This window comes from Coenobita brevimanus, chromosome 63, assembly GCF_032717465.1.
Source record: "Coenobita brevimanus isolate Jiangsu-jjx chromosome 63, ASM3271746v2, whole genome shotgun sequence".
NCBI lineage: Eukaryota > Metazoa > Arthropoda > Malacostraca > Decapoda > Coenobitidae > Coenobita > Coenobita brevimanus.
In genome coordinates this window covers 36,878,671-36,938,234 of record NC_137016.1, presented here as the reverse complement: position 1 = coordinate 36,938,234, position 59,564 = coordinate 36,878,671, and the positions used below count along the sequence as shown (strand labels likewise).

Below are 59,564 nucleotides of genomic sequence, written 5' to 3'. Positions count from 1 at the left end.
GGGCTTGGTTTACTCTCCCACGCACGCAAAAGAGAGTGTTTTGACTTTGCACTCAACTGTCCACAAGAAGGTCCTTATTTCCGGTCGCACGCTGAAAAGATATACTTGTTTAGGCCTGTACTCCACATTCACGCAGAAAGAATTGTTTATGTTTAAGTACACACAGAGAAAGAGAGAGAGTACTTTATTCTCCTCTCACGCACGCAAAAGGAAGACCTTGATTCTGTCCCTACACACGCAGGAGGACGTAAGCAAACTCCTGTGCACACAAAAGAGACGAACATTTCATCCACGCACACACACACAGGTTTGTTTATGCTTACACGTTTGAAGGACTGTCTGATTTTTTTCTCTTTTTTTTTTTTTTTTTTTAATACAAAAGGAAAAACTTGTTTATGCCCAACGCAAGAAAATAGTTTTATGCTTAACCCCGCCGCATGCAAAAAAAGTTCCCTGTTTCTGCTGCCCACTTGTTAAGCAGACGGTATCCGTGTTTGTCAATCCATTAGCAAAAACAATTTTAAAAACTTGCCTCTGCTGAAACACACTCAGAATTTCCTTGATCAGCTCCCACACACGCAAAAAGCGTCTGTTATAACCTAAACGCACGCAAAAAGTCCTAGCTTTGGTCCACGTACACATAAACTACTCTTATTTTTGTTCACACACACACACACACACACACACACACACACACACACACACACACACACACACACACACACACACACACGCACGCACACACGCACACGCTTATACGCACGCTCAGTATAGATCAGCACTTTTTCCCTCTGCGCGCGCAAGCATGGTCAGTCTCTTGTGCATTCGACCGAAACCACTCGTACTGTGTTTCCGTTTAGACCTCTCTCTCTCTCTCTCTCTCTCTAATACACATACTATTTCACTCTTTGTCTCTTATAAATAAATGCACACTCTTCTCACTCTCTTACACACACACACACACAGACACACACCACACTCCCTCCTCTCTCTGTTACACACACACACACACACACACACACACACACACACACACACACACACACACACACACACACACACACACACACACACACACACAAACAAAAAACAAACACACACACTACCAAGTCAATGCCCTAAATCGCACCTCTTTCAACGCAAGCTCACAAACACGCACGTTATTCCTAACAGACACACTAAAACACACACACACGCACACTCACACTCTCACACCCTTTCTATACACGCAAACGCACGCATACAGGCACCAGAAACATCCGTAAAGGCAAAACTCAAGGTCCACGTTTGACTGAAGCCTTCTAGGTGAATTTTAATACATTTCAAGGGGACACTATGGCAAAAATTTTAACCCTTGTAAACTGTCGCAGCCTGATTCAATTTTTCTTTGGGAGACTGTGACTGTGACTGGGACTGGACTTGTGACTGTATCGGTGACTGACTGTATTGGGGTGCTTGTAACAGTCCCTCAGATGCTGGCAGGGACGGAGGGAGGGATGGAGGAAAGGACAGGAGGGAAGCAGAGACTGTGTACCACTACAGAGCTCAACCACAACTGCTCCTAAGTCCTGCCTCGGTGGCTGATGTTAAGGGTATCTCCAGCCATCCCCCCCCTTTCCCCCCTCCCCTCTCCCCCTCCCCCTCCTTTTTGTCCTTCCGTAATCCCTCCTCCTCCTTACCTCATCCTTACCTCATCCTCCTCTCCCCCCTCCCCCTCCCATCTTCCCTCCCTCTTCCCTCTCCTTTCCAACCCCTTCCCGCTCCTCCTTTCCCACCCATCTCCTTCTGTCCTTCCTTCATCTCTCCCCCTCCTTCTCTCCCTCTCCCTTCCTTCCCTCCCCTCTCCCCTCCCGTCTGTCCTTCCCTCCCCCTACCCCCTTCACCTTCCCTCCCCCTTCTCCTTCCTTCCCCCTCGCCCTTCCCTTCCTCTTCATCCCTGTCCTTCCTCCATCTCTTTCCCTACCCCCCTCCCTCTCTCTCTTATCTATCTCTATCTCCTCTCTCTCTCTCTCTCTCTCTCTCTCTCTCTCCCTTATCCCTCTCTCCCTCCTTTCTTCCCTTTCCCATCCTTTCAGAGTTCAGATTATTTCGTGTTATTATTATTCTTATTATTGTTATTATTAATATTATTATTATTATTATTATTAGTGGTGGTAGTAGTAGTAGTAGTAGCATTTTTGTTAATAGTATTATTATTTTTATACTCATCATCATCATCAGCAGCAGCAGCAGCAGCATTATCGTCATCACCATCATTATCATCATTATTTTACATACATATGTACATACATACATACATAATTACATACATACACAAATTCTACGGGAAAGGAACGAAAATTTTCACCTCCTCTCTCTCTCTCTCTCTCTCTCTCTCTCTCTCTCTCTCTCTCTCTCTCTCTCAGGCTGCTATGACTCACTCTGCTAGGCTAAACCCATAAATTAACCTAATATTTAGACGATTATTTCCGGAGCAGGCTGGGAGAGAGAGAGAGAGAGAGAGAGAGAGAGAGAGAGAGAGAGAGACGCTTGCTTGCTTGCCTTCTCCCTTGCAATTCTAGTTCCTTAATACGCCTATGGCCTTTAGTCCTTCGCGGTGTATTAGTGAAGATGGATAACCAGGAAGAGAAACAAACAGGAAGATACAAGCAACAGATCTTCCTGGACACCATAACAGGCGAGATTAGAGTATATGATCACTACCTGTAAAATCAGAAAGAAAAAAATGGATGCGAACTCGTTTTCCATTACCGCAAAACAAATACCAAATGAACAACCAGGATAAGGAATGGCAGGGCAGAGATGCAGTGCGTGATGTTGAGAGGCGGAACATGATTAAACTTACTTTTTCTAGGAACTATTTTTAACACCTGGACAGCTTGAGTGTTGTAGCTGCACGAGGCTTACATGAAGGAGTGTTAGTGCCAACTTTAACGTATGGATGTGAGACTGGTGTGGCATGAAAATGAAAAATCGAGAGTAAGAGCAGTGGAGATGGGACTGCTGAGGAATGTATGTGGAGTACAGAGGATGGATAGGATACGGAATAATGTGATTCATAAAGATGTGGAGTGAGGAAGTCGGTGGACACCAGAATCGAAGAGAGTGTACTGAGATGGTATGGTCATGTGAAGAGAATGGATAACAATAGAGTGGTGAAAAAGGTATATCTGAGCGAATTTGAAGGAGGGAGGAGGCGAGGTAGGCCAAGGAGAAGGTGGAGAGATATGATGGATGAGTGTGTGGGGAAGAGAGGCTCGGAAGTCGGTGAGGCTAGGGAACTGACAAGAGATCGAGCTGGCTGGATGAATGATGTGAGGAGAAGTGCATGATCAGAGATTCTGGCACCCCTTTTTAACGTGGCAGCATCCGGATTGACTCAGTCGGATACGTTTATGTGAAGCTACAAAACGTGGTGAATGTTTTTGGAGTATCCAATAGAGTCAGGATTTCGGGGGCTTGATTGATGAGTGAATGGGGGCGTGGCCCATTAGATTGAGCAAATTTTGGTTGTCCGGACATTGTTACTCCTCACCCTGCCCTAGGGAGGGAAAGGAGGTCCCGATGATGATGATGATGATAATGATTTTTAACACCAAGGTTTTCTTTTTTTTTCTTTTTTTTTTATAAATAACAGAACGGAGGAAGGAAAAACAAATGAGTAAAAAAAATTAATCGATACACCAGATTACTGGTGTCCTCTGTTCACAAAATATCTGTAACAGTTAGACTTGAACAGTTGTGGGTTGAAATTTGGAGGAAAACAACTCTGGGGAAGCGAGTTCCAGCGAGATGCAGTTCGGGGAATGAAAGAATTCTGATAGGCAGAAGTTCTGCAATATGGCTGAGTGACATTCCAGTCATGAGCGCTACCAGATGCCCGTGTAGCACGAGGGAAGGCATGGAGAGGTGGCACCATGGACGCAACTTCGTCTGAGCATTTGCCAAAAAAATATCTGTAAAATAATGCAAGGGAGGCAACATTCCTTCTTACTTGCAGGGGAGGTAGTTTATATGTAATGGCAGGGTTGTTAATGATTCTAACAGCGTTATTCTAAATTTTGTCTAGTTGTCTTAATGCAACCTCTCCACAACCATTCCACAAGGGTGAGCAATATTCAAGCTGAGAGTGCACACGACTCTTATAAATTATAGCTAACTGCTCATCGGCGAAGAAGTTACGGACTCTGTACAATAATCCAAGTTTCTTTGAGGCGGTTTTAGCAAGTGATCTGACATGAGAGGTCCAGCTGAGGGCACTGTTAAGTGAGACACCAAGAATTTCAATACTTTTGGAGATGGGAATATTAGTAGCACTGAAGGTAATGTACGAATCTGGCAATATCTGTCTATTAGGAAACTATATATTTAGTTTTACTAACATTAAAAGAGACAAGGTTGTTTTGTCCCCATTCACTGATTGTAGATAGATCTTGATTTATGGAGATGGCTGTACTGAGTTGAGAGGTAGAGATATTAGACTTTGTAAATGGATGTCTGATTGTGAATGAACTATGTAGTGTTGAGTCATCTGCATATGAGTGAATGGGATGGTGACAGATAAGAGATCATTAATATGAACCAGAAATAGGGTTGGCACCAGAACTGACCCCTGTGGCACGCCGGCGTTAATTGAGTGGAAATTGGAATATACATCATCTACTTTTACTCTTATTTTCCTGTCACTATGATATGAAGAAATCAAAGGAACAAAAGACGTTAGTCCAAAGCAAGGGAGTTTGGACAGCAGGGAACGGTGCCATACTCTGTCGAAAGCTTTATATTTAGAGGTCACAGGGCAACCCCAAATTTGACCTTGCCCTGCGTGACCTTGACATTTGACCTGTTATTTTAAAAAGCGAAATGTTCCCTCTTTAGATGACCTTCAGTTCGTTCACCAAGTTTGGTTAAAATCGGATAGAAACTGTTCGAGGTATCTCATGTCCGGAACGATTCTTACATCATCATCATCATCATCATCATCATCATCATCATCCAGACCCCCTTTCCCACCCCAAGGTAGTGAGAGGTAGGGTCCAGAAAGAAAAAAAAAACAGGAAAAAGTTAGACACTACCCAACGTTCGCCCAGTTCAAAGAGCATTTTCCACTTAAGTTCCCTTTCTCTTTCACTAAAACACTATCTTTGTATAAGAGAAACGAAGATGTGCTGTATGACTGGACTGAACACATCTATAAATTGTTTCTTTGGCACCATCATGTTACACACTGACTCTGGCTGTCCTTGTGCTGCCTGCCATCATATTTCCTGTACCCTCTTATTAGCCAGTTCATAACTCAGTGCCGTTTCATATGCTGATGCTAATGTTACGTCTCTTTCATCTACGTCTTTTACGAGGGAAAGTAGGGACAAGAGGGAGAGAGAGAGAGAGAGAGAGAGAGAGAGAGAGAGAGAGAGAGAGAGAGAGAGAGAGAGAGAGAGAGAGCATAAAGTATGGAGTAGGTGGAAAAATAAAAAGAAAAGAAAAAAGAAAAAGCAAATATAGACAATGAGGTGGGATGAACTGGGGTACTGTGAGAAAAAGAGTGTTGATGTGTCATTAGCGCGGAGTTTATCGCTGGAGGTGAACAAAAATGCCTTCTACAGTATAATGGAGTCAGACAAGATAAAATGCTGCCTACTTGTCACTGCCTGTAATTTGGTAGCTTTGGGTAAGTTTGGGTGATCCTGGTCTGGGGCTGTTTTGAGCACTTTTGGACATGTTTGGGTAACTTCCTAAAAGCGTTAGCATTCACAACAACACGGTGGCTATCCTGTCATCACAACGTTAATTTTGTTATTTCTTTTGCCTTCCCTGGCTATCCTTAGGTACGTATTACTCTCTTTTATGTAGTTATATATTTCTTTACTTACTCTGAGCACTCATACAATGGTTGATACAGTTTCACACGTTTTAGGAGCTACAGAAGGGCCGGAAGCTGTGGTTACGGAAATGTTGAGTTCTCTTCTGGATGATAAGAGTTGCATTATTCAGCTAAGACGGGGTTTTATAATGCTCACCTAACTCTGGTAATCTTTCTGTAGGCGGTAATTTTGGAAGCTGTGGAGATAAGGCAGCAGCACCTTGGTTTGGGTGGTTTGTTAAGTTGTCAAGGATGTGGAATAACCACTTTTCTCAGCATACCTTGATTTTACGGTGCTGTGAATTACTCAGATGGAAGAGTTATAGGTTTATTGGTCCCCTATCATGGTAACTTTTGCAGTAATTATGCCAGCATATCGAAACCACCAAGCCGCCTAGTTATATTAGTGCAATCATATGAAGGCTTCGTTCTTCATTACCACTTTCATGGAGAAGTGAAGTTTACATTCACCACTTTTAGCAAAAAGATGCATTTACATTATAAAATCATTGCAGTTTTAAATACTGTACATCATTATTTACTGTGTGCGTCCTTATCAGTAGTTAGTAGGGATATTTGTAATACAGATGTTCTGGTACTCCCCCCAAATTAAGGTAATTTATCAGGCATTACATGGTCTTTATTACATTAGAGGTTGAAGCTTCCAAATCTTTTTGGTATTTAGAGTAAAGTTAAGTATCCTGATGCTTCGGTATCAACTTTAAAATCCCTGTTATTTTTGTCTTCTTTTTTAAAGGATGAATTGGCATAAGAGTTGTTGTTATTGTTGTTTATTAGTCCCAGCCTGTTTGGCCAAACAGACCCATCAACACCAAGCAAGCGGCTATCCCTGCAGGGCCATCCCATGCAGAGAACCAGTATTTCCAGTCAGTAGACAGCACCTCACCACTGCACAACACAGGGAAGAGTATGGTGGTTTGGTTCCCAGATGGATGCTGCATTTGCATCTCTATCCAGTTAATAGGAGCATCACAGTAGGCTACACATGGCCCCATGATGTGCTATTATGGCTGATATTATTGTTTCTTTCAGAGTGGAGGTTTCATAAGATTACAAGATGGGAGTAACAGCCTATCTCCTGGTACTTTTGGCGGTGTTGGAGACAGGGAGATGTAAGAAGAATATAGAGGAGGAGGAGTATGGTGTCAAGTATGCCACTGACTGTGAAGGTGAGGATTTAAGAAGACCTTACAGCAATCAAATGGAATCTAAATAACTAAGTAGTTACACAGACTTGTTATACTTTTATGCAATAGCTGTGCATACCACTACTCATGGCCATGAGTCACTCAGCTGCTTCAAGTTTATTTAGAAATCAGATTGTTTATGCAAAACAGGTTTAAATTCAGTAAACCAAATTTGGGTTGAATTAGTTTGCAAGATTATGGGGTGGCCTTAGATCCTAGCATTAGGCATTTTCCTTATTGATTCTAACCAAATGAAGTGCAAATGACCCATATGTTGTTCTGAAATCTTCATTATAAATTTGGTACAGTTGGCGCTCATCATTTACAGGTTCAATACTGATGGCTTCAGCTGTTCACGGGCTTGTAGACCGTCTAATAATACAGTATACAGTGCTAGTGTAAGATGTATTTTGTGATGGTTTAGCAACCTGTGTTGTTAAATAATCTCAAAATGCACTTCAAACAAGTAGTTTTTAAAATCTGATGATGTTTGAAAAGCACTGCAAAGAGTTTTTAGGTAGTAACATAGATAAATTATGACCGGAGGGACTATTTTGAGGTGTCGAACATTATTTGTAAATTTCTTGATTCACAAGAGTTAACATTCCTTAACTTTGCATCTGTGGAGGGTCAAGTGTAGCAGTCTGTTGTGGTCATTTACTGTGCTGGTGGTGACTGTATGTTGTCTTGTAGTATGTAAATTGGTGGTGAAGGAGGTGAGTGAGAAGTTGGAGTCCCGAGATTCATCAGACGTCATAGAAACTGGGTACAGCATGGACGGCAAGAAGAAACAGACAAAATACAATAAGTCGTGAGTACTGCCACATTGCAACTGTAATATTGTGGAGGTTTTAAATGGGTTAGTCATGTTGTATTTTTATACCTACTGGTTTTGGTATGATTAGTTTTGTTGTATTTTCAAATGGACTGGATTTTGTAAAGTACAGTACATGCAGCTTTAGTTGTGATACAGGCTACAGTATTTTGTATTAATATAAGAAGGTAATTCCTTTAACTTAAATTGAGTAAGCTTCAGACTTGGTTGATTCCATTACCAATAACAGATGTCTTGCTAGCATTTTTTTTTTTTTTTTTAAATTCTCGTACTACATAATTCTGTCAGGGAACTGCGATTGGTGGAGACCCTAGAGGAGGTGTGTGAAGGAATGCTGGAATACCGCATCCACAAGGAACGCCCTGACTCCACACGCTGGGCAAAGAAGATGAGTCAGACCTTTGAAACACTACATGGCCTTGTGTGAGTCTTACAGTCCATAGTCTTGTTGCATAGTTATGATGTGAAAATGAGCCGTATTGGTTACTGGTATAATCCACCCTCCAATCAAACTACACTTAGTCATTGAGTGAGCTGAAAGAGGTTAGGGATCTTCACTGAAGAAGCAGCACGCAGCAGTTTTATTACGCATTGCTGGTAAGGGGTTGGCAATAGCCAACACCTACTTTCGTCATAAGATGATCCACCGGTATACATGGAGAGTAATGAGGAGGATGGATGGTGAACTTGTTGAACGAAAGGCAACGATAGACTACGTGTGTGTGGATGAGCGAATGAGAAGACAAGTGTTGGATGCAAGGGTGTGGAGAGGGTGGGGGAATGGAGTCTCGGACCATCACTTAGTGATGGCCAAGGTAGAGCTGCAAAGAAAGTGGTTGAGGAGGCAAAGGGGAAGACAGGAGGAAGCAGCTCCTGTGAGAAGAGTGGAGAAATTGCAAGATAGTGAGAAAAGGACAGAGTATAAGAGCATAGTGGAAGAAAGATTGGGAAGGTATGAGCTAGAGCAGAGGGAAGGGGTGGAAGACGTATGTAAGATATTCACGGAAGAGATAAGCGCAGCGTGTGAGGCGGTTTGTGGAGTGAGGAGGAGATGCAAGGGTGTGCAAGAGACAGCATGGTGGAATGATGAGGTGAAACGAGCTGTGGAACAAAAGAAGAAGGCATATGGTGAATGGTTGGCGAGTAGAGGTAGGGGAGAAGATGAGAGAGAGAAGAGAGAGGTATATGTGAGCAGGAGAAGGGAGGTTAAGAGACTGGTGAAGGAGAGTAAGAAGAAAGTGGATGAAGAGTTTGGGAGGAATCTGAGTGTGAAATGGAGGGAGAGTAAGAAATTGTTTTGGAAGGAGGTAAAGAAAGTAAGGCAGTGTGAAAGGGGAAATAGTAGGGGAGTGAAAGATAGGAATAATAGATTGTTGGTGGAGAAGAGAGAGAAATTGAGGAGATGGAAGGAGCACTATTTCCCCTTTCACACTGCCTTACTTTCTTTACCTCCTTCCAAAACAATTTCTTACTCTCCCTCCATTTCACACTCAGATTCCTCCCAAACTCTTCATCCACTTTCTTCTTACTCTCCTTCACCAGTCTCTTAACCTCCCTTCTCCTGCTCACATATACCTCTCTCTTCTCTCTCTCATCTTCTCCCCTACCTCTACTCGCCAACCATTCACCATATGCCTTCTTCTTTTGTTCCACCATTCTGAGGGTAGGAACGTGGAATGTGAGAGGAGTGAATGATGAAGTGAAAGAGAGAGAGATTGTCCAGGTGCTTGAGGATGCAAAAGTGGATATATGTGGATTGACTGAAACTAAATGGTAAGGTGAAAGGGTGAGAGAATGGGAATACGGTGTAGGTATATGTGCGGGAGTCAGTGAGAATGAGAGGGCAAGAGAGGGAGTATGTCTGATGATAAGCAAGAAGTGGAAGGAGAATATAAGAGAGTATGGAACAGTGGGTGCAAGGATTGTATGGGTGAGGATGAAAGTAGGTATACAAGCATGGGCGATTGTATGTGTGTATGCTCCAACCGAGGATCGGGTGGCAAGAGTGAAAGATGAGTTTTGGGCGAGAGTAGAAGCATGTATGGACAAGTTTGAGAGGAGTGAGAGAGTGCTGTTGATTGGAGACATGAATGGCAAAGTTGGGAATGTACGAGTGGATGGAGTGGTTGGTCAGTGGGGTGTGCCAGCTGAAGTAGATGGGAATGGTAGTGCTTTGGTGGACATCTGTGCTGGTAAGGGGTTGGCAATAGCCAACACCTACTTTCGTCATAAGATGATCCACCGGTATACATGGAGAGTAATGAGGAGGATGGATGGTGAACTTGTTGAACGGAAGGCAATGATAGACTACGTGTGTGTGGATGAGCGAATGAGAAGACAAGTGTTGGATGCAAGGGTGTGGAGAGGGTGGGGGAATGGAGTCTTGGACCATCACTTAGTGATGGCCAAGGTAGAGCTGCAAAGAAAGTGGTTGAGGAGATGAAGGGGAAGACAGGAGGAAGCAGCTCCTGTGAGAAGAGTGGAGAAATTGCAAGATAGTGAGAAAAGGACAGAGTATAAGAGCATGGTGGAAGAAAGATTGGGAAGGTATGAGCTAGAGCAGATGGAAGGGGTGGAAGACGTATGTAAGATATTCACGGAAGAGATAAGCGCAGCGTGTGAGGCGGTTTGTGGAGTGAGGAGGAGATGCAAGGGTGTGCAAGGGACAGCATGGTGGAATGATGAGGTGAAACGAGCTGTGGAACAAAAGAAGAAGGCATATGGTGAATGGTTGGCGAGTAGAGGTAGGGGAGAAGATGAGAGAGAGAAGAGAGAGGTATATGTGAGCAGGAGAAGGGAGGTTAAGAGACTGGTGAAGGAGAGTAAGAAGAAAGTGGATGAAGAGTTTGGGAGGAATCTGAGTGTGAAATGGAGGGAGAGTAAGAAATTGTTTTGGAAGGAGGTAAAGAAAGTAAGGCAGTGTGAAAGGGGAAATAGTAGGGGAGTGAAAGATAGGAATAATAGATTGTTGGTGGAGAAGAGAGAGAAATTGAGGAGATGGAAGGAGCACTTTGAGGATTTGTTGAATGTAGAGAGTGAGAGCAGTGTGAGTATAAGTGGTTGGGGAATGGCTGGGAGAAGAAGAGATGAGAGGAGGGAGGAAGAGATCAGTAGGTCGGAAGTAGTGGAAGCGATGAAGAAGATTAAGCTGGGAAAGGCCCCAGGAATTGATGGAGTGTGTGGTGAAATGCTTAGGTATGGGGGTGAGATTGTTGTGGAGTGGATATGGAAGTTGTGTTGATTGGCTTGGGAAGAGGGAAGGGTTCCAGAGGACTGGAAATCAGGTATAATTGTTCCTCTGTACAAAGGAAAAGGGGAGAGAGAAGTATGTGGTAACCATAGGGGTATTTGCCTTCTTAGTGTGACTGGTAAAATATATGGTAGAATACTCATTGATAGGGTTAGGCATATGACAGAGGAGCTAGTTGGAGAAGAACAAGGGGGATTTAGGAAGGGAAAAGGGTATGTAGATCAGATATTTGTTCTCAGATGTTTAGTGGAGAAGTATCTAGAGAAGGGAAGGAAAGTGTATACTGCCTTCATGGACTTGGAGAAAGCTTATGACAGAATAGATAGGCAAGGTATGTGGAAGGTATTAAGAATATATGGGGTGGAGGGGAAATTGTTGAGTGCTGTGAAGAGTATGTACGAGGGAGCTAGGGTTACGGTGCGAGTGGATGGTGAGCTGAGTGAGTTCTTTGATCTCAATGTGGGACTGAAACAGGGGTGTGTGATGTCTCCATGGCTGTTTAATATATATATGGATGGGGTTGTAAAGGAAGTGCAAGGTAGGGCAGTGGATGTGGGGGTGGCCCTAATGAATGAGGGTGAGATTTGGAAGCTTCCGGTGTTGCTGTTTGCTGATGATACAGTATTGTTGAGTGAAGATGAATGGGAGTTGCAAGGTTTGGTGAATGAATTTGGGACAGTGTGTAGGAGGAGGAAGCTGAAAGTTAATGTAAACAAAAGTAAAGTTATGGTGTTTGAGAGGAATGAAGTCACAGAGTGTGCAGTGAGGTTGGATGGTGAGGATATGGAGAATGTGAGTGCATTCAAGTACTTGGGTAGTGTGATGAGTAAGGATGGAACTTTGGGGGATGAAGTACGTGAAAGGGTACAGCAGGGAAGAAAGGTTGTTGGTACACTGAAAGCAGTGATGAGAAATAGGGAGGTGAGTATGGAAGTTAAGAAGGCACTTCATGATGGTATTGTGATCCCTACCGTGACGTATGGAAGCGAGGCGTGGACCTTGCAAGAGGGGAACAAGTCAAGAGTGAGAGCAGTGGAAATGAGTTACTTGAGAGGAGCATGTGGAGTGACGTGGAGGGACAGGTTGACGAATGAAGAAGTGAAGGAACGTTGTGGGGTAGATGTGGATGTGGTTGAAAAGATTAGGAGAAATACACTGAGGTGGTTTGGACATGTGGAGAGAATGGAGAATGAAAGACTGACTAAGAGGGTGTATGTAGGTGAGGTGGAGGGAGGGAGAGGGAGGGGTAGACCGAGGATGAGGTGGAGGGATGGAGTTGAGAGGTATATGAGGGAGGGGGGGGTGAGTTGGGGGGAGGGGAGTCAAATGGTGGGTGACAGAGTGACTTGGAGGCGTTTTGTCTGCGGCCACCCTTTGCGGGATTAGGGCGTCGGGCTATAGATAGATAGATAGAGAGTGAGAGCAGTGTGAGTATAAGTGGTTGGGGAATGGCTGGGAGAAGAAGAGATGAGAGGAGGGAGGAAGAGATCAGTAGGTCGGAAGTAGTGGAAGCGATGAAGAAGATTAAGCTGGGAAAGGCCCCAGGAAGTGATGGAGTGTGTGGTGAAATGCTTAGGTATGGGGGTGAGATTGTTGTGGAGTGGATATGGAAGTTGTGTAGATTGGCTTGGGAAGAGGGAAGGGTTCCAGAGGACTGGAAATCAGGTATAATTGTTCCTCTGTACAAAGGAAAAGGGGAGAGAGAAGTACAGTATGTGGTAACCATAGGGGTATTTGCCTTCTTAGTGTGACTGGTAAAATATATGGTAGAATACTCATTGATAGGGTTAGGCATATGACAGAGGAGCTAGTTGGAGAAGAACAAGGGGGATTTAGGAAGGGAAAAGGGTGTGTAGACCAGATATTTGTTCTAAGATGTTTAGTGGAGAAGCATCTAGAGAAGGGAAGGAAAGTGTATGCTGCCTTCATGGACTTGGAGAAAGCTTATGACAGAATAGATAGGCAAGGTATGTGGAAGGTATTAAGAATATATGGAGTGGAGGGGAAATTGTTGAGTGCTGTGAAGAGTATGTACGAGGGAGCTAGGGCTACGGTGCGAGTGGATGGTGAGCTGAGTGAGTTCTTTGATCTCAATGTGGGACTGAAACAGGGGTGTGTAATGTCTCCATGGCTGTTTAATATATATATGGATGGGGTTGTAAAGGAGATTCAAGGTAGGGCAGTGGATGTGGGGGTGGCCCTAATGAATGAGGGTGAGATTTGGAAGCTTCCGGTGTTGCTGTTTGCTGATGATACAGTATTGTTGAGTGAAGATGAATGGGTGTTGCAAGGTTTGGTGAATGAATTTGGGACAGTGTGTAGGAGGAGGAAGCTGAAAGTTAATGTAAACAAAAGTAAAGTTATGGTGTTTGAGAGGAATGAAGTCACAGAGTGTGCAGTGAGGTTGGATGGTGAGGATATGGAGAATGTGAGTGCATTCAAGTACTTGGGTAGTGTGATGAGTAAGGATGGAACTTTGGGGGATGAAGTAAATGAAAGGGTACAGCAGGGAAGGAAGGTTGTTGGTACACTGAAAGCAGTGATGAGAAATAGGGAGGTGAGTATGGAAGTTAAGAAGTCACTGCATGATGGTATTGTGATCCCTACCCTGACGTATGGAAGCGAGGCGTGGACCTTGCAAGAAGGGAACAAGTCAAGAGTGAGAGCAGTGGAAATGAGTTACTTGAGAGGAGCATGTGGAGTGACGTGGAGGGACAGGTTGACGAATGAAGAAGTGAAGGAACGTTGTGGGGTAGATGTGGATGTGGTTGAAAAGATTAGGAGAAATACACTGAGGTGGTTTGGACATGTGGAGAGGATGGAGAATGAAAGACTGACTAAGAGAGTGTATGTAGGTGAGGTGGAGGGAGGGAGAGGGAGGGGTAGACCGAGGATGAGGTGGAGGGATGGAGTTGAGAGGTATATGAGGGAGGGGGGGGTGAGTTGGGGGGAGGGGAGTCAAATGGTGGGTGACAGTGACTTGGAGGCGTTTTGTCTGCGGCCACCCTTTACGGGATTAGGGCGTCGGGCTATAGATAGATAGACTTAATAATGCAACAGAGATAATGATTTATTTACACCTTTCAGAAACAAAGGAGTGAAGGTGGAGCTGGGTATTCCAATGGAGCTGTGGGATGAACCATCAGCTGAGGTTGCTCATCTGAAGACACAGGTGAGGCCAGCTGGGAGGTGACCCAGGTTAGTGGGACATCTCTCTTAATCAGATAAAAGTCTGTTGGTGGCAGCAACAAGACAGACTGACACCTTAAGCCCAGAGAGAGTGAACTTAAACACATTACTCCATACTGCCCTGTCCTTCACCATTTGGTGGTCCTCTCTCCATCCCACATCACTCATTTATGTACTTTTCATTTCTGTCCTTCCACCTCATCATCAGTCTCCCTCTCTCCCTTTCTCCTTCTGCCTCACTCACATTTGATTGCTTAATCAATCTCTCACTCTCCAGCAACAATAGCAGCAAATTAAATTTGGTGTTTGTGTGTTGATGCTTTATTTTCTCTCAACTGTTAGTCTTGTATATTTGGTCTTCATTTTATTATGTTTGCATTGTACTGCATAGGTTGCCTTATATTGTAATCTTCCCCAGTGCGAGGGCTTCATTGAAGACCATGAGGAGGATATCGGATCCTGGTACTTTGGGGCTCGAGAATTAAACCTTCAGGAGGATTTGTGTGCTTCCATCCTGCGCGACAAGAAGTGTCTGTCTGAACCTTACGGGGAAGATGTCAAGAGTAAAGACGATGAAGAAGACAATGAGAAGAAGAAAGACGATAGTAAGAAGAGGAAAGGTGATAAAGGGAAGAGAAAAGAAAAGACAGAGTTATAACAGTTCTCCAAAGTTTAATCATCATCATCATCATCATCATTATTATCATCTTGACATTCTTAAAGAAAATTTTGATGTTTGCATAAGAGCATATAAGTAATGAGACATAATAATAATACTGCACTGTGGAGACAGCATCCAAATTAAATACCAAGAAAAGGGGTAGAGGAAATAGGATAGGAGGAAAGATAAAGCAGAATGATAACACATGTCTGTAATGTAAGAATAAGAAGAATTTGGTGTTTTTACATGAATTTAGTAAGTTAGAAATCTTCCCTACCCTTTTAAATTGCATTTATTGTGCAGACAGTCCAAGTTAGGTCAAAATTTCTATATTTATTTACAGCAAGCTTAATTTCAACAACTGCTTATAATTCCCAACAGTTTCCATCAACCAAGAGGAAGTAATTACAGTAAGTGGATTTTCGGTTTAGCTCTCAGTCCATCGAAACCATTAACTGTACCATGTCCAACCTCAGTATTGAGATTCCTTAAATCAAAATATAGCATCATTATAATTTATTCTATTTTTTGTAATCTCTGCCATTCGAACTGCTTACTGCACTGTGAAATCCATACCATAAAGAGTAAGGCATAACCATAACAACACAGTGCAGGTAGGAAAGGGAAGTAAAGGAAAAAAAAAAATCATAATACTGTATATACCATACACACACAGATGGTGTACTGGTATTTTTTTCTCTGTGCTGTTGCCAAGTAATTTTATACACTTTAGGATTGGTGAACTGGAAGGGTTAGATACGGTCTTTGTTAACATCTTCTCTACTATGGTCCCTCACAGGGTGAATATAATCATTTAGAGGTAGTGAGAGTAAAGCCTAAAATTCACCATGGTAGTGGAGGGGTTCATCCAGCAAGTATTTAAAGGCACAGTCAACAAAAAAGTATCATCACTTACCGTACTGATTTCATGAAACTGGAGTATTGTAGTATTTTTTTATTTTTTATAGTCTAGTAATTCTCAATACAGTAACAAAAAATTCATGCTGATGCCACACTGTTTTATATACAGTATAGTGATGTGGGTCTACTGGAATGAAATACAGTACACTTAGTTTGACTATTTTAAACCATGTAGTTAGCTGATAATACCCATTTTATTTAATTGTCACTACCTCATGATTTTTTTCATCTTTGAGGGATGTCATACAGTGAATAGGTTAATGGAGGTTATTTTCAACACTTAGAAAGGCCACTGCAAAGCTGAATAAAATCATCTTGAGGTGACAAGAATGAAATAAAAAGACATTGACATACTGAAGGGACTATATACAGTACAATACAACATTTCAGATCTCTTTTTCTTGTGATTCAAAGAGTAAAGTACAGTGAGACTAATGATGCTTTTTTGCTGACTAATACTGGTATGCTGGAAAGAGAGCATAGACCTAAAGGAACTGGATTAGAATGGCGAGTTTGGCCATATTCCTTTAATCATAGTGTGTAATTTCAGGTCACAGTTTCATTTTTTAAGTCTGGTTCTTTGGGGGATGAAAGTTCTTTTTATAGTGTATGCATTCTCTCTTACTTTTATGGGCAGTTTGATACTCTCATAACTTAATACTCCCTCATTTATATTTTTACTCAGTGGCTAGTATAAGTTTTATTAGTTTTATAAATTTACTCTTACAGTAATTTAAAAACAGGTGGGTGCTCAATGGGATTTCCATGGTACGGTACTTTAATCTGCATATTACGTAACTGTTTCATTTCACTGGGTTTCTGTCATCCTAAATTAAATCTCTTGGCAGTAATGAAAACAGGATTAATAGGTCATCATTGTATGTGAGGGATTCAGCTTGCAAATACATCTGCAGCTTTAATTATAGTGCCAGATTTCTGTTCAATGAATTTTTAGACATGTTGAAATCCCAAATTACAATGTTAGTATGCACTGTAGAATCATTGTATATATGTATACCATTCTCATGCAGTGTGGCAATACCTGTGTAGTGTCATGCAGTGTGGCAGTGCCTGTGTATTGTCAGTGGTGTTTTTGTGTCACAACAGTGAGAGGTAGTACACAGTATTTTGGAACTGCAGTAACCATCCAGCTGTAAATTCGTACATTACATTGTTTTAGAACTGCAGCACCCATACGAAATGAATTACATGTACAGTAGAACCTCTTTGGTCTGGACCCCTTTAATCCGGATTTCTGTTAATCCGGACAAAATTTAAAAATAATAAGCTCCAAAAATATGTTGAAAGTAATTCTAAAGTAATTTTCAGTATCAGCGCAGAAAGCGATCGTCATTCATTTAGTCTCGGATCACGCTAGGTCGCAACATGGGCGCCTGTTTAAACACACGCTAGCATTCGTTCCATCAACTAGTTCACCAACCATTTATATTTTTATGCTGTGTTTCAAAAGTTAATCCTCCTTACAATGCCCCTTAATGCAAGTGTAGCTTCTGTAATGAATAAAGGTGTTAAAAGGAGGAGTTTGCTTACACAAAAATGGGTCAGAATATTCTGCAGTGTTTAGTGATTACTGTAGGTTATTTTTTGTACTTAAATGTGCTTTACTTGTACATCAAACATTAGCTTCTTGCCCATATGGGTGTTATCAATATGCCAAAGATGACAATGTATTTTTTGCCTACATAAGTTTTATTTTTATTCCAAATATTACAGTTAATTAATTAATTATTTTTTTTGCCTACATAAGTTTTATTTTTAATCCAAATATTACAGTTAATTAATTAATTTATTTTTTTGCCAACACGGGCCTTAGTCACTTACTACAATGTAAAATGTAGGCTAGTTTCTTGTCATGCCCTTACCTGTAAATTACGCAATACAAAACTATTGTACATGATTAGTTTTGTTATTTTAGTATCCTTTTATCTTTTGCAGTTACGTAGGGTTGACATATGCCACATATGTTAATAATTAACAAACATACCATATGTAGATAGAGCTTGGTATGAACTGGAGATTACCCTGATAGTCCGGACAATCTGCTAATTCGGACAACCCTTCCCCCCATATAGTCCAAATGAGAGAGATTCTACTGTATTTTGATGTGTAAATCTTGAGTAGCATTCAATTTCCACCCCTTTTGAAATAATGGGATATTGGGTTAAGATGAGAGTGATCATTTGATATATTAATACCAGAAATGGTATTCAGAGTGAAGCATTCTATATTTCCACTTTCTGTGTCGCCACTGCTGATATCCTTGCTTGAAATATACGAGTGCTTGCACTGCACTTTCTCCTTAGCACCATAGTAACATTTTATGGTTTGCTCAAGTGTTGACAGTTTTTCCTTTGTGGTGGTGGTTTTCAGTATGTCCAAATGTGTGTGTTTTTTTAAATACAGTATGTGGATTTCTTTACATCAGCCACTCCATGTAAACAGTGGGATTTTGTGATGGATAATATATATATTTTTTCCCTGGCTGAGTTTATGAAATTTTTTATTGTTTATTTGGTGCAGGAGTCCAGTGTGTGCTGAAAAGTTAATCCAGACTACTATACGAGTATATTACATGACAACTCAGTGATGACAGCAGCTACTGTGTGTGTGAAGGGAAGAAACAGGAGATATGTTGCACTGTTTTATTAAAAGGGTAAGACTAGGCTATGTTCGTTTGTAATGTATGGTAAGCGTTGTGCATTGATACAGGTCACCCAACAGTTACTCCAAACATTACACCCAAGTCTCACAGCACAACACCAAGACACATTCACTTCTGTAGCAGATTCATAAGTTCAGAATATGCAAAGCAGTTCACTAGAAATAAGATTGTTGTGCAATTGCTGTGTATTTTCTTAAAATAGGAGTGTGAGATTTTCCAGAGCTGTGAAAAAATAACGAGCTGATGCACTTGTATTTGCATAGAGCAGTGCTACACATTCACTGTGATACAGTCCCCAGAGAGTAAAGTTGTAATTTTTGTATTGAATGCTCTTACTCCTGTTTATGTTCTTAGTGATGGTGGGGAATTAGCATACTGGAAGGCCCTAACTGAACCTTTAACATTTAAGTGTGTGTTACATGACTCACTGTGGATGCTGATGTGACTCATAAGGATTTTCTGCTTAGATCCATTATATATCAGAAAGTTTTGTTCTGTAGTGAAATAGGTAAGAAAAATATAACTATGCATTATTATTAGATTGGAGGGTTCACTTTATATATACATTTTTTTTTTTTTCTACCACCAGGTAATTTTATTCAGCACAGAGGAGACCTTTTGCTGTGGTGAGGATATTGAAGACTAAATCAAATCTCTCTAGTATAAAAAGCCCTATGTAAAATCAAATCATCTGGTTGTAAATTAGTAAAAAGAGGGCACTGTATAAAAATTGTCATTGTACTGAAGGGTTTAAAAATGAGCAGGAGTGTCTCAGTAAGTTTTTATATGGCATTCATTTAAATAGTTACATATTTTTAATGCACTGTTTACATTGAATAGTTGGTTAAGTTTGCCATGGTTTTTAGAGTATTCATCCCTCCAGTTTGAGATGACTCTCGTAAGATGGTGGACGTTATCAGGAGATAGAAAGAAAGCAGATTTGGTTGTAATGAGTGAATTAATGAAAACTATTTCTAACACATTTGACATACAGTTTTTTTCCTATTTTGACTGAGATTGTCTAGGGATGAATGTAGTAGTAGTAGTAGCCCCAGGTTCATTTGAAACATGAACCCAGTGGACTTCAGGCATAAGCTGATCTACTGTGCACCATCTTCCTAATAGAGGATAGGGAAGTAATTGAGGGACATTTGTATAACCAAGCAGCTGAGCAACCTGTTCATATCAGTGTCACCACATGACGACATCCCCCTCCAGCAACTATCTGGGGATAGCAAGAGTAAGACAGAGAGATTTCACTATGTTGAAGGGATTAAGTTTAAAGTGAGTGTAGGTTGTGGTAAGGCAGTTTATAAGCACCGGATAAGTACAGTACACACAGTTAAGGCATTATTTGTATATGTGTGCATTTTATGGTGAGTAGGGAGATGTTTGTATTAATAAATATAATTTTAAGTTTAAAATTATGAACCTGTTTTTGCCAGAGTGGTTTACTTCATTCCCTTCTGATTTTCCTTGGTGGCATGGTTGGTTGAGGTCTGGGGTTCGAAGGGAGCATGTGAGTCAAATCCAAGTGGTGACAAGAAGTTTATCCATTCTTCAGATGCTTTCAGAAACGTAAAAATTAGACAGTAAATAACACACCACTAGAACCACACCTGATGGTGTCTCATGCATTGCGGGAATGGCTCAACCTTTTGGTGTGGGTGTGGATGTGGCAATGGAAGTAGGAGTTGAATAAATAAACCAGGATAGACATTGATAACACTGACCAACCATCCCATTAACACAAGAGTTCACCCAGCAAAGTGGAGTAGGAGTGTTATGTGTGAACCATCCAGTATAGTAGTCTCAAACAGCTTCAGTGATCTTGACTTTGGTCGCCTAGCATTAGACCCGCCATTGCCCCAAGCTCTCCAGGACCCCTAAATGGAAAATAAGGGATGATTACCTACTGAATAATCTGATACTGGAGAAGGGAGTGGGGAGAATTCATCTGTAGCTTCTTTCTCCTCATTCATGCCCAAGATGTTAAAAAAGCCAACATAGCCAATTCCCAGATGTAAATAAGACATGTTTTCACTGTAACTGCAAGAAATGAAGCTTAGCAAATTAACCACTGTCCTAGTTGGAACTTGATTGTGGGCCCAGGCGGTGTGAGTATCATGTAGGTCACTGAGCCAAGAGAAGTACTGTAACCTATATGCTTGCCAGTTTAGCAGGCTTTTGTACACTCCATGATACAGGAAAAGAAACAGCAGAGTTTAGCCTTGTCTCTTGATCTTATTTCATATTATTTCTTAATTACAAATGGAATGCCATCTTAGGGCATGTAAATTTCATCCCTGAAGGAAATCAAAGAACAATCTCTGAAGCCTTCTGTTCCATTTGACAGATGATAAACTAGTTTATTATGATGATGATAGTGTACTGTAAAAATGGTTATAAGGTTTTTTAACAGCAAGTATTGTTATGCAGCTGCAGCCATAAGCAGAATGGATGGTGTAAGTAATAGACATTTATTTATTTATTTATCTGAGGAAAAAAATGGTAGCAGTCGTGAGATGCAAAATGTGTAAATTAATAAAGGGAATAAAGTGAGATGGCACTGAAATTTTCAAAGAATACTCATGAATTGGGTGCCAAAGGAAGTCAAGCTAAGGGTAAAGTTGGGTGAGGCAGACCATAATTATGTGGTATGAAAGAAGAGGTTGGAGCTTCACAATGGTGAGAGGGAAGGAGGAGCAAAAAAGCAGTGTGTGAGAGAGGTATGTAAGGAAGAAGTTATACGAAGGCAGGTGTGAAGGAAAATGGAGGATGAGAGACTGACTAGAAGAGTGTATGTGAGTGAGTTGGAGAGGGAGAAAGAGGATAATGTGGAGGGATGGGGTGGAGTGATATATGAATGAGGGTCAAGTTGGAGGGAGAACATCCTGATGGCAGAGAACATGGTCACATGGAGGTGATTTGTTCATGTCCTCTCTCTCTCTCTCTCTCTCTCTCTGTGAAAATGTTATGTAAAGTAAAAAGCTGTCAAGGGTGTATGTCACTTTCCCAGACCTAGCCCAGGGCACCTACATTCTGAGGAAATCAAGTTTTTTTTCTTTTTTTTTTTTCTTTATTTTTACGTTTCTTTCTCTTCTTCCAGTCCTCCTTCCCAATATATTTGATGTAAGATACTCAGCAAAATAATATCGTCATTTACATATCAAGTTTCTAATATTAATATCCAGCTATTATGATTACCTATATTTTGTATATTTCTGCTGCTCCAATTACCGTTACAGTACTTTTTTCAGTACTCACCATTTCGCAGCAACAATAAAACCCATGCCGCCCAGAGTAGCCCCGGATTTAAAGTTACCCAGAGGCGACATTAAATCACCAGGTAACGCTCTGCCATTGATTCCCTTTATCCCCGGCCATTTAAATGGCCCGCGTCCGGCCCTTTAAACTGACCGCCTCTACGGAGGAGTAAAGCGCGGGAAGAAGAGTAAATACTTGTGCATCTTCCTTTTGTTCCTCCTTTATTTTCTCAATTTTACTGTGGACTTAAGTGTTTTATTGACGTGCCGAGGAGCAGAGATATAGGTGAGTGTCTTTGCTACCTGTCTGTGAACCCTGGAAAATTTTAGTTTGCTAAAAGTAAGGTTTAATTAGTGTGGAAGTGATGAAGTTCAAGGACAGGGTGATGCGGTATTGTGGCTTGGGGTTAGGAGGATCGCAGTCTTGCTTATTTCTTTTGTATTTCTTTCGTAACTGGTTTTTGTGGATTCTAGTGCCCAGGGTAGTAAGATCAGTGTCTTCGTCGACATTGCAGTTGGCTGAAATTAGGTTTATGGTGGGTGGAAGTGGTGGAGCTGAGGAGAGGGTGGAGTAGCTGCGTGGTTTGGGGGTGGAAGAAGTTGCCTTGCTTATTTCTTCAGTATTTTCTGTTTCTTTGGCCTTTTTTGATTCTGGTAGCCCATATGTGTAGATCAGCATCATGGTAATAAATAGAACAGCATTTTGGTTTGGAACATTAAGCTGTAAGACTGCTATGAGTGGATGTTTTATGATTCAAGGGAGTTGGGTTGTCACTTTGCATAATTTTCTCCCAATTATTTTAACACTGATTTTTAAATCTTTAGAAAATTGTTAATAATTTGTACATAGTGTGATAGATAACTAGAAGGGTAGAATTTTGGAGATCATCATTTTTGGTGATTGTCGTTGCGTAGGAAACGAGGAATTCTGTCTTGGGGCACCACCATGCATACCTGTGTAAACCCATGTGGTAAATATTTAGTTTCAGCCCACCCCAAATTTATCAAGATTTATTTTGAGATGAATGTAAAAATATACCACCTCTGTAGAATAAAAAGCTATACCCAGACTAAATAAAACTGTCTCCTGGCAGCATGAATTTAATATAATTTTTGACATTGTGGAAGGAGTATTAGAAGCTGGTGTTAGTCCATAGCAGGTAGAAGGACTCATGGTATATAGTCATCTGTTATTAGCTACTGGTAGTGTATAATTTATTGTATACAGTAGCAAAATTTTGTGGTATAGCAAGTGTTGGACAATTTGTGGGTGCTAGGCAGTTGAATTATTTACCTTCAAATTTTTAACACCATCATTTAGGGGGAAGTAAAAGTTTGGATGATGATGTAGCCTACTTTACAGATTTTTTTGTATTCTGAAAAGAGTGGACATCAGTTACTGAGAACATGATGCTTCGACCACAAGACCTGTCCGACTATGAGCTCGTCCGCCAGCAGAACATCAAGAAGCGGGAGGAAATGGTGGGCCCATGATAGTATTTTTTTTTTTTTTTTTTAGTTTCTTTTTTTTTGGGGGGGGGTGGATCATGCAGCTTTTGGAGCCATATTTTACTTGTATCCCTCTCTTAATGAAAAACTAGTTACTCTTCCTTTTTCTTTAATGCTGCCAGTTTTTTTTTATACCTTTTTTCAGTTAGTACCCATCATTTGTTGTTGAAATTAGTAGGAGAGACAAAAATTTGATAATGACAGTTTATTTGATTGTGCTTTTAACTCCTTCAGTTCAGTGACATACATAACCATATTGTCTCTTTACAGTAAATCTAAGAAACTAAACCCCAGACATTTTTGCAGTACAATGTTCAGCTTATATTTTGCCAAAGAGGTAAATGAAGCAAGGTTTAACATTTTGTGTGAAATTTATCTAGTAAGCTGTGTAAAATTGTCAACAGGCAGGAAGAATAAAATTAAAATAAACATCATGGGACTTAAGGGGTTAACTTCCATTCCTTGCTTTCATTGACTTAATTTATTGTTATTATTACTATTTTTATTATTGTTATTTATTTATTTATTATTATTATTATTATTATTACAGTATTATATTACATTTATCTTACAGATGACAGCATTGATGAAAGACTTCCAGGAATTCAAAGCAATGGTCAAGCCTCCCAAGCCATCGCCACCACCCTCACACCCCCCCTCCCCAGCATCACGAACCCCCAAGCTGAAGTCTTTTAGATCTAATTCCCCAATCCCCAGACGTAACACAAGGCAGTCCAACAGGTTCTCACCGTACCAGCACTTGCCACCAAGGACCAGGTATAGTTCTTTCACCTTAACTTGGCTCATATTTTCATCCTTGTGTGGCTTATTTTATGAAGGTTATTAGCAGAGTAAGTTAATGCTACAGATCTACATCCTTTCTGTGGTACAGTACTTCTTCACAACTAGCACCACCATCTAGTTTTAATCTCCTGTTACAGCTCAATATTCATAATGGAAAGATACCAAATTTCAGCCAAGTTTAAGTGAAGAAGGTATAGTACTGGTTAACTGCATTTATTCATGGTACAGTTATTTAAGTTACCATTACCAGTCTTGAATGTACAGTAAGCCCTCTTCATATGTTGTTTTTTTCATAACTAACTATTATTTGCACTAAGAATGCAATAGTTGGCGGGAAAATTGTGCATTAAAATTCCATTCTTACCTGTTAAGGTGATTTGCTAATTTCCCTCATTTTATTGTACCACTTGTAAGGAGAAGTTGTAATATTTTGGAACATCTCTGTGTCATATAATGGGACATGAAGTGTCGGGAAGTATGTTTTTGTTATGATTATTAATTAAAACTGCTTGTAATACTGGGAATTAGATTTCTTTGGGTACTAGATAGGTGGCTACAGTCATCTCTCATAAGAAGGAAACATTCAGCCACTAGTACATAGAGTCAGGTTCAGGCTGTGACTCTAACAGTGTTACAGATCATTAAAATGAACATTTCAAATTTTTTTTATTTCCCAGCAGGTTGAAGAATTTCAGATTTCTTTTTTCCCAGCAGGTTGGAGAAGCTGTTAAAAAGTAATTATAATAGCTGGTTTTGGCACTTTGTTTAACTTCCAGTCCATAAAAAAATTTCAGCTGTATCAAAATCAAACCTTAGTACTGTATAGGGATTCTTTAAAGCAGTATCATATCTAACCTTTGTATGGGGATTCATTAAAAGGACATTTGGTTTTAGGTATGTACTGTACTGTAAATATATGATGGTTTCTGACCCAAATGTCCCCCCAGGTCTCGCGCTAATAGCAGAGGATCGTCAGCCATGTCACGGGCAGATTGGGAGGATCTGATAAAGGAAGATGATGAACACCCATATTGGCTGCCCATAGATGACGACGATGAGGCAGAACCACGGCCACTCTATGTCAGGTTCAGGTTCATGAAGCCAATTCAGAGTGATAGTGAAGACGATGAGGAGGAGGGTATCAAATGTTTTGTTGAGGTTAGTACAGGAATTCCACTTCTAACACTAGGTTGCTTAGAGACCTATTATTCTGGCCAGCTGAATTATGTTATGCAGTAAATAATTGTCCTGTTCTTTGGTTTAACTTTTCTCCATTGATGTATAATAGTAGATACACTGGTATTTAGTACTGGTAGAAGCCAGTTCCACATTAACTTACCCCCTTCAGGGTGTGCGGACCTAAGGTTAGATTTGTAGGCACCAGATTTTGCTTTCAGGTATGTTTATTAGTAGATTCCCAGCCTCCCTCCCCCCCCTTTGGGGTATTACTTGATAAAAAACTTCCAGTTACATCTTGGGGTATGAATCAATGCACTTGGTAGGTTTGTCATTCCAGCAGGAGCATTCTGACTTCTGGACCATCAGGTGCCAATTTCATAAGTTTTTGAAACATTTGAAGCCAATGAGTTTCACATAGGATTCAGGAGGTTAGAATCATGAGTGAATGAGAGTGTGGCTCATTTAATTGGGCATGCCATTGATAATTCGCCCTCAGCTTTTTCTTTTTAATAATAACTTTCTGGACCCTACCCCACCCCATCCTTGTGTGGGAAAAGAGGTCAAGATGATGATGACAAAACCATATTTTGCAGGATATGGATGTCAAGAGGATGAGACCAGCTTCCATTTACTGTGAAAATTACAGTCAGTCATATTCCTCCCCATCCTCGTATACTCCCCCCTCCCCTGTGAAGCGAGAAGGGGGCCAGGCAGGAGCAGGGAGAAGGAGCCAAGGCAACCACACTACATATGACCCCAATGTTGATGTTCTCATGCCAGAAGACATCACAACAACGGACCTCAGGAACATTGCTCAGCGCAGTAGTGGGAAGGTGTACAATGCAAACATCGGGACTACATGCCATCAGTGCAGGTGGGGACAGAGCATAGTCATAGAGTGTGACCTCAGGCATCAGGGACTGAGTAGGGAGGCTGCCAGAGATCAAGCAGCATGGAGGTCCACCATTAGGTGACCAAAGTCTGTGCATACAAGCATGTTGGAACCTTTATAAACAGTACAAAATTAAGTGATATCCAAGACTTTTTTTATAATAACTTTTGTTTTCAAGTTCATGTTAGTTACAGAAAACCACCTATTAACCTTTTCATTATCGTTGTCACCTTTGAGTACTTTATTCAGGCTCTGGTTTCTTCCTCTCCCACAAAAATAGGATGTTGGGTTGCAATAGAAAGGCAATGTCAGCTTGCAGTTTACCAGATTCACATTTTCAGATAAGCTTTGGGCAAGAGCAACAAGATGTTTGTTTTACCCAGTGCTGAATAATATCTGGAAGTACTAATAATTAATCAGTGAAATATGACAAGATTATAAGGATTAAGATGGATAGTTCTTACTGAAGGGATTAATTCTTCCTTCATGCCATCCAACAGGCAGAAGACACTTGATATGAAGACAGTGTGCCGGTCTGGGGAGTGTGTAGGGGTACGAGGGATGTTCTGTGGTCCCTGCCTCAAGAACAGATATGGAGAGGACGTCAAGGATGCACTGCTTAATCCAGTTAGTATTGTCCTTGCTTCTTGTGTATTGTTTATCGGATACTTCTTAGCTCGATGTCTTTTTGCCTGTTATTCTTGTGGTCCATCGTTTTTTTCTTCACTGTGGTAGTTTGTTGCCACGAATCATATCCAGATTTGAGGTGTTACATTTAAACATCAAGATTCCTGCTCCATTTTGAGATCCTCCTAGCAGGATACTTTGTCTTTACATAGTTGCAACCCTTTAAGTCAACTAAAATAAACTACAGTAGCCTAGTCTTGAGCCCCAACACTTCAGTGGGAGTACAGCAATGTGGGATTGGCTGTTTTCATTATTCATGTTTGTATTTGTGCTTCTGGGTGCATCAGTGATATGTGAATAAGTGTCTGACCCATTTCATTGGGTGTGCTGTTGTTCATCCTTTTTTGTGCTGTATATTTCCATGTTTTATGGACCCCTAACTCACCCTATCCTTAGGTGGGAAGCAGGTCAGGATGATGAAGATAATAATGACGATGATGATGATGATGACGATGACAACGTCAGTACCTCTACCTCACCTTATCCTTAGATGGGATAAAAAGGTCAAGATGATGATGATAATGAGGGTATGTTTTTTATTACAGAAGTGGATGTGCCCACCTTGTCGTGGTCTGTGTAACTGCTCCGTCTGCCGCAAGAAGAGCGGGAAAAGTGCCACCGGGATCCTCATTAACATTGCCATTGCCCGTGGCTTCAGCAATGTTAAGGACTACTTGGAGAGCCTCATTAAATAGGCAGTAATTTAGCCTGTTCAAGATTAGATTTACATTTGGAGATAACTTGCACGCTTCCACATCTTCTCAGGCTCCCTCTCTCAACCTTCATTACCCGTAACTCTAGTTCATTCCAGATTAGAATTATTGTTACGTGATGGATTGGAGTGGGGGAGTATTGGCAGGTGTGAAAGAGTGCAAGTCTTACTAACTGTAATTCTAATGCAGAGTGGACTATAGGTCAGTTGCCCAGTGGTCTAGTGGTTAGAATACCCTAGTTGGAGTGATGACCAACAGCTAGGATCCCCAGGAGGTGACCAGAGGCTTTCTGATTATATAATGCCACCAAGGAATGTAAGTTGGTCATCTACCTTAAAATGGACAACTGTGGTAATGTAGCTTCAGGCCGCTACACCGAGTTATTTCATTTAGAGTATTTCATTTATTTCATTCATTAGATTATTTCATTAGAATTTGATGACTGGCACTGACAGATGGTAAAATGTAAGCAGAAATTTATTTATCAAGCAAGGCTATATTATTTTTATGATTAGTAGAGTAAACCATCTTTACATTGAAGCTCCATTTACCAAATTTTGGCCTAACACAGTCTGTTCGAGCCAACCAAACAGTCTCCTAATGTATCAAGATATAGGTTTTTGACATACAAATGCAAGCAACCAACTGACTGACTGACCAGGGATGTTAGTCCAGGTCTGTTTGGAATTGTTTTAACACTTCCAGTGTCACTCATCCACTTATAGTTGATTTTATGTTCATATTGTACTTTAATTTATTATTGTGTTGATTTAAACTTTTCAGTGATTTATAATATATATTAATATGTATGTATGTATACAACATTTAGTTCTGTAGTACTGTAGAACCCACAGAAATTAGAACACAATTCATGAACCCGTACAGTACTGTGCTGTATCTAACAAACCTGGATTTGTACAGTTAGATGACTGTTGAGCATTGGACTTAATAGACGTATGGATATAATGCCCCCTATTCCTTTCATGAGGTTCATTAGAGCATTTGGTTGCCAAAGAATTTCAAAACATCATGGCTGGAGATGGGAATTATCATTTAGTTACCAGGTTTAATAGTGGCATTGTCTTGTGATTTCTGTGTGGCACTACAGTAATGAAACAATTTAGTGTGTTTTACATACAATTTTACTAATTAATATATAGGGATACTCTTGAAGAGAATAGCTACTCATTATAATACAGTATATGTAATGTAGAAAGATGCATTCGTGATTTAATGCTTAGAGGGAGACTAAGGTGATTTATACATGTGGACAAAACAGAGGATGAAAATTGGGTGATTGATCCACTGTAGCAGTATGCATGTGATGGGTAGAGCACCAAGAGGTAGACCTAAGAAGACATAGGATGAGGTCCTACAAAATTACCCAAAGATTAATAGATTGAACAGAGATGTAGTCAGGGATCATGTATACAGCATGGATAGCAACCATCAGGTGAACAAGATGGACATCATCCAGTGTATGTAAAGCCCTTCAAAATGAAATGCGAGATGCAGCAATCACCCCACCCTGTGTAAATACTGGAGGTTTGGGGGTTAGGATGTGAAAAATGTAGACAGTGCATTTACTTCATGAAAATATTGTATAGTATATAAAATTCTGTAATTTTCTGAGTGATTGGAATAGTGATTTATACAAAGAAATTATATTTACCAATTGCATTTGATGCCAAGTACTGCAGTAGATTGAGTTTGTAGCCGTATATTTATGTACAGTATTAACTCTTCTAAGATGCTTTGACTTACTTTGTGAAGATGGTTTGTACATTGATAAAGTGTGATATTATGTAAGATATATAATAAATATACAGTTTCTGTGTAACTTTTTCGTAGGATATAGTTTGTTTATAGTTTGTGTACATTTGTAATATTTGTACTGTATTTTATTTTGTCAGCTGGAGAGAGTGGATTTTGAAATATCCAGCAACTCTTTTGTGATGGTTAGATGAAGCTTTTTGAGTCATATCAAAGGTAGTTTCATATTTAAACGACTAGCTGTTTTAGCCTGGGGACGTATATATTTTGAATATTGTTACCTTCAAAAGATGTTATTCAGCATAGGAGAGACTTTTCATATATTCAAGGAGTTGGAGATTGCTTCTACTAGCCCCTATCACTATGAGAAGTATTAAGTGGAAATAAAATCTGGTGGTAGCTTGGTTGAAATGAAAAGTACGTCATAGAATTGAAAGGTTTAAACAAGAATTGCTTAGTCATAGCAATGGTATTGATTTTATGTTCATTGTGTACAGCTGGGGATATATTGATTCACTTCAGTACAATAACTTACAAGACTGAACAATGATTTTCAAAATACTAATGCAGTCTTCAGAGTCAAGTAAGCTTCTCAGAATACAACACGCCCTCATATTATGATGGTGCATTTGAAAAAATCCATCGCATATTGATTTGTTGTATATCAGGTCAGTTACACTATAACACGGGTTCACTGGAGACTCACTTTTGGCCAAGGGTCACCCTTCCAATAGAGTCTAAAAACAAGTTTCCAACTCACATAAATTGGTTGTTTTTTTATTTCACTTCCATGCACTGTTTTTGCTGCTAACCATAAAAAAAAAGAAAGAAAAAGGCCAAAATCAAGTTTCCAGCTCACCTAAATTAGAACAGGGTAGATCTTTCACTTCAGTGCACTTCACTTGTTGCTTGAATTCGAACACCCTGCTATTGTTCCATCACTGACACTAACACACCCAATAGTATAATGATTGTACATTGACTGGTGAATCATCGTACTGGATCATAATCATCGTACAGTATAAGCGTATTCTGAATACTGTATATAGAAAAAAATTGTCAAAACTTTTTCATCATTGTATAAGCAGTTCATTGCATATCAGTTCATCATATCATGAGGGTCTGCTGTATTGTGTAACATAACATCCCATAAAAATTATACCATGTTACCTCTTCAGGAATCCCAATATTGGGGTAAGCCATGGTACAGCCAATGTTTTCTAAGGACTGGAAGCTGAACAAGTGCCAAACTAGCTGATTACCCCCCAACAGTTGCTGGAAGCTATTAGGAAAAAATTTGAGATGTTTGATAAGTGTTAGAACATTGTGAGAGTCAGCCTGGACCTTGACTATGTATGGTCACTCAGTTGAGATTCACGAGTGACTACTTAAGGCTGTGTGTTCACTGCTTAAGAGTGATGACTGTGACTAGTTACCAAGTGTGTAGCCTCATTTCACTCATGATAGTATCTCCCAGGGTTGATAGTCACCATTCATCCACCAGAGTTGTTTTGTACACATAATAATGAAGAGTATGATAATATCCTTTGATATGAATCCACTTTTTGTCTGCATGTCCAGTATCTCTTCATGACAGTGTCAATATGATTCTAATAAATGTCATGCATCCTTTACTGTGTGTTTTTTAATAATATTGGAATATTTTTACTAGGGAGGTAACGGAAACAGGGTGAGAGGAAGGAGGAAAGCAAAGGAAGGGGAGAGAAGGAAAGTAAGAGAAGCTAAAAGAGAGAGGAGGAATCAAGGGAGAAAGGTACAGGAGAGAAGGGAAGGTAAAGAGGGAGAGAGAAGGGAAGGTTAAGAGGGAGAGAGAAGGAATAAAGAGGAGGGACAAAGAAAAGACAAGGAGGGAACAGGAGACTAAGAGGATAGAGGAAGCAGGTGAAAATGGGAAAAGGAGTAAGCAGAGGACAAGGTGAGGGAAAGAGAGAAGGGAGGAAATAATGGAGAGGGAGAATAGGGAGGAGAAAGTCTAGAAGTGAAGGGAGTGAATAAGAACTAAGGGGAGAAGGGTTTTTGCCGCCAGAATGACGTAAATTCCTTTTGTCTGTCTGTGTTCTACATTCATCTGCCTCTGTGTGTTTCTCTAGCCATATTGATCAGTTTAATTGGCTGTCAGTCTGTTTGTCTGTCTGTCTGTCTATCTATCTATCTACCTATCTATATCCAACTTTGTATCTACTTACCTGTCTGTATATCTATCTGTTTGTATGTATCAGTGTGTGTGTGTATGTGTGTGTGTGTGTGTGTGTGTGTGTGTGTGTGTGCGTGTGTGTGTGAAAGTTTGTATATGTATGTACATGTTTGTGTGTATGTAGGGTGAGACTGACAGACACAGGAAGAGAGTGTCAGTCTAGAGGGGAAAAGAAGTGAGGAGGGGAGGAGGAAGAAGGGAGAGAGAGAAGTGAAAAGAGAGATGGTAGAGGAAAGAGAGGAAGGAGAGGAGGGGAAGAGAGAAGGAGGGAAATAAGTAGGGTGAGAGAGAAAAAGAGGAAGAGGGGGGGGTGAAGGAGGAAGAAAGGGAGAGTGGAAGAGGGGGAGGAAGGAGAAGAAAAAGTTGGAGGAGGAAGAAGAAAAAGAGAAAAATGTGAACAGAAAAAAGGAGATGGCATGGTGTGGAAAGGGAGGGGGAAGGGGAAGGGAAAGGGGGAATGGGAAGGGGAAGAGGGAGGGGGTGAATGAAGAGGAAGTTACACAGACCACACAGAATTACCGTCTTTTCTAGCTGTTGTTTTGACCCCAGGCATATCAGGGCATGAACTCGGTGGACTGCAGACTGCGTTGCCCTTCTCCTGCAGTCCACCTTCCTCCCTTTCTGGGCTAGGGAAGGAGCGGGGGAACTTTTGTATACCCAGGCAGTGGAGTCTTCTGGTTGTATCAGTGCCACCACGTGAAGGCGTCCCTCTCCAGTGCCCCTACTTAGGTGGCCCTGTCTTGCCTGTTTGTTAGACGTTGAAGAACACGATGCTAAAGCAGACAGCAAAGAGAGAGAGAGGGGGGGGGAGGGGGGATGCCACGCGCCTTTCAGCTCAGTGATGGACGGGCACGTGTCTTCCCCCCTTAACCTCCCCACTGTTTTAACCAGTAATAATGTTATGGTCTTATGTTTGCACACACACACGCACACACAATGTATACTCTGTCTGTCTGTCTGTTTGTCTCTCTCTCTCTCTCTCTCTCTCTCTCTCTATATATATATATATATATATATGTATTGGTGATAAGATGATGATGATGATGATCTAAGATGATGTGTGGGATACTGAGAGGATCATATGGGTAGTGTAAACGCACCTAAACACTTACCAAGATTATTTCATTTATCTGTGACTATTCTGGTAGATGTTAATATGCATGTCATATTAGACTGGAGCCAGATATAATCGTCTGTTGGTGGCAGATATAATTTAAAAGGCGCATCTTACGTAGTTAATGGATGATGATGCCAAGCCATCCTTTTCGTCAGGTTTTACCCTAGATAATTAAAATTGTCTGACAGTAATATGAACAGAAGCAAAAAGACATTCTCAAAATGAAGTGGTTAAAGTATAGTTAATGATATTTAAGTATATAATATATATGAAATGCGTGGTTTTGACCGCATCAATTCTCCGGAATATTCCGGAGAATACCGCAGTCTCCCCGACATCAAGGCGGACCAGGAGCAGTGGAGTATGCCCTCAAAAATGCCGACACCCCCACTCGGACTCCCCGGGGTAGCCGCCGCCAGCCACCACCACTCCGGGCAACAGCGGCGTATGTCAGCCCGGGCCGTGCGCCCTTGTGAGACGCAACCACCGCGCCGCCGCCACCGTAGGCAAAAGACACTACCTTCGTGTGGCGGAATCACCGAGTTCACTCCTAGCTCAGACGTTGTCGGGTGTGGAGGTCTGGCCGTTCTGTCTCGAGATTTCGACTCTGTTCGATTTACTCTTGAAGAATTTCGTCCAGTTTACTCACTTTTGCCAGTTTGGGGACTTAGTCTCTGGTACTGAGGAAGATTTTTGAACGTTTTTCCAGGTTTTTCTGGGACTCTGTCTCAGATTGCCTGGGTGTGACTGAGAGTGTGTGTGTGTGTGTGTGTTTGTGCTTTTTTTTTTTTTTTTTTCCTGGCCGCCGTTAGTGTCTCTCTGCGTGGTACGAAGCCGAACCCTGAAGGGGTGCCGTTAGGGCACTTCCATGAGGGGGGCCCATTAGGGGCTGGTTATAGGAAGCGCAGAGAGCGGCTCTGATAGAATAGGGAAGACCCGAAAGGGGCAGTGGCGGGGCCTCCTACGTCGCCCTTTAGAGGGCGGGGAGCATAGGTTGCCCGTCACTGTAGGGACTTGGCCGTTTTTTGTGTGATTGTGTGTGTGCTGTGTGTGTGTGTGTGTTAGTGTGTGTGTAGTCTGTTTCTTGGGGAGTTTGCTTGCCTCAGTGCTATGGAGGCACCTCTTAGTACCCGATCTTCGGGTCCCTCACGCATCCCACGACCTCAGCCCCAGCGCTCAGGTTTATCTAGGCCTTCCAGTGCTAAGGGGAGTAAGAGGGAGAGACGCTCCTCCACGTCCAGCTCACAGTCCTCTGCTCCCATAGATCCCTGTCCCTCCCTAGCTACTGCCTTGGCTCCTGCCTCGGGCCCATTGCCTCGTCCTGCCACCTGTGCTTCCCCTTCTACAACTCGACCAGCTAAATCAGCTCGCCACCATGAGCAGATGGCCGTGGATGCTGCCCTTCCTGCTGCCTCATTTGCTCCTTCTGATGCTAATCCTGCCCGTACTGATGACGGTTTCTCGCTGGTCAGTAGTAAAAGATCTAGACGGCGAGAGCAGGGAAACTACGCCACTCCGGCACCACGCTCTGGGGCTCCTCGCAAGCCTCCTCTTACCGCTCGACCTTCAGTAATGGTGGCGGTGCCCCCTCCACCTCGCTCATTATTCCCGGCCTTTCGTGTTACACGCCAGGACGGGCACGAAACAAGCTACGATGCAGTCGCAGCTTTGGAACACTCCCTGCCGGAACTGAGGACCACAAACATTATCGGCAAAGACGGGAGCTCCGTCCTAGTCCCGAAAGACGAGGTCTCTTACAACCTTCTCAAGGCAGCAGCCCAGGACGTGGCCAACCCCATCAAGCTCGTGGAGCTCACTCCAGGGCTGAGATCGACCAAGGCTATTGTCATGGGGTATCCCATGAGAATGCCGGTCGATCTCCTTTTGCGTCACCCACAGGTGGAAGAAGCCACGCGTTGTCAGAGGCAGCGTACCAGGGAGGAGACTCGCCAGGTCCTCATCACTTTACGAGGTCCTCTACTACCCTCTCTCGATCTTGGGAACTGGGGGACTTACTATCTGCGCCCATATACCCCGGAGCCTCTCCGTTGCTATCGGTGTCAGAGGTATGGACACCACAGAGCCACGTGCAACAGGCCTGTCGTTTGCGGGATCTGCAGCGGCCCACACGATACGGAGCGCTGCCTGGAAAGATTCAAGGCCAAGGAGGCAATCACCTCCCGCTGCCCCAACTGCTCTGGCCCACACCATGCGTGGCACCCCAACTGCCCCATCAGAGCTGCACATGTCTTGCAGGGCCGGGAACGCCAGGTAGCCTGGGTTCAGCAGCAGCAAGCCACCAGCTCCACGCCTGCACCTCCAGGGACCTTTGTCTGGGGCCAACAGCGTCAAATAATAGCTGTGCCTTCTCCTCCTCCTCCTCTCGATGCCAGCGCCTTTCCCCCTCTGCAGTCTGCTCCCCCTCGTCAGACTGTGGCAGTGGAGGTTCACCACCCACCTCCTACCACACTCCCACCACCGTTCGATGCATCTCTCCCCGTACCACCTCAAGCTCCGAGCTCCCCCCAGATTCTCTTCACCATACAGGACCTGCAATTAATTGGGAAAGAGATTGCTCTAAGCTTTGCTCTGTTACTGGAATCGATGCTTGGGAAGAAAGTCGATACTGCTCCCCTCGTGGCTACTATCGACAAAATCGTCGAGGATGTGGTGGAGGCAAAGCGTCAGCTTCGTCCCTCTCCACCTACACGTCAGATGTCGTCTCCCGACCTGTCGGCAACACCCCAGCCACCTCATGTCCCTACACGCCAACGTCGACATCGCGGCCCATCCACCCGCCCGCCAGGACCAACTGCAGCTTCAGCAGTGCCCAAGGCCAGATGCCGCTCTCGCAGCCCAATTACCACCTCACCAGGGCCACCACAAACCTCAGCAAGGGTAGGGGCAGAATGCCGACCTCGCGGCCCAGCCTCCAACTCTCTGGCACCGACTCCAGCCTCAGCAGTGGTAGAGGCAGATCACCTGCCCGGCAACCTGCCCATCAATCCATCAGGGCCTGTTCCAGCCTCAGCAGCAGTAGAGGCAGAGGGAGAAACTCTCGGACTTCTGCGAGAGACTGCTTACCCTCCACGGTCCCAGACAACGCTGATTGCCTCCGAGTCCTGCAGTGGAACTGCGTAGGAGCTTGGAGTAAGCTCCCTCACCTCCAGGAGGTGGCTTTCCGGGAGAATATTCATGTCTTCCTTCTGCAAGAGACACTCCTACCCCACGGCTCCCCTTTTCGGCTCCGAGGATACAATGGCTTCTTCCTCCCTAGGGTCCCTGGTAATGCGCAAGGGTGTGCCATCCTGGTTCGGGATCACATCCCTTGCAAAGAATGTAGCCCTCCTATTCACTGCGGTGAGGGTGTTGAGGTTCAAGGAGTCATCTTGCAGCTCGCCACGACCTCCTTAACCGTCTATAACATTTATAAGAGCCATGCTGGGACTCTAGACATTGGCGAGCTCCTCCATCAGGCTGCAGCTGAGTCCACCCTCATTGGGGGGACTTCAATGCCCACCATCCTGTCCTATACTCACCCCACCCGGCGAATGAGGCTGGGCGACATGTTGCCATTGCCCTCGAGGAAACTGCGGGGGTCTCCTTACTCAATGACTTGTCCAAGTCTGCCCATGTCCGTGGTGGGAGGCTTGACCTCTCCCTAGTCTCTGCACCTCTTGCCGATGTGTCTACGTGGTCCTTGCACCCAATCCTCACCAGTGATCATTTCGCTGTGGTGATGGAATTGCCTGCGGCTCCTCTTCCACCCCCACCACCACCTCTGCCTCGCTGGGACTTACGACGTGCACATTGGCCTGAGTATGCACAGGCAGTTGACATCGCCTTGGACAAGGCTGTTCCCCCGCATTCCCTAGAGGACCATGCGGAGCAGGTTGCCCGTGCCTTACGTCATGCTGCTGCTGCCTGTATTCCCCTCACCAAGCGCCCCACGGTCTTTCTTAAGGACTACTGGTTTTACGACGAGCGGGTTCAGGAGCTGAACCATCGGCTAAACTCCGCTCGTAAGGCCTACCGTCGGCGACCTTCCTCTCCAACTAGGAGATATCTGGCTGCAGTGGTACGACATGTTTCGCAGGAAAAGCGCCGCATCCGGGACGAGGCTTGGATGAGGTGGTGTAGGTCGCTTGATTCACGTTCCACACTTGGGGAGATGTGGGCGAGAATCAAGTCGGTCTCTTCTCCCCGACCAGCTAGGCCACCATCACATCCTGACCCTGCAGGTGAGGCAGATCGCCTTGCTGCCCATTTCGCTGCTCGTACTGCCACAACTAACCTCCCACAGTCAGTCAGTGACCTGCAATCTCGCCTTGCAGGACCCCGCAGGGACGCTGTCTATGCTGCTTGCTCTCGTCCTGATGCTGCAGACCACCCCTTTACTGTGGAAGAGCTAGAGCGAGTGTTGTGCAGTAGAAAGGATACGGCTCCGGGCCCTGATGGCCTTGTATACTCCCTCCTGGCTCGCACAAGCCAGGGAGGGAAGGCGCGTGTCCTGGACCTGTTCAATCGCTCATGGCTTGAAAAGCGTCTCCCTGGATTGTGGAAGACAGCCATTATTCACCCCATCCCCAAACCACGAGACCCGACTACCTTGAGGCCGATCTCCCTCCTCAGTTGCATTGCCAAGACCGCTGAGAGGCTTGTCCTCTCTCGACTTGTCTGGAGGTTGGGGCCGCTCCATCCCCGTCTATTTGCTTACCTCCCTGGCAGGAGCGCTCAACATTGCCTAGCCTCCTTTCTTGGTGAGCTGAGGAGTGGTCGTGGCATGGCTGTCTTCCTCGATCTTGAGAAGGCATTTGAACTTGCCAACCCAGACGCAGTACTTGTGGCGCTCGCAGCGAAGGGCTTGGGTGGTCGCCTCCTCTCCTGGGTGAGGGACTTCTTCCACGGCCGTGCTGCTTGTGTTCGATTTCAGGGCAGAGTATCCCCTTCCTACTCGCATGTCAATGGCACACCCCAGGGCAGTGTGCTGAGTCCTCTTTTATTTAATGTCTTAGTTGAGGACCTGCTTACAGTCGACTATGGCCAAGGGGTTACTCTGTTCTGCTATGCAGATGACTTGGCACTGGTTTTCTCTAGACGGGACTGCTACACTCAGGCACCAACTGCGCTTTCCCGTCTACATGCCAGATGCTGTGAGCTTGGCCTTAAAATCAATTTCCAAAAAACTAAATGTCTGCCTTTTGGTCTCCGCCACCCTGACCGTCCCCTTCTTCTTGGGGGTAATAGCCTTGATGTCGTTCGCTGTCACCAGTACCTGGGTGTATGGTTCGACAGCCGTCTGACATTTGCCACTCATATCCGCTATATACGGGAGCGAGCAGCTACCCGCATTACTGCCCTAAAAGCCCTTTCTCACCGCAACCTGGGTGCCTCGTACAGTGTCCTATGGACTTTTTATTCACAAGCTATCCGTTCCATTGTGGATTACGGGGCTCTATGTCTTATCAGAGTGTCTGAGTCACTCCGTCTCTCTTTGGAAGTCCTGCAGAACACTGCTCTGCGTATATTGCTCGGTGCACCTCCTTGGACACGCTTGGTCAACCTTCGGGCTGAGAGCGGTTTTCCCTCTCTGCAGCACCGTGTTTGGGCACGAACAACAGCTGTCGTTGCTCAGCTCTGTCGGCATCGGCCCCACCTTCCGGTGTCTGTACTCCTCCAGCGTACCCTTGCTCGGCCCCCAAATCCGCACCCTGGACGTGATTGGATTCTGCTTGCTGCGGACATAGTTCGCAAGCTTGACGCCGCTGATGCCATTGGTGGTGGTCCTGACTTGCCCAATCCTGCATATGCCCCTGCTCCTCCTTGGCTCCCACCTGTGATCAAATATGTCGAGCCTAATATAGCAGTTCCCAGGTCCTCTTTTCCTGCTGTTCTTCGCCAGGATGCTCTCAGTCGTGTGGCAGCTTTCTTCACTCCAGATACTGCAGTCTACTATACTGACGGGTCTGTTGGTGATGACAGGTCTGCGGGTGCTGCTTTTGTTTGTGATGAGGGGGTTGAGTCCTGGCGTGTCACCTCCGGTGTTTCAGCCTACCAGACTGAGCTCGTTGCCATTCTCTGCGCCCTTCGCCATGCTGATCAACACCTCCATCGGCGTATTATTATCCATACGGACTTGCTTTCCTCTATACGTGGCCTCCAAAAGCATTACTACTCTGACAATAAATATCTCCTTACGTCCATCATAGCTGTTGCAACTTCCATCACAGGTCGGGGGGGTGAGGTTCACCTTCACTGGCTTCCTGGGCATGTCGGTATTGCAGGCAATGAGCGTGCTGATGCTGCTGCTCGCCATGCTGGCACGTTACCTGTTACCACATTTCAGCTGCGTCCTAGTCTATCCCTTCTCTTGCGACATGTGGCTGATGCCGTCTGCCGACTTTCGCAGGAGGATCATCAGTTTCAGGTGTGGGAGGGCTCCCGTTCTGCTACGTGGTATGCCAGAGCTACAGAGTACTCACCTGTGTCTGTTCCCCATGGCACACCTAACCACCTACTGGTTCCACTTCGCCGCTTACGCCTAGGGTTCCCGTGCTACAGCCAGGTGACTAACAGCAACCCAGAGCCGTGCCCTCACTGCTTTGAGGTCAGTGAGCAGCCCCTGCTCCATTATGTTCTGGACTGTCCTGCAACATCTCGACTTCGGTGTAATATTGGGACGCAGCTTCATGTTGGGGCTGACGACTTTCAACTGGCAGCAGAGCTTATTGCAAGGACACCCACGTCTGCTCTTTTGGGGGTTGTGGCCATGTACCCACCCCCACGCTAGTATATAATACTTGTTTTATTAACAGACTTTCACTGACGGGCTTTTGTTTTGCCCGTGTCCTCCCTTTTTAGGAGGCGAATCTAAACCAACCAACCAACCATCACCGAGTTAGCTAGGGGTGGAGTCAGAAACTGTACTCCAGACAGCACCCCTAAGGTAGAGACGATCTATGGTCGCTCTAATAGTGGCAAGGTACAGTAGAGACGATCAACGGTCGCTCCCTCCACAACCCGGTAGAGACGATCAATGGTCGCTCCGGGCGCTCCCATAAAAAAAAGACAGAGACGATCTATGGTCGCTCACAACAAAATCAGGTAGAGACGATCAATGGTCGCTGCCTGAAAGCTAAGGCAGAGACGATCAACGGTCGCTTCCTCAGCACACTGGTAGAGACGATCAATGGTCGCTCCCATAAAAAAAAGACAGAGACGATCTATGGTCGCTCACAACAAAATCAGGTAGAGACGATCAATGGTCGCTCCCTGAAAGCTAAGGTAGAGACGATCAACGGTCGCTCCCTCAGCACACCGGTAGAGACGATCAATGGTCGCTCCCATAAAAAAAAGACAGAGACGATCTATGGTCGCTCACAACAAAATCAGGTAGAGACGATCAATGGTCGCTCCCTGAAAGCTAAGGTAGAGACGATCAACGGTCGCTCCCTCAGCACCCCGGTGGAGACGATCGATGGTCGCTCCCAGGGTATAGTGAGGAGGAAAGACCTCCCTGTCTCCCCCGGCCTCTGTTCCCTGCGCGAGGCCCTTGAGAAGACCCACCTGTCGGGCCCCCGTGACAGCCGCTGCCGCAGTCCTTCCCTGTCGGCGCCCCTGCCCATAGGAGACCGCAGTCCGTCGCCTCTTCCGGCCCGCCCCAGGACACCCGGGCGAGACCTCACCACGCCCCCGCGACGCCGGGACCTGACCCAGAGGTTCCTAGCCCTCTTCGGCCCCAGTCCGGAGCCCAGTCCGGAAGCCCCCGGACGTGAGAGGACGCCCTAGTGAGTCGCCCCGTGCCCTCCCGACTCGCCCTACCCTGGCGACGCCCTCAGTCCGACCGGATCATCACTGAGGTAACCGTGTTTCTCTCCACGAGAGATACGAGGATCCTGCAATTGTGAAGTAGGTTAAGTGTGACTCCTTTTTTCTTAGAATAAGACTAGTGCAGTGATTTCATGTAATTTCCATTGGGGTAACCCAGGACATAATGCTACATTAACGGGCGAGAATATGGGTAGAGACCCCCAGTGAAGATACGTGCGAGTGTTATCCCGAGAGTACTAAGGACTTCTCTCTAGAGCCCAAAGAAAGGATAATACATTATTGGAGTGCTATTGGTTAAACTCTGAGTAATACAGTGGAATAGAAATTACGAGGGTTCCGACTTTGTTACGCGTTGGGAAGTGCGAGTCTACATAACCTACCCGGGAGATGTGCAGTATATAAGTTGTGCTGACGGAAATCTAGTGTTACCAAAACTACGAGGACCGTGAGTGATAACTGTACTCCCCTGTTCCGCACGCTATCCCTGAAAACCCTCCCCACTTCTCACCCCCGCTCTTAAAGTCCAAATAAGAACCAGAGTTAATTATCAAAGAATTCTTGCCAATAGAAAACACCTAAACTCCCTTGTTAATATCGGGCCTCATTAAATATTATCATAACTTCTCCCTCGCCGTTCTAAGTCACTCTCCGTGTCTCCCTACCTCCCCCTCCCCTTCCTGGTAAATCACAAACCCCCCCCCTCTCTCCCCTCACGCGCTGCGCGCGCACGGGTATTTACTGTACTCCTAGTACTAAGATTTGTTGTATTGTCATTAATATCTAGGAAGCTAGTATCCTGCGAGATACACAATATTTTAGATAAGGTTTTGTATTGCTCCATATTGTGATGTAATGTCTACTGAAATGTCTTGTGTCTAACTGAAATAATATACGTGTATGGTGTTGCCGAAAGTTTTTATGTCCTGCCTCTCTTCATTGCACTAGCTCCGGTCTCGAAAGAGGACCCCGCTCAGTGTTGAGTTGATTTGGAACGAGAAGTCGAGCCAAATTCTACTCAGCATTACAATATAAGCAAAGTAAGTATAGTTAAAATGAAATTAGAAGCAAATATTACTATGATAGAAACGATTCTTTTGTCTCAAACTGGAACTTTGTGAACCCTTGAAGCTCCGAGTCCCATCAGTCATCCTTTAACAGCGAAAGGGGGAGGACTCAGGAGCTGTGTGTATGTTAATTCAGTGATAGAATTCTAGTGTGTAAACAGCTTCCCCATCTTCATGAGGTACTGAAAGGTAAGCGAGGATACTGTTCATTCGTCCTTTGATAGCTACAAGTTCTTTTCGCTGTCCCAAATCGTCTGTATTGGTCTGAAAAAGTAAAGCAGCGCTGTGGTGTTGATGTGGATGCGCAGGAGGGTGTTGGGAGACGCACCTGAGATGATTTGGTCATGTGGAGAGAATGAGGACTGAGAGATTACCTATAGTTCTTCCATCTTTACTTGGCCAAGATTTTCGTCCCTTTGTAGCTTATTTCATGTAGCTCAGTGGCAGGAAAATACAATACTACGGTTCTAAATTCCTGCCATAATGTTTGTCCTATTATTATTATTATTATTATTATTATTATTATTATTATTTTACGAACCATGTATTCTTTTTGCTACAGCTCAGCACTGAAGACTAAGACAGCAACATTGGGACAAGTTAAAGTGAAAGGAGTATAGGAGAGTATGAGTCAGGTGGAAGAGGAGACGGGTAGTAGGAGACCGAGAATAATGAGGTGGAGGGATGCGGTGGAGAGGTATGTGAACGATGCTGGTGTGAGTTGAAGGGTGGTTAGCCTGATGACGCATGGCAGGGTAACATGGAGGCGGTTTGTTTGTGGTCACCCTTCCAGAGATTAGTTTTAGGTACAAGAAAGAGCACCGAGATATAAATACGTCCATAGTAGTGAGAGTCAATTGATTTTTTTTTTTTTCTGTTGCTCTGTCAGGTCTTCTCTCAGTTTAACATAATCCTGGAGTTTTTGCTTGAGTATATAGCTTTATTAATCTATGTTAAGTTCAGTGTAGGAGCAGACCTTCTAGTCGGAGGGAGAGTGATTGCCAAAATTAACTCTTTCCCATGCTAACGAAGTACCAGTGGTAAAGGGGTGTCTGTAGGAAGGATGATGCATATGAAAGTGGAGAAATGTGTACTTGGAGTAGAATTAACTACACCATACTGGCAAAGTACAACTGGGAATGGGGTGGGTGTGTAGGGAGTATTTGTGAAAGTGGAAATATTGTAAAGTATTAGTTATGTTTATGTGTCAGAGTCTGTATATGTCATTGGTTGAAGTAATATGGTGTGAATATATGTATGTGTTAACCCATTAGTGGCCAGAGTTCCTGTGAAAGAGATTTAGCTGGACGGGTACTAAGCGTACCGCCCACCGTCTATCGGCTCATAGTCGCGAAGCTCATAGGTCCCTACCCCAGGGTTTCCTTCTTCATTAAATTTTGAAAACGCCCAGTTCAGTCCATTATATTGGACGCTGGGCACCAATGGGTTAATTATCTTTATTAATAGACAATGGATGATTCTGTAATAAGAGGCTTTACCAAGTGTTGGTGTGAATATTTAGATAAACCACATTATGGAGATGGCTTGTGTAATTCTATCCTACAGAGACACAGCCATACCTGCACACATAGTCACTCCACACACACAGCCACACTCCACACACAGTCACTCCACACACAACTACATCTCCACACATAGCCACACCTCCATACACAGCCACACTCCACAGATAGATAAATAGATAGACAAATAGACAGTTTATTGACCACAGCTTACATTTATAAAGTAAAATACAAATTGGAGTTTATGTAACAACTCTGGACCTCTAGACACTGAATGAAAGCCACGCACATAGCCACACCACACACAGCCACACCTCTACGCACAGCCCCCCTCCTCCCTCCACACATACAAGATCCTCTGACATCAGCGCGCGCGCGCACACACACACACACACACACACACACACACACACACACACACCGCTCGCTGGTGCAGTGGTAACGTTCCCGCTTGCCAACTGGTGGACGGGAGTTCGCGCCTCGCTCAGGTTGCGAAAAGTTTCACTGACGAAGTGGGTGGTTACTGTCCCCCTTGAGCAAGGGGACGGGTGTGTGGTGTGTGAAGGTCACAGCCTTGCCCTTAGATCGGACTATATGAGCTCTCAGCTCCCTTCCGGGAGGGTAAAAGCCGACCATCACGACCATCAAATGATCCTGACCGACCCGGTGAATTAAGCACGCGCACACACACAAACACACACACACACACACACACACACACACACAGCCTCTTCCCTTCAGTAGAGCTTCATCCATCTTAGGAGAAATCTCTAGACGTAGGCAGGTGTAGAGGAGACTGTGGACAACCCAATTACCTGCATAGTTCACACCTGAGCCAATTATAATCATCAGGTTGTACCAATAATAATAATAATAATAAGGTGTCATGATGTTGAATAAGCAAGGAATTTTCTCATAAACCATCACTGATCTTTTGCACCTGTACTGATGTCATGTGTTGATTTTACCTGTATGATACCTTAATTAGGAACTCAAAATGTGGCATGCAGGCTAATAAATCTAATCCCTGCTAGTCTTACATTAGTGACCCTCAAAAATTGGGGTCTGTCATCCTCCTTTGGTCTCACAGTTTTAAGATTAAGGACTAAATTAAGACGAATTATTGAAGGCGTCTGTATTATTTCTGTGTGTATTTTTTCCTTGCAAGGAAGAAGGAACCAAAGGCCATTTTCCTGGACACCTTTATGACAGGTCTCCCTCTTTTTTTTTTTTTTTCTTTCTTTTTATTACATTTTTCCTGATTTTCTCTGCTTGTTTCTCCCCGCCAGATTCCTAAAAATAAATACCAACAATACAATATACTAATCCTATTTCATTTTTCAGAGAGAAGGAACCAAAGGCAGAGCACGTACGCAAGATAGTCAAACAGAAGCAAGCCAAGATCAAGACCGTGCCATACCTGGACACACTGCGTTGGAAAAATGGAGGTCGAAGGCAGGGGGAGAAGCAGACAGAGGAAGAATGCTCAATAAATGGAATTCTGGCAATGCTGGTGAGTGATTACAAGACAAGTAGCATTTGTCCACATCATTTCATCAACCTCTTCATTCTGGTGACGTCTTAATTTCTCTCTCTCTCTCTCTCTCTCTCTCTCTCTCTCTCACACACACACACACACACACACACACCGCTCGCTGGTGCAGTGGTAACGCTCTCGCCTAGCATCTGCTAAGACGGGGGTTCGCGCCTTGCTCGGGATGCGAAAAAGTTTCATTGACAAAGCGGGTGGTCACTGTCCTCCTTGAGCAAGAGGATGGGTGTGTGCGTGTGTGAAGGTCAAGGCTTTGCCCTTAGATCGGACTATATGAGCTCTCAGCTCTCTTCCGGGAGGGTAAAATGCCGATGATCACAAACCATCACGTGATCCTAACCGACCCGGTGAATTACACACACACACACGTCTTCTGAGCTTACGGTAGATTTCGTCAGTGTGATAACAGCGTGCATTACCCCTTCCACTACGGTGAATCGTGTCGTTTATATCACATCGTTTATAAAAGCTCCAACATGCTTGTATCCATCAGCCTTAGTTACCTAGTAGCGGCTCACCACTCTGCTCGATCTTTGGCTGCCTCCCTATTCATTGTCTTATCCCTGAAGTCACACTCCATGGCCTCGTCCCAGGGTTTTTTCGGTCTGCCTCTCGCAACACTACCCCCGACGTTCACACTTTTCACTTCTCACTACTAATATTAATGAACTTATCTACTAGTGGATAAATCAGTAATTATAAGGTGTCACGGTAGGGTCAGGCTATAGCACCTCACCCTTACCAGCATACTTCGGCATTTGTCAGGTTAATATACTTAATACATTCACTGTTATCTCCATCCATCTCTCTCATTCTCCTCATCTCACTCTTTTACTCCCCTCTGATTATCATTATCATCATCATCATCATCGTCATCGTCATCGTTATCATATTTCCCAGTTTGTATTATATAACCATTTTATATATATATATATATATATATATATATATATATATATATATATATATATATATATATATATATATAACGTAAATGTAAGATGTGTTGTTCGTCATGCATGTAGGATATGGCGGTACGATAGGCCAGCCAGTTGCAAGTAATGGTGTGTGTGTGTGTGTGTGTGTGTGTGTGTGTAAACTTAACCCATTAGTTGTGGTGGCTTCTCTTCAGATAACGTAAATTAAATCGCTTGGTTATTTTTTCGGTCCCAGTGTTCATCTAGCGCGTTATATACTGTTAAGTTCTGCCGAGTTGCTCTTAGTTGAATGTATCCATATAACGTTAGCCAAAACAAAATACCATCTTTGTAACTAATTCGCATCTTACAGTTTCGATATCTAATTCATTGTTCGTACATCAAGAAACTTTAGGCAGCCAAGAAAATATCATTTTCTACCGTAATAGAAAACACTAGTTACATGGATAACTGATATAATTTTCGTTCCTGGCCTAGGCACATTTTACTCCTCTCCAACTCTGTCCTACCTTAGCCTAAACCAACCCATCCTATCCTACTTTTCTCTGTCCTACACTACCCTACCCCAGCCTACCCTGCCCTAGCGTTCCCTACCCTATCCTACCGCTGAGGTCTCCTGTAGGGATACTCGTTCTTCGGTTTTTGCCAGGGAGGTGGAGGAGATTAAGGTGTTGGGCATCCGTTCTGGGGGCGGAGAGACTTACAATATCCCTTTTCTTGTTGTAAACTTTGGTCTACCCTTTCCCTGTCATGACACTTCTCCGGAGTCGATAATATTCCCCATGCAGTGCTGAGGTACCTGGATGATGAAGCAGTGTCCTTCCTCTTGAGTCCTTTAAATAGAGTTTGGAGGGATACGGGATACGTCTATTCGTGCTTCTTGGCGGGAGGCTGTTGTCCTATCCTTTCACAAGCCAGGAACTGCAGGTCACCATCTTGGTTTGCGTGATATGTTGCCTTTACTGATTATGGAATTTTTCCGTATTGGTGCCACCTTGTTTCCCTCATATCCTCAGGAGGAGGGAGTGCCTCAGGCTAGTGTCCTTAGTGTCACCGTCTTTGCTAAAGTTCAGGAAGATTTTCTTGGCTCTGTTCCGGAAGGAGTGTCTGCCTCGCCGTATCCTCGCTATCCACATCTGTTTGGGTACAGGGTGAAGGCTGCCATGGGGGATGTGGATGTTCCAACCTTTCTTGTTTGTCCTGTGCGTGTACCAAGGATGGCTCGCTGGCTCCTCTCAGGGATGCAACCATGTGTTTACTTGAGAGAGGGGACTCTCTTTCCTCACAGGCGGCTCTTTGCTATTTTTTTTAGAACATGCTTCCTCTCACAGTGTCTCGATTCTCGTATGTACTGATGGATCGAAATCCCGTGAGGAGACAGGCTTGGGTGTTATATTTCCCGATTTTATTCGTGGTGAGTCTTCCCCCTATCGTATCTATTTTTATCGCAGAACTGACTGCTATTTTCCTCGCAGTCAAATTGATATTTAGCTTCCCTTCTGTTTGTTATACAGATTTTAACGACTCTGCCAATCTTCATTTTGTGTTCTCTCGTCCCATCCTCTTTTGTTGTCTATAGTGTTTTAGAATGGCTGTGCTTGCTAGGGACTGCTTTGTAGTTTTGTAGGATTGGGTGCAATGAACGTGCTGACATTCTGGCAAAGGCTGCTGCCTCTCGCCCGTCCTCACTTCTCCTCTGCCTCTCTCAGTGATATTCATCCAGCCACTCACTGTTCGCTCCCACTGGCAGAGTAGGTGGGATGCGGTGGGGGCCAACAAGATGTGTGATATTTGTGGGTAAACGGGCCTCTCATTTACCGAGGTTTGAATGCAGGTGGGAGACGGCTTTATGCTGGCTCCGAATGAGCCATTCCCGGTTCTCTCATTGATTTTTAATGGAGGACTCTCCCCCTACTTTCTGTGTGGAATGCTTCGTCCCTCTGACTCTTCGTCTTTTGCTGATGGTGTCCACTGTTGGGGAATTGCGCCATCGTTACCTCTGAGGACCGGGCAGGAGAGAGATTGTAGTCTTTTGTTGGTGCTTGGAGAGGATGCTTGTTGTGGTGGAGGGGGGAAACCTTTGCTTGGTGTAGGCAGCTGCACTACCGTGTAAAATTTAGTATACAGTGGTTTTAGTGTTCTTAGTGTTTTAGTGTTTTTCGTGTTTTAATTATGAATTGTGTTTTGTTCTACTGTGTGTGTGTGTGTGTGTGTGTGTGTGTGTGTGTGTGTGTGTGTGTTTCATCTTTTTGTGCGCTTTTATTCTCGTTGTTGTCATTTTAATTGTTGTCCTGCGGCATATAACCCTGGTCGTTGCAGCGCCTGATTTTATTGTAAATACTTATCCAGTTCAATTTACCCTACCCTACTCTTCTTAACCCTACACTACCCTACCTCAGCCTACCATACCCTACCCTGCCATTACCGACCCAACTCTACCCTCCCCTAACCTGCCCTCCCCTGTACAACCCTTTCACCACTATATTTTTCCTGTTTTCTTCTTTCTACCTTCAGAGAGTTTTCGAACTGGACGGGTTAAAAGCAGCCATCATCAGCCCCTTCTCTATCAAGGGATCTCCTAAGCTGAATAAAATCATGCGGTCAGCTAAGACACAGTAAATAAGTTGTTCTCGGTCTGAAGGGTTAAATGATTGTTACGTCACCCTGAGAGATTTTCTTAAGCTGCAGGAAATCGTCAGAAGCTAGCGAAAATAAAAGTAAAAATGACATCCGCAGACAGGGCGCACTGTGTCCAACGCTCCACGGGTCATGTCCCGAAGATGAAAAGATGTTTTACCTTGTGTAGACGTTACCAGGGCGTAGGTTGGTGTCCTATACACTTAAATGTTCTTGACTAATGGGGGTCTAGCCTCGTACCCCTACGCCCTACCACAAGAAAAAATACAGGAAAATAAAGGGTCATCAGTGAACTAAAGGACTGAATTAAGTGGGAAAAAACCAAATCGTAGAGAAGATCGCCCCTACTTTGATGAGACCCAGTTGTAGAACATAGTGAAATAGGCGTTGGATATGACGAAACTAAACGATTATTATACCCACTACTCTTCTTTACCCTACACTACCCTGCCTCAGCCTATCCTACCCTACCCAGCCCTACCCTACCCAGCCCTACCCTACCCAGCTCCACCCTCCCCAGCCCTGCTCTACCCAGCCCTGCCCTGCCCTACGCTACCATAACCAACCCATGCTTACCGTAGTCTGCCATAATAGACCCACGTCTACTCTACCCTGCCATAACCGACGCAATCCTACCCCACCCTGCCAAAACTAACCCAATCCTACCCCACCATGAAATTACCGACCCAGCCTTACCCCACCCTGCCATAATCGACCCAGTCTCACCCAACCCTGCCAGAACCGACCCAATCATACCCCACCCTGCCAAAACCAATCCAACCCTACCCCACCCTGCCAAAACCGACCAAATCCTACCCCACCTTGCCATAACCGACCCAACGCTACCCCACCCTGCCATAACCGTCCCAACCCTACCCCACCCTGCCATAACCGTCCCAACCCTACCCCACCCTGCCATAACCGTCCCAACCCTACCCCAACCTGCCATAACCGTCCCAACCCTACCCCAACCTGCCATAACTGTCCCAACCCTACCCCAACCTGCCATAACCGTCCCAACCCTTCCTTAACCTAACCTAACCAACCTTATCTAACTCATTTTCCACTCTAATACTTTTTCTATGTTCTTCTTTCTTTCTCCAGACGATTTTCTTCAAATCTGGAGAGAATTTTCGAACTTGAGGGGTTTGATACAGCCAGCATCAACTCCTTCACTACGAGGTGATCTCCTAAGCAGAATAAATCCGTCCGGTTACCTAGAACAAAGTAACTAAGTCATTCTCTGTCTGATTGGGTTAAAGTGTGTCCCATCATCCTGAAAGGATTTTCTTAAGCTGCAGGAAATCGTCTGGAGCTAGCAAAGAGTAGAAGTAAAAATGACATTCGCAGACACAGCGGGTAACCGTTCATGTCCAAGAGGTGGACGTATGTTTTGACGTTGTCTAGACGTTACCAGGGTGTAGTTTGGTGTCCTACCCTTAAATATTCTGGACTAATGGTGGTCTAGCCTCGTGCCCCTACTCCCCACCATATGAAAAAAATACAGGAAATTAAGGGTCATCAGTGAACTAAAGGGTTGAACTGAGCGGGGAAAAATAAAAATCGTTGAGAAGATCGCCCCTAATTTGATGAGACAGTGTAGTATAACTGAGTGAAATAGGCGTTGGATATGACGGAACTAAACGGCAGTTATACCCACCACTCTTCTCTACCCTACATTACCTTGCCTCAGCCTACCTTACCCTACCCAGCCCTACACTACCCTACCCAGCCCTACTCTACCCAGCCCTACCCTACCCTGCCATAACCTATCCTACCCTACCCTACGCTACCATAACCAACCCATGCTTACCCTAGCCTTACATAATCGACCCACCTCTACTCTCCCCTGCCATAACCCACCCATCCTTACCCTACCCTGCCATAACCTATCCTACCTTACCCTACCCTACTGTCATAACCGATCCTACGCTACCCTACCCCACCCTGCCATAAACGATCCAATCCTACCCTACCCTGCCAAAACCATCCCAATCCTACCCCACCCTGCCATAACCGACCCAATCCTACCCCACCCTGCCATAACCGACCCAATCCTACCCCACCCTGCCAAAACCATCCCAATCCTACCCCACCCTGCCATAACCGACCCAATCCTACCCCACCCTGCCAAAACCGACCCAATCCTACCCCACCTTGCCAAAACCGACCCAATCCTACCCCACCCTGCCATAACCGACTCAATCCAACCCCACCCTGCCAAAACCATCCCAATCCAACCCCACCCTTCCATAACTGACCCAACCCTTCTATAACCGACCCAGTCCTACCCCACCCTGCCAAAACCAACCCAATCCTACCCCACCCTGCCAAAACCGACCCAATCCTACCTCACCCTGCCAAAACCGACCCAGTCCTACTCCACCCTGCCAAAACCAAACCAATCCTACCCCACTCTGCCAAAACCGACCCAATCCTACCTCACCCTGCCAAAACCGACCCAGTCCTACCCCACCCTGCCAAAACCAAACCAATCCTACCCCACCCTGCCATAACCGTCCCAACCCTACCCCACCCTGCCATAACCGTCCCAACCCTATCTCACCCTGCCATAACCGTCCCAACCCTACCCTATCCTAATTTAACCAACCTTATCTAACTCATTTTCCACTCTAACACTTTTTCTGTGTTCTTCTTTCTTTCTCCAGACGATTTTCTTCAAATCTGGAGAGAATTTTCGAACTTGAGGGGTTAGATACAGCCAGGATCAGCCTCTTCACTACGAGAGGCTCTCCAAAGCTGAATAAAATCGTCCGGTTACCTAGAACAAAGTAACTAAGTCATTCTCTGTCTGAAGGGGTTACTGTGTCTGTCTCATCATCCCGAGAGGGTTTCTTTAAGCTCCAGGAAATCGTCTGAAGCTAGCAACGTGTAAACATAACGTCAGCATTTGTTCTAGGCGCCACAGATCGAGTCCCCGAGGTGAACAAATGGTTTTATATCATGTAGGCGTTTTATATTTTATTTTTTGCTGCTTTCAGAGGCATTTATTCAGCTTTAGGAGTCTTATAGAGAGGCTCAATCAAACTTATCGAACCCCCATTAGAAAAAATAGCCGACAGAAATGCGTCCTCGTGCTGAAGGGGCGGAATGGACAGATCGAGTGACTAAGATATTGAATTATGTATATGACTGGTTTTGTCGTTATTTCTATTATTATTATTATTATTATTATTATTATTATTTCAGGGAAATGTCCCAGGCTCCCAGACTGGCTGACTAGCTAATATTATTAAGTCTTCCGTGGCTCCGTGCTCCTTCCAGTCAAGAGCCTGCACGTCACTCATTCCACGCACAAGATGGCGCCACCGCTGCATTCCTGCGAAGGCGAGAGGTCAAGAGGACGACACTTGCTTTTTGTTTGTTTGTTTACTGTAATTGCTTAAAGTTGTGATCCCTCCATCTTGAATGCTTAGTTGTAACTATAGATAACTAGAATTCGATGCTAGTCACGAAGAAGGGCTATGAAAAGATATAGAGCTCGTAGTATTTTTTTCTTTTAACTAAGATACATGAAATAAGCCGCAAAAATACGAAAATACCAGCATACTTAATGTAACTGAATTATAGTACGTTCAAGATGGAGGGAAGGCATTTTGTATTTTGTTTGTGATGTTATTGTGTCTCTCAGGATCCTAGGACCCTCTCTCGGCTGAACCAAATCGTCTGGCGTCAGCTGGAACATGATACATGTCGGTCGTGAGGGGTTAATGGTGACGATATTGACACTGTCAGGCTCCTATGACCTACTCAGTCGAATAAAAATCGTCTGAGTCAGCTGGAATGGGGTACTAGAGTTGTCCCGAGCATCACCCAGGGGGTTAAGAAAAGGCCTTAGATTAACTAAGGCCTTTTCTTAACCCTCTGGTGCTTGGGACAACTCTACTATTCCATTCCAGCTGACAGACGATTTTATTCGGCTGAGTGAGTCATAGGAGCCTGACAGTTACTACACTGTCACCATTAACCCCCATATAACCGGCATAACTCTAGTATATCATGTTCCAGCTGACGCCAGACCATTTGGTTTCAGCCGAGTGGGTCTGGGGCATGGAGGTAGGATCCATGATCTGGGGACTGGGGGGCACTAAGTGAAAATATCCAAAAAATATCAAAGGGGGGGCTATATCAATTTTGCCATCGGGGGTATACCAAAATTGGACTTTTTAATAAAACCCCCTCTTCTCTCACTCCCTGTGTTTTGCCTATACCCTTCTCTGTCTGCCTGCCTGTGCGTGATGTGTCTACTGTGTGTAGGTGGCTGTGTACATTACGTGTCTTGATGTGTGTGTGTATGTATGTAGTAGTAGTGTGTGTAAAGTGTCTTGGTGTGTGTATGTAGTAGTGTAAGTCTTCGTGTGTAAGTATGGGGGCTTATGGTTTTAAGAGAAGCCTGCTACGCAAACTTCCCTCAGCCACGTTTTAAATAAACCTCTATCACGCCGGGAGTTGAACCCGGGACCTCCTGATCATCAGACCAGCACTATACTGACCATGCCACCGCGCCCCCATTAGGGTAGTGGCTAAAACTTCTACTTCATTTTATTTCTTTACATGTTACAGAAAATGGGAAATTGAACTATCATGCACAGACTAAACTAAATTATCCTGTACCTATTAATGTCGCTTTAGGAGGAAATATTTCGACATTTCCTGAGCTACTTGGAATACCTAAGCCTGCAGTTTAATGCTAATCATGAACAAGTGCTAAGGAAAGAATATAGAGCAGTTGCTACTTATATAAAGGGAGAAAATAAAAACTGGACCTTAGCCTGCTATCCAACGGCAGGACATAAACGATTAAATGATTAACCATATATTACATAAACTTATCACACTGAGTGACACAAAAACTAAACATATGATACAAATTCTTTAATGAAACTTCTAATGAGAGTACAAATGATAAAACATACACTGCACAGGAAGACAGTACAGTACTCAGTGGTCATACTGTACCTTCTGTGAGAATGAAATCATATCTGTTGTACCGATTTATAAACAGAAGAGATGAATCGCTAAATTTGATCCACAGCAAAAAAATATAATAATAATGATGAATATATAAAACAATAAAGACAAACCATATAGACTACATGTCCACCCTAAACTGACATAAACCTGGCATCTCTCCACCTTGAATGCTGAGCTGTTTCTAGAGATAAGACTAGAATATCATGCAAATCACAATGAAATTCTATGGGGAGGATGCAAAACCATAATACTGTCTTATTCTGCCACTTAGATACAGGAACTAAGCAGCAGAAGGACTAAAATTTGTCAAGGTGAGCCAACTACAATGACACATATGAAGCCTGAGATTATATAATGTGCAGTCATAAACTGTTTGCATCATTCAGTAAAGATTACAAAAGGAAAAACTATCAAATCTGAAAGTGTAAGTACTATACAAGATATGATTAACCTTGTACATCCATATTCTGTGATATGCTTCCTATATCATACACACAAATTCATCCCCCTCAACAGTAATGGTATATTCCTGCTGCCTCCTGACTTCCAATCAACTTATGAAACCTCCCTCCTAATTACAGTACAGCAATATGCTAATGAGGGCTGCTAGTAATTACCTCCAGTATGATAATTCATATGTAAAGGTATCAGCAAAGGCTAATGAAGGATGTAAGGTATGCAGTCCTTCCAGTTCAATATACTATACCTCCAATCAGGCTTTATCCAGTCTCTCTCCTACACATGTTAAAGAATGTCATATGGGACCCTTAAGTTTGAAAAGTCTCTCCTATGCTGATTAACATAGTTTAAAGGTAACAAGAATGGCTTAATGAAGCCTGTCTCTAACCCCTTCAGTCCAAAATCTCTCCTATCAACTTTTAATTACTTTCCTACTGGACAGGTTACTGAAGGTTGTAATGTGACCCTTCCAGTTTGAAAAGTCTTACCCATGCTGAATACAGTCTTAAATTAGCAAGAATAAAGGCTAATCATTGGAGCAGTTTGTGCCCTGTAATCCAAAAGATGTAGCTATATTCTCATTTTACTAATTCTATCACCAAACCATCACATCTAACTTGTGACAGACATATAGTACTGTATTAAAGGGGTTAATGGAGGAAGAAGAGGACTGGAGAGTATTGTATTGGTGCAGTAATGAGGAGGGGTAGACTGAAATGACGGGGCATGCTGAAAGGATGGAGGATGGCAACTGGACACAGAAAATGACATGGAACAAGGTCACAGAGTGTGACATCAGGGATAAGAGGCTGATCACAGAGGTTGCCAGTGGAATAATCCCAACGAGCTAGGACCAATGGACCATATAGCTCTGCAGGGCAAGGAGAGATCCTCGTATACGCTACCCTGGTGAGGGCTTGAACTGTCAGCCTTATGGTTGTGAAAAGTATGCGCTACTACTGAGCTACTGCAATCAAGCAGCATGGAAAGTCGCCATTAGGTGACCAAAGCCAATGCATGCAAGCATGTTGGAACCTTCATAAATGATACGATATAAGCCCTCCAGTTCAAAGTCTCTCCCATGCTGAATATCACCTGAAGGAAGCATGAATGAAATAAGTTCATCTATCAAGTGTGTGGTTAAAACTGAAATAAAATAATCCATGGGACTTTGCATCTGGTATTACATTTTAATCCTGTTAATTCTAAGTAATTATCATTCAGCTTAGGAAAGAGTACATGAACTGGAATGGCTAAAGCCCTGATCAACTTCTTTACTACTTGGAAACTCTTCCAAAGGATATTAAATGTGCTTACTGGCCTAGTTATACCAGAGCAAACAATGGCCAATGGGGTCTCAGAAGATTATTGAAACTGTCTACAAGTTATTTTTTCTAGCCTGAGAGATCTCCGACCCTTTCAGATTAGTTGATGGCAAGTGTGGCAAGACTGCACGGATGATAAGACTAGTAACCAAGGAGATGTCATATGAAGCAAGACAGTCTAAAGAGAACTCCTAAGGTGATCAAAATTGCCTACAGAGCATTAATTCTATCCTAACATTAATTCCTAATCTCTTGTTATTGAGCTGATGGCCAATTGTTGTCAGACTGGGTGTCAGTATAAATGGTAACCCAGAAGACTTACTCTTTCCTTACAACTATGACTCATTCTAAGCAACCACAAACTGGTATTTGAATTGTATGAGTAGCCCAGGTCCCTCACATTAAAACAAGTTATGTAATTACAACCGTCTGAATGTATATGTGTGGGCCATTTCACTAAGCATGCTGTGTTGTTGATAGTCCTTGATATTTTTTCATTTTCATTTATTTTATTTTCTTTTTCTTTTCTCACCTGCTGCTGAATCATACCTCACCCTTCTTTGTATTGGGAATTAGGTTCTGGTTGATGCTGGAGAGGGTTGCCTTCACATGGTGGCACCAATATCACCAGGCAATGGAGCTGGTTATATTTCTATGTAACAATAAAACTGCCTTCTCTCCATCACGACTATTGAGACAGAAGGGTCAAATCAACCACACATAAGCTTTGAGGTAAAATAGGGTGAATTTCATGAATATTAGTAACTCAAACAGTACTATGATTATCTTATTAAATACTGGAAGTTTTATGCAGGGGTTCATTGGCAAATTTTGAGGTGCATGATTTTCAGGAAAAATGATGGCCAATATTATATTTAATCTACCATTATTAAATTATGCCCTGGCCCAAAAAAATGAACTGCATAACAAACTCCAATCACCAAGTAATACAGGCCATGACACTGAATTATATAATTAAATGGCTTCAAGAACAAATGGCAATAAAAAGAAAACAGCAGCATGAAGAAATGTTACATAAAAGACATTACTAAAAGTCCTCAAAATTGAACAGTAAGTGAAATACAGTCAGGAGGTAGAATGGTTGCCTCAAAAATGTCAAAACTTCTGAAAATTGATATAGCTACATAATACAGTAATTCTGAAGGGCTTATGAGAAAATTCTCTTGTGGCCACAGGGAACGGGTTATCAAGTCTACCGTATGATTTATTGATTTATTTAACTCCCTCAGTATGATGGGACCCTCACTCTGATGGGTCAAGTCTCAAAGCCAATGCCTGGCAGATCTGATCTTCTGAATCAGAATGGCTTAATGTACTCTACTTGATTTAGCATAATAGAATTAACATACTCATTCTAACTTATTTGCTTTAACCTACAACACTCAACTTACTGCTCTTAGTTTAACCTACTAGCTTTAACTTACTACATATAATATTTAATTAATCCAGCTCAATATTACCTCAGTTTAACCTATTCCAACTTACTTTAACTCTTATGAGGTACATGAGGTTAAGGGCTATAAATCTTATGAGGGATTCACAACAGACTTAGGATCAATTTCATCTCGTAACCTAGAGACATGGGTTAAATTCAGTTCTCTCTTCTCCTCGTCCAACTTGAAAAAAAGAAATTACAGCTATGGGAGAAAACTGATCATAAATCCATCTGAAAGTATATACTGTACAATTTTTTTATACTGTATCATACATTTAGCCAGTCCTCTCATAAGTCAGGGATCACGCTAAATTATCAGAACTTTTCCATATCAGACAGCAATGTTTGAAAATATTACAAACTTTTCCATTCAACTCATACTGTAAATCAGGAGAAACAAGATCAGATCAGATTTACATGAACCAATGGTCACTCTGCCATTAAATGTCTGGACTGAAAACACCAGCCTCGTACTCCTATGCTTCTGAAGGGGCACTAAAGGACTGCATAAGATTTTACCATCATGAAACAGACTGATGTACAAATATTGTTTCCTTAAAAATTTTAAAAATAAACTGCTGATAAATAACACCTCTTTTTCCTGTTCAAATTGCATGTCATTCTTCATAAAGTTTTTTTGTTCTCTTGTTTTTTATTTGCCTTGTCTTTTTAGCCCTCTTCATGAATCTAACACATTCCAAAGGTATTTCACTTAAAGCAGAAATTTGCCTGCATGCATCCCAGACTTATAAAGAGGATTTATGGTCATATTATTAAAACTAAGAGTGCAAAGCTATGGATAAGGACCATAATATGATATTACCAAGTCACATCGTGGTGACATAACATATCTGACCCTTCTGTATTAATGCTGACTACACTCTGTAATGTGGGGTGCAAGTTGATTAATCTAACAAGTACAGGTGTTCTATACTGTGCTTGTCTATTTATGGCCAGATACCTTAATCCCAGAAGGGGATGCCACAAATGAACTGCCTTCATGTCACCAAGTCCTCTGCCATCAGGCTGCCCTTTCTCCAGCAGATACCCCATCACTCATACAAATTTTGGGTTATCTGATGCTTCTGTACTCTCAGTTTTAATAATATGGCCCAGACTGCATAAACATTGCTTTAATGTTACTTAAACATTAGTAAATATGTCATGTGGTGCAAAATTTTCATAAAACCACATCTAGGCTCATTCTGCCTGACCCCTAACCCCTCACAGCATATTTGGTTCCCAATAAATTCTGACAAAACTGTTCACCAAATGTATATAGCTCAGTTGATGCCTAAGCATTGTCTCTGCCCAACCTACGACAACTGCGTAAATTTGGTTGACTTTCCTGCCTGAGTGTTGTGTTCAGTTAACAAATTCAGCCTATCCCCAGTGAACAGATTTTAGTTTTGTATGAGAGATATACATCTATAGCAATCTCATCATGTAATATGACAACTGTGTAACTGTGGCTGAGGTCTCCATCTGGGATTGTTGTGCAAGGCCAGGTACCAGGATTCTGTTTCCACACCACTCACATGGTAGCACCTACCAGGGATGATGTTTCCACCCATCTACCACCTAACGAACTACCAAGTGGATGTCTAGTGGAATGGAACTATTATTCAAGCAATCAAAATCTTAGCTTCACCTTACAGTACAAAAACCTATAACTAAGAATAACTAAGACCTAACTGAACAACACTTATAAACTATCTACATCATGCCCAGTACAATGGGACAATCATTCAAGCATCCAAAATCTTAATTTCACCATACAATGCAAAAACCTATAACTCAACCTAACCCTTTCACCATCAGGCTATTCTTCTAAGCTGAATTAAATAGTTTGGAATCAGTAAGAAAAAATTAAATAGTAAATTTTACAAGTGAATATACCTTTTAAGTACAGTATAAAGGCTGAGGAGATTTCCTAACACTTCTTCTTTAGCAATTTATTCTATACACCTTAACATCCTCATAAATTAGTTGACAAATTTTATGTGGATTAAAAAAAATAATATAAAATATACATAAGAATGTTTATATGTACTGTACTGTGCTTGCAGTATGTAAAGTAAATGAGTAAAGAAGAGGTGCCAAGAAATCTCGTATGCACTAGTGTCCCCCAGTGCACTGAGTTAGTTAGTTGAGGAACATGGTGCAAACAGCCTAACTGCTTATTTTTTTTATTTTTTTTTTTAATGCGAGGAAGAAGGAACCAAAGGCCATGAGCCCGCAGTAACAGTTCCCTCCAAGAGAAAAACAAAATACAATAGAGAGCCAAATTCAAGATCCGATCATTTTGAGATGCCTGGACACACTACGTTTGAAAGACTGGAGATCATAGGCAGCAGGAAATACAGACCAGAGCTGACCTGTTGCATACAAATATTCATCATAACATATTCTAACATCATAGTACACTGAACAACTGCAGACATTATTTTTTATACTAGTAATACGATGCTTCCAGGGATAAGAGACTGGATAGGGAGGCTGCCAGACATTGAGGAGTGTGGAGACCCACCATTAAGTGGCCAAGGATAATGCATGCAAGCATGTTGGAGCCTTTATAAATGATATGAAAGGACTTTGGGCTATGTTTGGTGCCCACTATTTAGTAACTCTGCATGTGTATTCTGATCATTAATTGTTCCCTTTAACACAAGTCTGTCTAAGGAGTCTGTCTTACTGTACACATGGTGCTAAGAGGGACTCCTTCATGTTATGGTACTGATATAATCAGGCAGCTTAAGTACAGTACCAGGTAATGCAAAATTATTTCCCTCACCACCCTCTTTTTCCCCCAGACCAGTTTTAGCATCAGCAGTCCACCAAATTCACATTCAGATAAGCCTACGGTTACTACTGCTGGTTCAGTACAACCTGCCAAATCCAAACATCCAATTTCCAAAATATTTTTTTCATGACATAGAGGGGTGTTGATATAATGTCCTCACACATTCAAGGCATAACTGAAGACTGAGTTCTTTTGTGGACATGTTTAAGAGCAGATG

General features: G+C 43.2%; 4 protein-coding genes across 4 annotated transcripts in view; 3 read left to right on the top strand and 1 right to left on the bottom strand.

Moving 5' to 3' along the window:
- Positions 1 to 1,530, bottom strand: part of LOC145404326 (alkylglycerol monooxygenase-like) — a 36,278-nt gene extending 34,748 nt beyond the window's left edge. Inside the window, exons 1-2 of the mRNA XM_080275844.1 lie at positions 1,463 to 1,530; positions 1 to 91 (exon numbers count right to left, since the gene is read on the bottom strand). The exon at positions 1 to 91 is cut by the window's left edge and continues 211 nt beyond it. The gene's annotated coding sequence lies outside the window, so the exon portion shown is untranslated. The remainder of the gene's footprint in view (positions 92 to 1,462) is intronic.
- A 5,411-nt stretch (positions 1,531 to 6,941) lies between these two features.
- CNPYb (FGF signaling regulator protein canopy b) lies at positions 6,942 to 15,043 on the top strand. Its single transcript, XM_080275888.1, has 5 exons — positions 6,942 to 7,053; positions 7,765 to 7,882; positions 8,195 to 8,329; positions 14,244 to 14,328; positions 14,764 to 15,043. Exons 1-5 carry the CDS (start codon positions 6,942 to 6,944, stop codon positions 15,001 to 15,003), a joined length of 690 nt encoding a protein of 229 aa, XP_080132014.1. The 3' UTR covers positions 15,004 to 15,043.
- Positions 15,044 to 23,283: 8,240 nt separating this feature from the next.
- On the top strand, positions 23,284 to 27,642 carry LOC145404421 (uncharacterized). Its single transcript, XM_080275939.1, has 6 exons — positions 23,284 to 23,358; positions 23,960 to 24,162; positions 25,137 to 25,347; positions 25,962 to 26,242; positions 26,761 to 26,887; positions 27,493 to 27,642. Exons 1-6 carry the CDS (start codon positions 23,284 to 23,286, stop codon positions 27,640 to 27,642), a joined length of 1,047 nt encoding a protein of 348 aa, XP_080132065.1.
- Positions 27,643 to 36,023: 8,381 nt separating this feature from the next.
- On the top strand, positions 36,024 to 39,555 carry LOC145404420 (uncharacterized). Its single transcript, XM_080275937.1, has 2 exons — positions 36,024 to 36,125; positions 36,322 to 39,555. Exons 1-2 carry the CDS (start codon positions 36,024 to 36,026, stop codon positions 39,553 to 39,555), a joined length of 3,336 nt encoding a protein of 1,111 aa, XP_080132063.1.
- Positions 39,556 to 59,564: the final 20,009 nt, after the last annotated feature.

Bases quoted from the DNA above. Each gene is read 5' to 3' on its own strand.
- CNPYb (XM_080275888.1), top strand. From the start codon at position 6,942: ATGGGAGTAACAGCCTATCTCCTGGTACTTTTGGCGGTGTTGGAGACA. The intron at 8,330-14,243 runs GTGAGTCTTACA...TACACCTTTCAG, and splicing joins GAAACACTACATGGCCTTGT to AAACAAAGGAGTGAAGGTGG. The intron at 14,329-14,763 runs GTGAGGCCAGCT...AATCTTCCCCAG, and splicing joins TTGCTCATCTGAAGACACAG to TGCGAGGGCTTCATTGAAGA.
- LOC145404421 (XM_080275939.1), top strand. From the start codon at position 23,284: ATGATGCTTCGACCACAAGACCTGTCCGACTATGAGCTCGTCCGCCAG. The intron at 24,163-25,136 runs GTATAGTTCTTT...ATGTCCCCCCAG, and splicing joins CACTTGCCACCAAGGACCAG to GTCTCGCGCTAATAGCAGAG. The intron at 26,888-27,492 runs GTTAGTATTGTC...TTTTTATTACAG, and splicing joins AGGATGCACTGCTTAATCCA to AAGTGGATGTGCCCACCTTG.
- LOC145404420 (XM_080275937.1), top strand. From the start codon at position 36,024: ATGGCTTCTTCCTCCCTAGGGTCCCTGGTAATGCGCAAGGGTGTGCCA. The intron at 36,126-36,321 runs GTGAGGGTGTTG...CCGGCGAATGAG, and splicing joins TAGCCCTCCTATTCACTGCG to GCTGGGCGACATGTTGCCAT.